Source organism: Triturus cristatus, chromosome 10 (assembly GCF_964204655.1).
Source record: "Triturus cristatus chromosome 10, aTriCri1.1, whole genome shotgun sequence".
NCBI classification, from domain to species: domain Eukaryota; kingdom Metazoa; phylum Chordata; class Amphibia; order Caudata; family Salamandridae; genus Triturus; species Triturus cristatus.
In genome coordinates, this window is record NC_140593.1 from 905,302,698 (window position 1) to 905,374,786 (window position 72,089).

At 41.8% G+C, this 72,089-nt stretch overlaps 1 long non-coding RNA gene across 1 annotated transcript; it reads left to right on the forward strand.

Moving 5' to 3' along the window:
* Positions 1-29,556: 29,556 nt before the first annotated feature.
* Positions 29,557-48,836, forward strand: LOC146796226 (uncharacterized). Its single transcript, XR_014969903.1, has 2 exons — positions 29,557-29,974; positions 48,422-48,836. It is a non-coding gene; the product is annotated as an uncharacterized LOC146796226 (long non-coding RNA).
* Positions 48,837-72,089: the final 23,253 nt, after the last annotated feature.

Consider the following 72,089-nt stretch of genomic DNA (forward strand, 5'->3'; position numbering starts at 1 on the left):
TTGAACATGTTTCAGTACCAAAGTCACTAAAAGTGTCACCCAGCCTACTCTCAAGGAGATGTTTCACATCTACACCAACTACGTGGAACATTTGTTAGACAAGAGTGTTTTTCAGACTCTAGTTTTTATATTATGTCCACTACAGCAGTCACGTATTCCTGTAAAAACTAAAGGATGCAGTATAGTTAACTTTTTTTCACATCACTATCAATATATGACCGAAGATCCTCACATTTGTTGCCCTTGGCATCACCGCTAAACAAATATTCTGTAAACGGTCGAAACACGGATAAAATAGCATTCACGGTCTATAGGACTGAGAACCACTGGCTAAATGACACAGTTAGGATGACTCTTTCTTTGATGGCACACACAAAAACAAAATGAAAAATATTTGCAGTTTAGTTCCCGCGCATAACGAAACAGTGCACCAGAATGGACTACAATGTCAATAGCATTCTTCATAAACTCAGAAGATTGTAAATCTGCATTCAGCATACAATATAGCAAGTGGCAAGTATCTATCACAGGGAAGCACTACAGCTCAGGTATCAATTTTAACAGGTGATCACACAACGTTTTAATATATATAGCTGAATCACTGCAAATACAAGCAACATCACTCTAATCTTTGTTAATTTTGGTAAGAACATTTTGCAGCAGCATTCCAAGTGACATTGTGTTCTATGTTTTCCAAAAGTCTGGAGCCATGTTTTTACCACTATCCTAGATGCTTGGTGACAGCACTCTTTTCACATATACCTGTTACTGCACCTTGCATTGAATGTTTAAAGCTGGGGTGCTTGGAAATTCACCTACTATCAATACTGACTCGATAGAAAAGGGAGTTGATGTATCAAAGGGTTTCACCCATTCTCTATTCAACATCTAATCAAAATGATGATACATATTGGGAATATTTTTATGAAACCAGCCATTTTATCTATCAGTGAATGAACCAAACGTAGCCAACATTTAAATTATGATTTTTATATTTCCTGATCCTCTACAGTTTATAAAATAATTAAATTTGATCTATACATGCTTCTAAACTCAACAACATTAGACCAAAGACCACAAAACTGAAAAAAGCAAATGTGACCTACCTAAAACGCTAAACTCAAGCAGAATTTTAGCCCAGTCGTTCTTACTGCTACTTTTTTTTTTTAGTTTTATATCGAGCAAAGTCCACTTAAAGGTATCAAACACTTTACAAGAGCACCAGTTGCATTAAAGATGGACACATTGATATATTTATATTTTTTTTTAGGCACAAGGAGATTACATGAATTGCCCAGAATGACAGGTTGTTTGAGCCTCCCACCAGACTCAAACCTGGTTACCCAGCTTCAAAGCCAGCCGCCCAAGCAGTTAAGCCACACACTCTCAGCAATATAACAAAGTTACATTGTATTGCCCCTTCAGGAAGAAATAAAAATGACTTTCACTCTCCTTTTACTTTCTTTGAATGGTATTTAGTTGGTGGTTCTGCAGGTTTTTTTGCAGTTTTTAGATGTTTATACTGGTGAGGGCTATTTCCCTTTTGGTGTGGTTTTTATCAGTTATTATAGGTTTACACCTAAAACCGGATACAGTATGTCGGCATACATTAGCAGGTGTATGTTTACAGAAGCTGCCTTTGAAGGGATATTCTTTATTTTCATAAAACTCTCTGGTAAGTTGCTTAGGAAGAGCAAAAGCAAGAGGGGGGCTAATAGGCAATTCTGCTTTAGACTATTCAGGGTGGGTATCATATGGGTCAGACCTTCACCCCATCTGGAATTTATACCATGTACAAGAATGGAGGGCAACAACCAACCTAAGAAGAGCACCAAGTATCCCCATTTTCATTAATTTCCTCAACAGGGTGGGTGTATCGAAACTGTTGAATGCTGTAGAGAAAATCAACAAAAACATTCCTTTAGCGATAAGCCGCTAAAATTGTTTGCTATTTCTTGTAAGGATGCCATATGAAGATCCATCCAGTGTTGTAGCCCTTATTTCTTTGCTGTTTTTCTTCTTTATTCTTTGTAGTTTTTTAAAGGAAGCTATTTCTATTTCCATAGTGATGGAAAAGGTGATGAATTGCATTCTGATTAGGTTATTTCTCTTTTGGAGATATCCCCCCTCCCCCCCCAGAGAGTTCTTCTTACTTGTGGATGAAGAATTATAGGGAAAGGCTTTTTTTTGTGGTGTATAGGTTATGGATGAGAGGGTTTACTCAAAATGCAAAATTGGGATGATGTTGTTATTTGAAGAACTGAGCGGTCGAGAAGATATTACTTCTTTTTTTTACTGGTTCTGACCGTGTTCCAAATTATTCGATCCAGCTTTTGATCTACCAGAGTATCACCATTTATATGCGATAGAGTCCATAGAGAGATAGACTGAAGATTTAAGTCGAGATACAGATGAATTACTGCATGGCCACTCTTATTTGTATACTGGGTACTTAGAGGATTACATTTTCGGAAAAGATCCAGACTACAAACTATGTAGTCCTAAATAATTCCCTTTCTTGTAAAGTTAGCCGGTACATCACCTTCCAGTCTGCCATTCAAGCTCACACCATTGATTTTAACTCAAATTAAGTTTTCCCATGTTTTTCTGCTTTTATAAAGTCGAGGAAAGTAGGAGTTGGTAGTGACCAAGCTTCTTCTGCATCTTTTTTCCTACAGGATTTTATTGAGAGATTAGAAATTTTGGCATTAAAATCTCCTGTTAAGATGACTTGGGAATTTCCATTTGCTTCAAGAGTTGATTCAACCTGTTCCAATATTTTTACAAGCATGAAATTAAATTCAGGACCAAGTGGTAGGTGGATATTAAAAGCAAATATAGATTCGGCCGCGCACAAACTCTTTCTTTGAGTATTTATTTTGATGACATTATTGCTGCCCAGGTGAATTATTTCGAAATTCCACTTTGTGTCTTCCATCAGTAGGATCAGAAGACCCCACTTTGAACTCGACTTACACTCTTTGCTGGAATTTTGAACATGAAGTAATCCTTTTAGTCAAGTTTTCCAAGAGACCAAGTTTCCTGGAGGCAGATAATTGCAGGAGAGTGTTTCAAAAGATGATTGAGTTTTTGTGGTTCCAGACCTGCTATGTCCCATGAGAGAATATCAACGTTCTTACTAGAGAAATCTTCACTAAAAAGGAAGTTTTGCTCTTCTTCCCTGCCTATTTGCATTTAAGTTGCCTGAGAGCCACGGCACAGAGTTGTCCTTTTTAGATATTCTAGGTTTGAGAAGGCTATGTTTCCAGATCTGCCTATCCACTTCTGTAATACAAATAGTTAGTTTGTCAACTTGAGGCTGTAGCGAGCCTTCTATGGACTGATTTTGAATAGGAGTCGAGAGGTGTTGTTGAACCCTAGATTTTAAAAACTGATGGTGTCTTAGGTAGGACAGACAGGGTTTTTTGTTTAATTCCAAGAACATTGAATAAAAGCTCAGGCAGAGTTTCGCTTTTATTAAGGATAATTGATGGAATCCCACTAGAACAGAATTTGACTCTCGCTGTCAAGACATCAGACTTGTCTGGATAAGATACTAGTTTTAAATTTCGAGAATGTTAAAGATTGAAGAGGAGGGAGTGTATGTAAGACATTAAGGACCCTTTTTTGATTCAGAGGATTATTTCTGAAAGAGAAGAGATCTGATATCTCTAGAGTTAGATGTGTACTCTGTATTTGCCTTTTTCCTATATTCACATCAAGGTGAAGAGAGAATACTGTGTGAGTGAGTGAGCTTTTATTCTGAGGACAGTTTTTACTTGTGAAATTGAGAGCTAAGGTACTCAGTTGAATTGAAGGTTCTTTACTGGGAGAGAGAAGAGATATTCCATTCTCGATATTGCTCTCAGAATTTGGTGATATTTCATCAATTAGAATATTTTCTTCTTCTTGTACATCAGGAAAGAACTGGGCCCTTGGTGAAAACTTTATTTTGTGATTGTTTTGCTTTAGAATTTTATGATCAACCTTTTCCTTCTCTTTTTTGATCTTTTCATTTGGATCTCATAATTGTGTTGGAGAAGGTTTCTGAATTCATTTTTTTGGATGACTTCTCCCTTATATTTTGTGGTTCTGAAATAGGTAACAAATGTTGTTGTAAAGGTGCCAATACTTCTCTTTGAGTAAAGATAGGATACTACGGAGGAGTTATGTATGTCTCTCTGTTCTCCTTGGGGTCTGCAAGCAACTTAGTGAATAGATTGGATCAGCTTGATCTTTATTTTTGTTTTTGAATTTATTACTTATGCTTCTAGTTTGAGTTCCTCTTGTCATTTTACAATTAAGGGTCTGTGGATTCTCTTCCAGATGAGAAGTGTGATAGTCTGTTAATATACTCTACTGTTTTGTGCTTTGCTTCTTTAAGGAGACTTTAAGGACTTTTTAATGTTTTTCCGGTCCAACAGGAATTGAAGAACGACAGATTGTATTTCTTGAACGTGATCGGAAATTGCTGTAGATTTCTCTAGAAAGTGCCTAAATGCATTCTAAAACTCTTTGTAAGGAGTTGAGGGATTCAGAGATTATTTCTTGCTTGTTTCGGATGGATTGCTTTACGTGCTATTAAATAATTGGAGAGTCTCGTTTGGTAATTTTGGCAGTGGCAAAAGGGTAACCTGGCTCAAATTTAAATATGGGAGAGTAAAGCCCATCACAGTAATGCATGTTGACACAATTGGAAGTGGAGTTTGTTGATGATGAAATACTACCACTGTGTATTCTGTCCTTTGATACCTTCATTCTTGTCTTCTGTGGATAAGACTGTTGTTTTTGCTGTATTTTCTGTAATTTCCCTTTGGAATTCCGATTTTGAAGAAGTTTGTTGTTCTTTTTTTGCAAGCAGTGTGCAAGAGGGAAACAACTCAAGTATTGTGAGTGAGCCTGGGAGTGCCCCAATATGTGCTGATTGAGGTTTACTTCTTCTCTTGTGATTGCGCCATTCCCAGTCTTTTCAGAAAAATATGTCCAATTTCAAACATTTTTAAAAGCCTTAATGTTTACCTTAGACTGGTAAGGTTGAAGGCCAGTGGAGACAATGGTGCTGTTTGTTTGGTTTCTTATCAGAATGAAGAGGGCTTTAAGAAGGCCTATAGGAGAGGCAATTTGTGTGATTGCTTTATGTCTACGGAACCTCTCTACAACACGCTGTCCCTCTACTTATTTTAGAGTAGAGGAGAGGTGGATGACAGTCTTTTTACCAGTCGTGGGCATAACAGTACGAGATGAGGTTGAGTTGTGGCCCTTTATTGTCCCTTCTTAGGATTTAAAATACAGTTTCCCTGGTCATCAAAAGGAGAGGTGTAAATCAGTCAAAACCGAGTGCAAGGCGGCCCTCACCCACGAGCCAAACCACACTGGCCTAATGCTGGCCATCTCTGCCTACGCAGGGGCCGCGGCGCTAGCCCCACCTGCCATTCTGCTCTGAGTTGATCCGCCTATGTGTCCTGCTTCAGCTTTACCCGCAACCTTTTGTCTTGCTCTTAATCGCCACCTGACACCTAGCAGGTGCAGACTTTAGCCTTGGTCCACGTCGACGAGGTGCAATGCAGTGAGGCTAGATGAGAACGTGACAACGGCATAGGCAAGGGCTTCGGCTGTCCCACTTTTCCACCTACGTCTGCTGGAGGTACGGCCCAAATGGTAGGTCCTTGCTGGTGACAGCGGAAGGCAGGAGTCAGATGGGGGCCGGACCAAGATCCGAGAATCCGGAGCATAATGCATTCCTCTCGCACCCTCTCGCACTCTTCTCGCGATTTTCAACTTCACAGTGGAAAGTGCTGCAAAAAACCTAGCCTCTGTAGCCTCTCGTTTGAGACTTCCAAGGGGAGGAGGGAGTGTGAGTATGTGACAACTGTATATTTATTCCCTAATCAAAAATGCATAGATATATAGGTGTATTACTTCTCATCTTCTTTTGTTCCAAAGTAAAGTGCTTTTAAAATACGTGATAATTAAACATATTTTTGCAATTCTGAATAAAACAGGTATTTTACAATGTTTTTACCCAAACAAAATAAACAACTCTAGATTTAAAAAAACAGTACACGCGCCTTGATAGCAACACCAAATTATAGTCTATGTGACAAGCTTCCCATCCGGTTGTCTAGGGGAAATCAATCTGTGTATTTATCATATGCTGCAGCAGCACTGATAACAATCTTAACTACGCTGCTAACATTTCACTTTATTATACACTTGCTATTACTTTCACAACGCATGGCAAAACTATTGAAACCTCTCAGGCCACTCCAGACATCATGTTCGCTTTTTTATTAAAAAAAATAAAGGTGTAAATGCAAACCAATTTCTGTGCTAGCCCTCCTTCGAACTTTTGTTTTGTCCGGTTACAAAATGCTTTACTGCCGTATAGGAAACTGCATGCATTTTTTCTCCTTTTCTATGTATGTCTGTAGGAATTATTACAAACTTTAATTGCATGTTTTCCAATACAAATACCTAATTGGAACTCAAAGGACTTCTTTTTTATCTGCAAGAGAGCGTCTGTGCAAAGATGATGTTCATTTGGATTTCTTTTTAAGGGGATTGGACTTATTTTATGCCTATATTCCATGTCACACAGTTCCACAACTAAAACTTTCAATACAACACCCAAGATTACACTACACACCACATACATACAATACATAACACATGGGTAAAAGACATTGGGCTTGATTAAAATGTCAGGCGGATGCAACGTTGTGGATTGGAACCGCCCGACAATAGGTCGGCAGTTCCGACCGCACAATTGGGAGGAAATATCAATTTTTCAATGGCAGCTTGTGCGGCAGGCAGAAAAGGCCTGCATCTCAAGCTACCATTGAAAAATGTATGTTTTTAAACATCCCTGCACTGTGTAGCAGGCACCTTGCGGTGCCTGGCACATTGTTTAGGGACCATGGTGCCTGCCACATGGTGCTGAGATGTTTATGCGGGCATCATAGGTGCCCCCATGCCCCATAGTAAAGGGCCAGAGGGGAAGGCGGCCCTGATAGGGGGTCTCAAAGTCACTTCCTGACAGCCTTTCCATGTCGGAAAGGCCGACATGGAAAGGCTGTCGGAAAGTGACATCATAATCCTGATGGCGGAGCCGAGGCTGGCTCCGCCATCATAATGGGATTGTGATTCGTTCCGTTGCTGTGACTGGCTCCCTGAGCCCGTCGAAACAGAAGCGGATGGTTCCTCTGCCCGATGCCTCCACCCACTGCACTGTAATGCGGTGGGCGGACCGCAGGGGCAGATGTCGGGATGACCGCAACCGGCGGTCGGTCAGTTGCGGTTTGCCTGAGATCATAAATGGCCTCTTAGTCATTTGCAACACAAATAGCTCTAACTCAAACAATTGCAAGACCTTTTGCATTTTCAATGATTATTGTGTTAGTGGTGAGTTAAAAGACTCATCATTGTTTTACGTATCGAGGAGATTACAACAATTTTGAGAGATTTAGGAGGGGCAGCGTCGTGTAAACTTTGAAATAACAGTTAGACTCTGGTGCCGGTTTAAAATATGGGCACAATTCGAAATGTGACACTGCTATCTTTTCTTTTTCTCACTGTTTTATTGCACATACAAGATCAGTGCAGGGCGACTAAATGCCAAAGGAAGTTTTCTTTAAAGAGTGTGATGAGATACAAATGTCAACCAACATCTAGATGTATTACTTTGTTACAGCCAGACATGAATGTTGTGAATACTTTACTGGAAAAAAAGCTTGAACATGTGTGCTCAGGAGGTCGTTTTGATTAGTTTTGCTTAACAAAAGGAGCACACAGAGGAGTAATTTTCCGATCAGTGAAAAGAAGAATTTGTCACATTTGAATATTATTGTGGGTTCGGGAAAGGTGCATTGTTTGGTGAAATGGACCTTTGGGGATGATCCCTGTCAACATGGGCCCCCCGCAAGAGGGGGTGGGGGGTGCTTGCACCCCCACAAATCACAGGACATGGGGTCACTCACTGGCTGCCTGGCAGTGGCAGGCGGCAACCTGGTGGATTTACAAAGTGCAGTGCAGTGTAACACTATGGCCACCACCCACCGTAGTGTTACGCTGCACCAGCACTAGTCTAGTAGCATGGTCAGTGCCATTGTGCCAAAAACAGTCCAGGACCGAGTCACGATGGGAGGTTGGGTCCTCCTGGTGACAGGCTACTACCAGTAGTAGACTACTGGCTGTCATTGTTAGCTGAGTGCTACGCTACCAATGAGACTCTCATTGATAGTAGCATAGCACTCAGCTACCAATGACATTCCTACCTCAGTCGGTTTGTCAATAAAAAACAGAAAAAGTTCAGTCTGTTCTCACTTTACCCCCAAAAATGACACTTGAGTAACACAAATACCAGATTGCAAACATCGGAGAAATTTATGACATTGAACACCTGGAAGCCGCAGCAGTCACATGGTTTGAGATCTGGCCACATAAGGATGAGTAGTTTGATGGAGTTTTGGATTTGCTAAACTACGCAGATTTATTTCCATCAGTTCAGCAAGCAATGCTCATTGGATTCACATTTACTAGTGACCACTTGTACAGTGGAAAGGCTTTTCAGCACAATGAGAAGGGTGAAAACCTGGTGGAGGTCAACAATGGCAGATGATTGCTTATCAGGTTTGTGCATGATAAGAATACATCGAGTAGAAATTGATGAACACAAACAACAGCTGATTGAAAAAGTAATTGATACATTTACAGTTCCTTTTTTCGAGATCACCAATCCGTGAGCAGTAGTTATTTTATTTAACTATATATTTATATTTAATTATATTTATTTTAATATATTTAAGTTAATAAATTTTCAAAATGAATAAATTTGACATATATTTTAATTGTCATTCATTTGTGAACGTAAACACCGAATGCAGATTCTACATTGTTTCTTTTATAATTCAATTAAAGTGCCTTGATCATGTGTGTATGAATGATGTGGTGCATTCAATAGTGTTAACATAAAAACAGATAGAAAACAAATTGCTAATCAGACAATGGCAGCTTGATCCTTCTATTAAGTTGTTGCATCAGGTTTCTCAACCCTTTGCATGTCTGTGCCTTTTCACCTATGGCCAGGAGCCTCCCTTGCCTGCAGCTTTGCTTTTTCCTTCGCCAACTGCTCGAAGGTGTGATATCTACCAAAGGCCACAAAAGAAAGAGATGGCTGTGGCACAGCATAACTATGGCGTAAGGGAACATATGCAGACGGCTTCCTGTGACCCATGGCTCGTCCTGTGTTTCTAGTGCCCCACTGGCACACATCATGCCGGTCGATGGATGACATTAAAATGATGCCCCTTCTATAAAAATTTCTGTAGATGGACATGCCTGTCAAAAGGAAATTGCCCGTAATCTGCTGCCTGCATATAGTTGACTTAATACTAGAGGGTGAGTGTGAGAATTTACAATGTGTTTGGTGTTATTTAGGAATTAACACAATGAAATTAAATTGAAAAGTGTTGTTTCAAAGGTATAACCTGTCAGACATTCATTTGGACTTAGAATGGGAGTTCATAGGATGGATCAACACACATTAGTGGCTCATATTCAGGTGGGATTTTAATACACCGCAGATCGCAATTTTTGGAAATATATTATTTGCCCTTTTCTTTCTTTTTTCTTTTGTTCTGATCCTGTGTCTATCTCTGTTTGATATAGAAATTCTGTTTTATCCATTGCTGTGAGAGCATTCATTATAACTCAATTATAACGGCACTAAAGTTTATGAATAAGTCGGTAAAATGACTTTCTATGAGAGGTGGTTAGTTTTGGGGACATGTAAATAACAAAATGGAGTCAGGAGCATATCTTTGAAACAGCAAACTTGTGGTAATCTCAAGAGAATTTTGTATGGTGAATGTTTTCTAATATGTAATGCATGTAAGTTCTAGTACCACACAACATGATTGTTGTACATGTTGGAATTATGATTATGGCTCGTGTATTGTGATATAACTGTCTTTTTTCTATGTCTTGCTATTTCAGCGCTGAAGAAGCAGCATGTACAGCCACGAAATACTTGTTGGTTGTAATTATTTTAAAATATGGGTGAACATTTTGTGTTATAAAAAAGAGTTGTTTGCAAGAAGAATCGTGCAAAACTTGTCTTTGTAGAATATCTCTTTTTGTGATGGTTTTTCTGAATGGAAATGTGTAGATCAGTACTTTGAAAGAAAGTGGTGATATATTTCTCAAAACCATGGTTGTATTTTTAAGGCCTGATTATGATGTTGGTTGGACCAGCTTCCACCGTCCTGCCGGAAGCGGTCTGGCCGCGGCACTGTAGTTGGAAACAGTCGGTCCGACAGACATATTACGATGCATGCCTCTCGTACTCCAACCAACCACTGAAAGACGGTCAACTCCAGCAGCCTTTTCTGACTACTGAGAACTCAGAGAAAAACAACATCCATAGAGCTGTACAGGGATATCTGACCACCGTCCGGATTACAATGTGTGTTTCCAACAACCCGACTGAGGCGGTCCAACAGCCTGCCTTGAGTCATCAGAAAAAATGGATTTGGGCTGCATACTTACCCAAATCAGCTTCTCCCCAACAGTCTCAGGCATGGATCCATTTCCCCAGGTTCCTCCTACACCACGGCAGCTGAACCCAGAAGACTTCTGACCCTGTGGGTGCTGAAATACAGGTAAGTCCATAGGTGTCATGTATCTCCATTGACTGGACTTGGCACAGATCACCACACTCCAGCAATAGGGTACATGGTGCACAAGGTATATCCCCACATATGTTATGCATGTGTGTGTACATATCACATTTTTCTAGTGATTTTGTGTGCTCTTGCAGCAACATATGTGGGGGTATGTGCACTGTCGTAGGTGAGACCTCCACAGCAGCAGTGAATGCATCGTAATACAGTGGGGGAAACTTTCCTGGCCTCGGCGGTCAGAATCAAATCAGTCCAACTGCCATTGAATTAAGACCCTTAATGTTTAAAGAAGTTATGATTATGAAATAAGTCTTAAATGAAGAGTCTATTAGTTAATTTGTGTTATTGGATTTAAGCTCCCCAAGAAACTTTTAAATGTAAATTATGTATTGACTTAGGTGCGCACCAGTCCAGCGAGTAGAGCTTGAGCCGGTCCAGTAGAATCTCTTCATAAATATAGCTGTACATGGTTCAGTTTGCGGAGCCATAGTAGGGCATCCTAGGACAACAGAGTGAAATGATGTCAACCACCGCGGTTGGTGTGCAATAGCCCCTATCTGCCCTGTGGCACCCTCAAACATGGTCCTGCCCCATACAAAAGCCAAAACTATTGCCATAAAAAACAGTGCTACTTGTCATTCATCAAGGAATTATACATAAAATATGTGTCCCCTTACATGGCATATATCGAAAACTGCCCCTTGAAGAATTGTATTATGTTACAATCAGATAATGCATCAGGAGTAACTACATCATCTGGCAAGAAAAGGCAAATTAAGCATTGAAATCCAGCATGTTCTGTGGCACTAGTATGTGCCTGTTTTACCATTCGAACACAAATTAACCATGTCTGGGAAAAACGTTGACCCCATTAGAAACAGTTTAACACCAGAATACAGCAGTCAGTAAAAGTATGCAGCAATTGTTACAATGTGTGATGAATGTAGAAAAGTAGCAATTCTGAGGGAAATGCCATAAAATAACTATTCCAGAGGCCCTTGATAAGGTTACCTAACTCAGTGTACATTCCTTTATTGATTTTACTGATAAATGACTGGCTAAATGTGCTAGAATATGAGGGTGTGATCTGCATTTTTTCAAGACAAATTAACTATATTCATTGCATGCTAGAATCCTTACCAATCTCATACATGCCAACAGACCCAATTCAGACAGGAGAATCCAGAAATTTTAAGCTCAAAATTACTGAATTTTAGGTGTCTCCCGCCTAAAAGCTACTCTGCTTCAATGCTGCGTTTCCACTTTTTTTCAAAATCTTTTTCTTACCACCTTTAAAATGTTGGCATATATACAATAAACAACTTGGCTTGAGTGTAATTTCAAGTAAGGTAGAGTAATTGGTGTCATTTAGGTAATTTAGTGTATCCAAATTCCGCAAAATTACGGAGCATATTGAATTATTTCCCATTGCGTAATTTCAGGGAGAAATTTTAACACAAGATGTACCAATAGAGTATTTTTTTAATGCAAGCAGGATTTTAGGTAGATCTTTAACCTGAGCAGACCATTCGGGTAATTTTTAGAGCAAAACTACACATTTGAACATAAACACCAGTGTTTTGAATGCGGACGGACACTTCATTTAACAAGGGTAGTCAACAAACATTTCATTTAAATATTTGACCTGAATGGACCATACAGTTAATTGTTAAGCACAAAACTTCAAAACCGAATGCAAGGGGTAGTGTTTTGAATGTAAGCAATGGGAAATCAACCCAAAAATACATTTTAAGCTCAATTCTTACCCAAACAGGGTTTTTTTTTCAATGTGACATGCATCTTGCGTAATTATACATAATTCTGCACAATTTGTTGGTAATTTCTAATAGTTACGCTACCTGAAATTATGCCTATATACAAACTTGAAACTGCTCACAGTGTGAAGCTTGTGATTGCTGCATTTTGCACGTCTGATTAGCAGAACTGCAGGACCATTTACAAACCAGATTTTTGACAAAATGGATGGCTGAACCATTCTGAGACGGAAGCAACATACAAAACAGCCATATTTCACGTGTCTTTGGGTAGGAGTTTTGTGTTACTTGGAGAAATTCTCAGAAGGGGCTGAAACTCCTCACTATGCTCCTGTTTTGCTCTGTAAAAATCAGCCTTCCTTCATAGCCTATTTAAGATCATTTTTGGGATAAGGGGCTACTTCCCCGGAGTTCTGTAATGGCTGCCACAACATTTTTGTTCATGTTGCGGCCAGCCAGTCAGAGTGCTCGCTACTGTAGGACCCTCACTCCTGTGGGAGCGAGGTGCCCCAATGCTTACTGGAGATACCTGGGGGGCTAGTTGGCCCCCAGGGACTCTCAGGATTTGAGGGGACTTCATCCCCCAACTTAAAACATGCCACAGGCGTGTATGCAGAGTGGTGAAGGCAGGGGGCGGGGTTTGATGTGACAAGTGTGCAAACACACTTCATGGCACATTTTAAGTTGAGGGATTAAGTCCTCTTGAATCCTGAGGGTCCCTGGGGGCCAACTAGCCCACCAGGCACCTCCAGTAAGCGCCACAGAGCTGCATTGCATTGCAGAGAGGTGTAAAAAGGGACGTGGCCTTGGACCACCTCTCTGCAAAGCAGCTCTGTGGTGCTTACTGGAGGTACCTGGTGGGCTAGTTGGCCCCCAGGGACCCTCAGGATTCAAGGGGACTTAATCCCTCAATTTACAATGTGCTAGGGGGCACGTTTACACAGTGGTGCAGGCAGGGGGCGGGCCTGATATAAGAAGTTAGCAATCCTGCTGTGTGGGACTTACTGGTGGTAATAAAAGGAATAGTTGGACCCCAAGTTTGACGTTGGGGGCTAACTACTACTCCTGTTACCTCCAGTAAATCTTACACAGTGGGATTGCTAAGAGGTGTTTCGGAGGCCACGCTCACCTTTCTCCACCACTCTGGAAACTTGACTGGTATGTTATAGTTAGAAATTAGCATTTAAAAAACAATTGAAATTCACTGCAAAAACCATAGGTTTCAGTCACGTTATAGTTAGAAATTAGCATTTAAAAAACCTTAGAAATTCACTGAAAAAAGCATAGGTTTCAGGGACGTTAGAGTTAGTTGGACATTTCACTCGTACATAACCAGGGAAATTCTGCCGTTATAGTTAGTTAAGCTAACTATAACTCGCTCCCCCGTAATGCACTGCTGCATATTACATCATCCATGACATGGTCACTGATGACATCACTGCCATATTTGTATATCTGAGAAATGTTTACATTTCACTGGAACTATTGAATGGATTTACATCATTTAACAAAAAGAGTGCTTTCTGAACCAAGAGCTACCTTTTTGTCAAATTTTGTGTAATTCTGTTCTGCAGTTCGGGCTGTAGCCGAGTCTAAAGTTTGCTATGGAAATTAACGTGGAGAAAAAGCATTTTGGGACTCCCCTTTTTTCTCAACCCCGCTTGATGGATCACCCCGAAACTTTCAACACATCAGCTGAAGTGAGTGGGCCTTAGTTTTGAAACTTTCGCGAAGATTAGACAAACGCCGCCAAAGATATTGGCAAAAGTAAAACCATATTTTTTATAGAAACAAGGTCCTAACTATAACTGCCTACTGGTGACCGCCAGTAGGTAATTATATATATATCTATATATCTCTCTATATATATATATATATATATATATATATATATATATATATATATATATATATACATGTATTTACCTGATTGTGGTCAATTTAAGGCAATGCATGAAGGACAACAAATGAATGAATTTAAGTCCATTATTAATTACGAAGCAATCGTTTCTAAATGCGATACGATATATTTTGTTATGTCTATAAACCATGTAAACATATTTCTATGGCGCTTTGCGGTGCAGGAAGTTACTTGACAAAGGCAAACGCCGAAACGCGTCGTCCTTGATAAGCTAGCGCACAATAAAGTTTTGTGCCGTTTCCTGGTGTGCCGTCCTCTTATTCCTGGAATTGTTCCATGGAGGAAAAGAATTTAACTGCATATATACATATATATACACATATATATATATATTTTTTTTTAAGACGTCCTGTTCGCCCAATTCTCGATGGCGGAAAACAAAGGCACAGACCTTCCAACTCCGAGGAAGAAATCACGGACTCCCACACAGCATTAGTGGGTGAAGCAGTGCAATTTATTCAGCAAAAGATAATATCGGAACAGTGCCCTCCATGACGCGTTTCGCTCCTCCTGGGAGCTTGATCACATGATGCGTCTCCATTTTACTGACGTATTTAAAGTGAAAAAGGGTGCACAATCAGCTGTTGAAAATTAGCTAACCAAGTTACAATAAACATAAACAACAGACTCAGGCACTTATAATGGTCTCTAAAACGCAAACTGAAACTGCTAGATATATATTATTTTGAGAGAGAGTAAAGTTCATGATACATTTTTTGCAGCAGTAAAAATAAAATTAAAATACATACATAGTGCAACTAATATCGATTTAGTGTCCTAAAATAAGACCCAAAACCTGTTCGTAATCACTGCTTTAAGACAGATCTCGGCAAGTGCCGGAAAGTGAAGCACCTGAAATACATCTTCTCATTAAACCTAGCATTCAATAATTGTTTTGACCAAAGTAAAAAAAAATGTGCAAAACAAGGCAAGACAGCAAATATTAATAAATTATGCAAACGATAATCAAAGATGTGTTACATCATCACAAGTGGTCAAAATTAGCAGCAGGCAGATAGATTTTGGTTCAGAAAATAGCAGCAAAAAAACATTCCATACTAAAGTGCAAGTGCAATATTGTCTGGAAAAATTCTAAGGACATAACTGAACCCAAACTGCTAAAAGACATAAAACTATGATGTATAAACAATAGTTGATGTTTAAGAAATCCATGCTCTATAGGTTTATGAAAAATAGCTAAAAATGCCTTAAAATCAAATTGATAGTCTGGATAAGAACAAAGTGCAACGTGCCTAAAAAGTGCAAAAGTGCTGTGCAAAAAAGTACTGTGCAAAAAACATCTAAACACACTAGCAACACAGGGGAGACCCTGAATCACTTAAGCCTAAGCGATCCTAAAGTGCGAGTCACAAATCATCATAAAAATACACAGAGCCAAAATATGTAAAAATACAAATACCAATACCAAAACACTGTTACCCGTGAAGCAAATCACCTTAAAACCACAGCATATTGAAAAAATGCTATATGGGAAAAGACACTAAAGAAAGTTATGAAGATCCTCATTCATGTTAAGGCCATTAGGGACTCTTGTTTCGAGAGCTAAGATAAAATGAGATTCACATTGTCTTAATAACTTATCTCAGTTCCCTCCCCGGCCGGGGTTGGGAACAGACCCTAAAACTGTATACTCCAAATCCTTTAGTTTATTGTCATGAATAGATATATTTTTTAAAGTTAGAGTCACGTTATAGTTAGGTGAAAATGTTAGATAAAACATAACTTTTTAAACTGAATAAAATGATAGGCGGCGGGGGCGAGACCAAATGGCTGCTCCTTAGAGCTCCTCCGTGTCACAAAGAACGGCCAGTCTCGAAGGGACCTCTCTAGGCAGTGGTGCGGCGGCTCGAACATGTAAAATCTTGTCTGAGGCACTTGGGAGCGCAGAGGCAAGTTTTTAGACCTCTAATCAGTCTAATCAAGTGCTGAATACTTTTTTCCCTCTGCTCCCGGGGCGTCTCACATTACGGCCAACATTTTGCGAGCTTGGCTCTCGCATTCTCTAAGGCGTCCGCGCATCTGAAAAGCTCTTTTGGTCAGTTGTTTTTCGCCATTAAGAGCTATTTTCATAATGGGAATACACACATCTCTATACATTTTTCAGATTTTAAATGACATCTCTCTATTGCATGCTGGAAAACCTCTTCTTGAATTCTGATGGATACATTTCATGTAGGAAAATGTGGTCGTTGTCCTTACTTTAAATGAACAGTGCATCTTTACATTTTGAAGCAGTGTTTTGAGGATATAGACCCCTGTAATCTGAGAGGCACGTTTATTGCAACTGACTATATCTAATTGCCTGCTGGGTACATAATTTCCTTTGTGCTTTCTTTAATTTAGCTGCCATTTAGTGAGCTTGGCATCTGTCATTACTTCAGGAAGTAGCGCACATTATTGTCTTTTTGTGTAATAAGTCCCACTTCTGTTACACTGAAGTAATTATCTTCCATACGCTTTGGGAAAGGTCTATTCATCCTTGTGGAAATACACTGCATCTCGTTGGCGATATCTCTTCCTCACAATATTCCTCCTCTAGAAAACGTTTAAAAATTCCTCAGTCTGCTTTGAACATGGATTCCACGCATTCAAACAAATCTCAAGTGTCTACAGGGTCTAATGCTAATGGTCACAAAGACTCTGTCTGCAATAGTAATAAAAGAGTCAAAAAAGATCCTTCCTCCCCAAATAAATCACCTCTTTCTTTGACCTTAGAGGATATTATGGATGAACTGAGAAATATTAGACCTTTCATGATGGGTACCACTGTGACGCTTCCAAGAATTGAAGAGAAATGGTCAGGTCTGGACTCAAGACTCACTGATTATTATTATTATTTATATATGGCGCACGGATCATCCCCATGGGGATCTATCGGCGCATGGGAGGCCGGCGTCTACATGCAGAGAATTGTAGTTGAATAGCCAAGTTTTTAGGTGTTTCTTAAAGATAATCAAGGTGGGACACAACCGCAGAACTTCTGGCAACGCAGTCCAATATTTGGGAGCCAGATGGGAAAAGGCTCGACCACCCATCTTGACTTTTTTAATTCTCAGCATCTGAAGGAGCTTTTGGCTACTGGATCTTAGCTGTCGTGCTGGGGTATACCATTCTAATTTCTTCATAAGGTATTTAGGTCCCCGTTCAAAAAGTGCTTTTAAAACTAGGCATAAAAGTTTGAATAGTGCTCTTTTCCTAATAGGAAGCCAATGCAACTTTCTCAATAACGGTAAGGATGGAGTACGAGGTGGTTTATTTATTGCTAGGATTGCCGCCGTATTTTGAACGACTTGTAGCCTAGAAAGCAGGTCCTTCCTCATCCCCACTAGGAGAGCATTGCCGTAATCTAGTCTACTGACTAGAAGTGCCTGTATCAAAACCCTTCTAGCGGAGAGAGGAATCCAAGGAAAAATCTTTTTCAAAGTGCGCATCAATCCAAAACAATTGTCTGATAGAATCTAAACATGGTCCTCCATGGATAGGTTATTATCCATTAAAATGCCCAGATCTTTTACCCATTTTTTTGGGGTGGGGGTTCTCCAAGTTCACCAGGCCACCACTCCTCAGTCCACAAATCCTCCGCTTTACTAAACAATAAGATCTCGGTTTTGTTGGAATTAAGTTGCAGGTAGTTCTTTCTCATCCATGTGGATATTTTCTGCATACAGCTCTTAAATCTGTCTCTGGTAACCGTGGGGTCCTTCTCTATGGGAACTTTTACCTGCGTGTTGTCCGCATAGGAGATGGTTTGGAACCCACAAGATTTTATAATGGTGGCCAGAGACGACACATAGATATTGAACAGGGTGGGGCTTAAAATGGAGCCTTGAGGTACACCCTTGTCCACCGATGTAATCTGGGAGACAAGTGTGTCCAGTTGTACACATTGGGATCTATCCGATAGGAAACTCTGCAGCCACTCTAATGCCATCCCTGTGACACCAATCTCTTGCAGTTTATCTAACAGGATTCTGTGAGAGATGGTGTCAAAGGCTGCTGACAGATCTAAAAGGACCAGCATTGTGGGGGTCCCTTCATCTAGCAGCAGCCTAACAGTATCTGTTACCTCTGTCAGGGCAGATTCTGTGTTGTATCCAGCACGGAAGCCCGACTGCGAAGAGTCAAAAAGATCATGCTGTTCCAGATAGTCTGAAAGCTGTCGATTAATCAGGTCCTCCATAATTTTTGAGCAGCCAGGAAGAAGCGAGATAGGTCTGTAGTTTTGTAAGTCGGCGCAGTCTGCTGATGGTTTCTTGGGCAGAGGTTTAATAAAAGCCCTTTTCCATTTAGATGGAAAGGAGGAGGTTACTAAAGAGAGATTGCAGATTTCAGTAATTGAATTTACTAACTCCATTGCTAAGTCAGACATAATGTGGGTGGGAGCTACATCAGACGGGAAGCCTGACTTAATATGTTTCAGTAGTGGTAGGACCTGCTCGCTAGTAATAGTTGCAAAGGTCTCCAGTCTCGGTAGGGAGGAAATATCTGAGATTAGGATTTCTTCCCTATTCTCCGATACCTGCTCAAAAGAGTCATAGATATTGTCTATCTTACTTTTAAAATGCTTAGCAAGCTCATCGCAAAATTCCTGTGTGGGGGGGCAGGCAAGATTGCCTACTCTTGGAGTAGTGAACTCCTTCAGAATCCTAAAGAGTTCTTTCGAAGAACCCTTTGCCTCATCTATTCGAGCGGCTAAAAATGTTTGTCTTGCTGTATTGCAGTTCGTAAGGTACATCCTATGAGCTATATTATAGGCCAATCTGTCTTCCCCTAATTTTGATTTCCTCCATTTACGTTCTCTCACTCTGCAAGCGGCTTTCCCCGCCTTTAAGCTATCAGTGTACCATGGAGCCGGGCTCGTTCTAACATGAATTATCGATGTTTTGTTCAGAGCGATAGTGTCAAAAGCCCTTATTATCTTTGACTCCAATTTACATAAAGCTAAATTGATGTCATAACATTCCTTAAGTAGCGGAGGAGAGAATGCTGTACTAAAAGTCTTTGGTGTTATTTTCCTCCATTGTCTACGCGTAACTTTCTGCCCTTGCGGCTGACCCAAGCGTTTAGGAGCTGAAAAGGAGACGCTCAAGGCCATATGGTCCGACCAGCTTACAGCTTGAGGTGGTTCTATGTCCAGACTGGAAATATTTGTGAAAATATTATCAAGTGTATGACCTGCTATATGTGTCAGATTAATTACTCTAGGAAAGAGGTCTAACGTTTCCATAACTGCCAGCAGATCAACAGTATCAGCATTGGTATCTATATCTAAATTAAAATTAAAATCACCTAAAAGAAAGAAATGTTCTGTTTGCAGGACATATGGGGCCAGTGTTTCTAATAGTGAGGCACAGAAGGCCCTCTTATTTTCCCCCGGGGGGTGATACACTACTACTCCTATTACTTTATAGCCCTGAGTCGGTTCCATGGATATGATAATCAACTCCATACCAGGAGATGATAATGTGTCCAGAACTTTTATATTCAAGGTGGGGCGAGTCACTATGGCCAACCCTCCGCCCCTTTTATCTGTTCTATCCAGTCTTACTACTGTATAATCTGCTGGAAATGCGATAGCTAGAGAGGGAGAGGAATGTGTATGTAGCCAAGTCTCTGTGAAAAAACAGATGTCAGGTTTCCGATCATCTAAAAGATCCCAGACTTCCGTGGCATACTTAGATATGGACCTAGTATTAATATATAGACCTTGAAAGGTAACCTATTGCGTCTTATCTTTATTTGAGCCTTCATTAAGGGTCGGTATAATAACAGTTTGCGGCCTAGTAGGCAGGTTATTCAAACGGCCAGCTACTTTCTGGGGCTCACTTCCTGCCCATTTACAACAGGGGCAGCAGCTTATAGAGGCTCCATTATCCCAGCAAAGCCTGCCTTCACATTTCATACTAAACCTATTTGTCCCTACCTCCAACAACTCCTCCCTTGAATAGATTCGGGCCGGCATTCTTGTGGATGCTTAGAAAAGCAGTATTTTCTGCCAGTTGACAGTGTTCTGGCGTGTACGGGCGCAGACGGGCTTGCCTTAGGCGTGTCTTTGGTGCGCCCGCGAATGAGGTTAATTTAAATGTCTGAGGCGGTGGATCACTAGAGTGCTAACTGCCCAAAATGGCGCCCGTGAGTATCCCTCTGCACGTGGGTTTCATCTCTCCACTCAATCGGTCATAGGCAGGACCGTGGTGGACCGGAGAGACCCCTCTGACCAATTACAAACAATGTGCCCCAACAAAGTCACAGTCTTCAATAAAAACAAATACCCCCCGATTTTCGAGCAAAATCATAAACTTTTTTTAAACAGCGTTATATACACGAGCATCAAACAATCAATTTAAAACACATGCTACAAAGCGGGAGTCTACAGATAAGCGTAGTTTCCAGCGTGCTGCATGAATAAGGTGCCAGCTGATGTAGAACAAAGGATCAGTGACGCACAAAATGTTGTTGCTAGGGTGGAAATTTTATCTAAAGAGGTTGCTCAACTGAAGTAAACAACAGAAGACTTGGAAAATCGAAACAGACGCAACAGGCTAAGAATTTATGGAATTCCGGAAGGTTCTAAAGGTTCCGTAATGATTTCTTTCTTGGAGGTGTATATTCTGCAAACAGTTGGTTTATCAAAATCTATAGACCTAAATATTCAAAAGGCTCACAGGATAGGTCCTCTCAACGTATCAGCCTCAAACAGACCTCATGAAATCATTGCCTACTTTCTTTTATACTCTGATTAAATGGTGAATCTTAATGCTGCTAAACAACGTAAACAGATGCTCTGGTCAGCTCAACAAATATTCTTTGGTCAAGATGTCTCTAAGCCCACTGCCAATCGCCAAAAGAGTTTCTAGACCTCAGACCCACGCTGCGATCCATGAATGCTCAGTATGATCTCATTCATCCCTGCTTTTTCAAAGTAACATATAAAGACAGATCCTGCAGAGCTCAAGAAATATATTCATGTGCACAAAGGAGAAAACAAGGAACTTAGTAAAATGTAATTGTTCTCTGACATGTTCTCTCTCTTTTGTTCCACAGGTGTCTAACCGTATCTTGTTTGACGATGATGTGTTTATGTGCGTTGTCCATCTGTTTTATTGTTCGTGCTCCACTCTGTTGCGTTGTCTCCCTAAATTTTCTATAAGTTCCCTTCCATTGTGTTGATTATGTTCTCTTTTCATTATTATTGTTCTTTGATTATATGTTGACATTACATCCATATGTTCTCGGTGTTCCTCTTTGGGGGGGCTTCTGTCCTTCTCGCCCTTCTGCGTTAATGTACTTTATGTTTGTGTCTGCCATGGCTAAAGTCTTTTGGCTTTTAGTCATCGTCTCTACATATATGCTTCAGAAGAGACTGTGTTCTCCTTTTGTTCCTACTGCCCCTTTCTCATCTCTTATCCTTTTTCTCCTCCGCTTTCCTTGCTTCTTTTTTCTTCAGTATAATACAGCTTTTCTTTCCACCTACAAACTTGTGCTTGTGGTTCTTTACTATTTTCCACCTGGCATGTACGGTTTTGGAAAATATGCTGACTGTTTTGTCTCCTTTTATATCTTTCATTTCTTATTTTCTCAAATTCTTTGGTTTAATGTTGTCTTTATTTATTGGCATTCTTTTCTCTCAGGGCTTGTATTACTATCATTTTGGTTTTTCCTGATCAAATACTTATTTTAAGTTTCATGCATTTTTTTATAACTTTTTATATATTCCCTTGATGAGTGGTTTATGGTTTACGTATTATCTCATGGAATGTTAAGGGCATTCGGAACCCTGTTAAAAACAACTTGTGTTATCCCACCTTGCTAAATTGAAATGCCATGTAACGTTATTACAAGAAACTCATCTTAAGGAGCAAGATACACTCTCCTTACGTAGACAATGGGTTGGAAATGTGTTTTATTCACCAGCAGTTAACAATAAGAATGGTGTAGTAATATTGCTTCACAAATCGTTATATATTCTTTTGCTAAATGAGGCTGAGGATAACAATGGTAGATGGCTTTTACAGAACATTAAAGCAAACAATACTCAGTTTTCTATATGTAATGTCTATGTCTCTAATGGTATAGACTTAATATTTGGAAACAACTTTTCCACTCTCCTTTCTTCTCACACCTCAGAAAATCTGATAGTGGGAAGTGACTGCAACTAACTTATGGACCCCTTCTTAGATCGGAAATCCCAAACCAAATGTATCCATAATAAAATGCAAAAGACTTTACACAAAGCTTTTACTTCTAGAGGGCTGATAGATGTTTGGAGAATTTCTCACCCTGATGTCTTAGAGTACTCCGTCTTTTCCCCTGTTCATAGGTCTCATGCCTGAATAAATTACATATTTCTCACTCAATCATCACTTCAATTCATGACACATGTGGAGACAGGCTCAATTCTTATCTCTGATCATGCCCCTGACATTTTAGATCTTGACTATCCCACTTCCACACCTATCTCACGTAGCTGGCGATTTAATAACGCCCTTTTGTTAGACACTCAATTTACAGAACAAATTTCATTGTTTTTACAGGACATTTTCAAGAATAATCTTCCCCCTGACTCACAGATAAACTATATTTGGGATGCTTTTAAAGCAACTGCCAGGGGATTTATAATAGAGATTGTTGCCCAAAAAAAAGAAGGCATTTAGAGACGCAACATTAATTTAAAAAAAAAAATCAAGGCCTTAGAACATGAATATTTTTCCTCAAATCGTGCTGACACTTTGTCCAATCTTATTAAAGCTAAATTTCATTATAAGAAACAATCCTGGGATAATGCTTGCGGTAGTCTGCTTAAATTTAATGCTAAAATGTACGGAGGTCGTAATAAAGCTCACAAATCCCTAGCTAACTACCTTAAAATTGGTAGTTAGTGGAGAAGTGTCGCTCAATGGTTAGAGCGGCAGACCCTGATGCAGAGGTCTGGCCCGGACCAGGGTTCAATTCCCGCCTCGGCGGGTCTTGGTCTCAATTTCCCCGGACCCGATAATTCTCGCCTCGGTGCCTATTCTAATCATGGGTCCCACACTGCAACTCTGGGCAATAGCTTGCTTAATCTCCACAACGGCCCCAAAAGCGCTAGGATGCCTGGCTTCACCTTGGGGGTGCCCAGGAGTGGGCACTTCACAGCGAAAGACCAGGAAGGGTTCCACAGCGGTATGAGCACAGCGCCTGAGAGACCCTTTCGGGGTGTGCGGAGCGCTATATAAATGCACTACATTTACATTTAAAATTAAAAAACAGAAATTCAAGATTGTTGCGATTACGGATAGCACAGGGGTTAGACATATCAGTGACTCTAAGATATTAGAATGCTTTACTGGCTATTATACTACTCTGTATACTCCTGAGACCTCCCCTTCATCTGATCAAATAGATGCATATTTTCAAACCATTCCCAAATCCTCTGAAAACCATGTTGACCTGACATCTTTCGATAGTCCAATCCCAGAACAAGAAATTACAAACACTATTTATCCACTTCCAAAGGATAAAACCCCTAGATTGGATGGATTTGCTGTGCGTTTCTTTCATCATTTTAAACAATTACTTGTTCCTCGGCTGATACTTCTCATAAATCACTTTTTAGCTACAGGAAAGACACAAGGTTCCTTCACTCAAGCTATGCTGTGCTTGATTACCAAAAAGGACAAAGACCCCTCTTATTGCAATAATTATAGACCTATTTCCCTAATTAACACGGACTGTAAGATTTTTGCCAAATGATTAGCCGTTCGCAATTAATCAGATCATTCCGGATTTATTTAATATATATCAATTAGGGTTTGTAAAGGGACGGTCAATTACAGATAACTCCAGAACCTTCCTTAACATTATTCATTTAGCCTCTAAGGCTGATTCACCAGTTGCTGCAATTACGTTGGATGCCAAAAATGCTTTCGACAGAGTTAATTGGGAATTCATCTTCGGAGTATTAAAATGGCATGGCTTTAGTCCTCACATCATTAGCTCTATCAAATTGTTATACTCTGCACCCTCCACCTTCATTTGGGTTAATGGATGTCAATCCAATTACTTTTCACTTCATAGAGGAACCAGACAAGATTGCCCTTTATCTCCACTTTTATTTATTCTTGCCCTAGATTCTTTTTTGGAAAATAATTGTCATTCTCCACAGTTTATGGGCTTCCAAGTCAAAAACGTTGACATTAAATGTACTGCATATGCAGACAACGTCTTACTGTATCTATCTAACCCTACCACTTCTTTGCCAGCGTTTTTCTCATTGCTAAAGGAGTACTCCACAGTTTCTGGATATAAACTCAACATTGACAAATCCAAGTTTTTGCCCTTAAATAAACATTGTCCCCTTGACATATTTAAAGATACAGGGTTCAAATGGAATTCAAAAAGTATTAAATGTTTAGGTATTTTATATACAAATAACATTAAAGAAACCATTATAATTAACCTTGCAGATATAGTTACAAAACTCTTGGCGTTAATAGATAGTTGGTCCCCATTATTTTTGTCATGGTGGGGCAGATTAGCAACAATTAAAATGATGTTGCTTCTGATAATTAATTTTTATCTGTCCATGCTCCTAATTACTCTTACACTCTCTAGCGGCTATTCTTTTATCTCAGAGCCTTAGATGCTATTTATCTCCTATTCTCACGCATTCTATTGCTGTAGCTAACTCTTTGGTTACTGTCCATATCTCTCAAACAGACATTTTAGTACAGACTCCTATTTGGTATAATAAACACCTAAAATTCAATAACAGAGCCCTTTTTTTTTTTTTAGAAAGAATGGATCGACAAAGCCATTATTACTATTGAGCATTTAATGACTGATGGGTCTCTTCTGGACTTTTCTGAGATCCAGACAAAATACTATATATCCTATCAACATGCTTCTCATTACTTTCATCTTAGAACACCTATTCTTCATCTCCTTTCTCAGAACTCTTCCATGGTTCCACATAATCAGACCCCCTCTCTCTCTTTGGACTTTTCCACTCAGTTTAAACCACCTGCTTTTTACAAGATATTGTCTTATCCTACTGATTCGAGAATCAAATCTGAGATAGAAATTTTAAGGGAAAAAGATTTGCAACAAGAACTCTCTTTTCTGACTTGGGGTTCCATATGGGCAAAAGTTCACACTTCCTCACTATCAGCAAGTACAAAGCAGATATTGTATTATTTCTATAATACGCTGTTTCTTACGCCCCAAAGATCTCCATAAGTTCAAGTTGCTGGATAGTACAAAATGCTGGTCTTGTCCCCATGAAAATAGTGATTTCTTACACATGTTCTTTCTCTGTATTTTGGTTAACAGATTCTGGTCGCTCATTTGGAAGAAATTGAATGAAATTTTGTCCACAAATATTTCTTTTGACATTTTACAATTTTTGGGGGGCAGTTCCTCCCCTATACGGAGTGCTCAAGGGAATGTGAGTACATTTATTAATTTGTTCATAGCTATTACCCTACAGATTATTACCACAAATTGGAAGTATACTACTAAAATATCGTATACTGCCAGGTGGAATCTTTTATGCCATCATCACATATTAGATTGTGCTAATGCCACCGCTATACCCTTAATGAATAAAAAAGATTGACTTTAGTCACCACTCTCGACATTTCTATCTAGGATAGCTGATCGACCTATTTCTATGGTAACCAGATATGAACCCCCTTAATGGTTATTATGTTTAAAAGGTTAGTATTACTATTTTTCCAATGCTGTTTCGCTTATCACAAGCTTCTCATTATTTCCCTCCCTCTTTTCCCTTCCTTCCCCTTTTGACCCTGTTTTAAAATGCTAAATTGCATATGCCTATGTAACTGTTTATATTGTTCAAATTGGTTTTGATCCTGTACTTATTAATATTGTTCAAATGTTTCTTTTTGTATTCCCAGTACTTAATTAGAAGTTATAGAAGTGTTTGAACATTATATCTTTATTTATACTTATGTTTTACTTTGAGTATTATCTTAATAAAGCATTCTAAACTTAAACTGAAAAAAACATCTGAAATTCACCAATTACGGTAAAGTAACTATAACTCATGCTCCGTCATGAACAGAGTTGTCACCAATGATGCAATTTCAGATGACATCGGTGATGTTATCAATGATGTCATAGAACATGTGATAAGTAATGTGAGGTTATAAGCAGGGCCTGGTGAGTTATAGTTACTTGAATTTGAGTGTTTTTTTTGTTCCAAAGGTTATGTTTTAAATGATACTTTCACCTAGCTATATTGTCATTTTAACCTTTCAGTGACTTTCTGAGGTTTTTTTATTGTAAGGTAAGATATTATCACCATACCTAACTATAATGTCACTTTAACCTTTGTTTTTTCAGTAAATTTGTTGTTTGTTTTGCATACAGTAACATGTCATTACTATCCCTACCCCCTGAGTGGACAACACCCCAATGCACATGCATCAGACGTGTCTGGTGAGGGGTTGTACGCATGGCCATGTCGACACCCCATTGCACATATGTATGTGTGTGTGAGGGTTTTTGAACCTGTGGGTGTATTTGTGTGTGTCCAGGTGGTAGGTGTGTTATGTGCGTAGTCAGCAGACAGCGCTACAGACCCCCTCCCCACAATGTTTTTGTAGCAGCGATGCAGTATTCCAGTACTTCCATAAAAGCGCCATCGTTTTACACCACGGTTTTACAGGGTAAAAAAAGTTCTTCATTTCAACCGGGGGTGGATCCAGCCACCCCCCACCCCACAGTAGTTAGGTGGTCAGGATACCCCTTGTCTGCCCTCTTATTCCTTATGTTTCTTTGTTTTTTAGGAAACATGGACTGCATCCCTGAGTCCTACAATGATGGCTGCAGCATCCTCTTCATGTTGTGACCAGCCAATAATATTGTGTGCTTTGAGCTTACGGTACTATAGTACTCTGCAGAAGTAGTGTGGTGTGAAATATTTATATATTTCAAACCTTACTTTTTCAAAAAAACTGACCAGATATGCAGCAAACTACAAAAGCACGCTACTTGCATCAAGTTCTAGCTTTCTGCCAAATTTGGTGTAATTTTGTCTAGCCATTCAGCCATTTTAGCTGTAGTGCTGTTCAAATTTCTTATGGGAAATTGCATGGGTAAAATGCATTTTGGAACACCGGTTTACTCCCCCTGCTTGACAAGTCACATCGAAACATTCGGAAAGAACTTGTGTGGATGAACCTTTGTTTTAAAAAGTTTTGTTGTGAGTCATCAAACCCCGCTGAATTAATTAGCAAACTAAAAAATCTGTTTCCCATAAAAACCCAGTCAACTATAACTACACAGCGGTGTTCGCCCTCTGCAACAAACATTCACAGAGTGCTCACTCCCTTCACATGCACAAGACTAGAGGTTAATTTGTTAAAGAAAGAGTACCTGTGTCCATAGCTCTGCTCAGAAATCCATGGATGGTGCAATTAAATGTTGGCGTGCTGAATACCAAGGCTGGTAGTCATAAATCCACGTCATGCTTCTTTGACTCACTTCCACACACACCCTGTGCTTTATTTTACTCTTGCACGTTCTTGCATTTTCCTACTTTTTTCCTTCCCCCAACTTTCCAATTTGTGATTTTTCCCCTCTCTTGCACAGTAAATATCTGTAGTGGAAAAATAAGTGCTGGTACCCAAAAATAAGTGCCGGTGGTCCACACTGGCAACCACCAACTCAACTTTAGCATTGTCCAAGACTCATTAGAAGCCCAAAGATGTTAGAAAAGCTTGCACCCATTAGCAGTAAAGAGGCTATAGAAAATTAGATAGGTCTAGATGTACCTTCCTGAATCACTTCCAGTATGCTAAGCATACACCAAACTGTCACACTCATTAGGTGTTATCATTAGTGCTGTAATTTGAGATGTCTTCAGTGATGTCATCAATGATGTTATTGAACATGTCATGAGTGATGCAATATGTTTTGTCATAAGAAGTCCATGGCAGGGACACAAGTTATAGTTAGCTCAGTAAACTGTAACTGGTGAACTTCAGTGTTTTTTGGTTTTAAAACAATGCTTTTTACATACATTACAAGGCTGAACTACAATGCTACTTTAACCATTGTATTTTTTCAGGGAATTTATTGGGTTTATTAACATGAAGTTAGATATTATTAACATACCTAACCATAACGTCTCCATAACTTATGTGTTTTAAGTGAATCTGTTGTTTTTTTTACGTAAAGTTAGATCTTACTACCCTCCCTTCTCAGGGGTGTTCAAGTGCAGTTAGACTTGCTTTGGTGCACTTTCTAACCCACCTACTATCAAAGTATGCGTGGAATTAGAATAGCAAATACACACTTCATTATGGTCAATGGTCGGTTCTCATAAGTAAAGTCAGGGCTTTAAGTGGGCCTGGTCTCACCGGGTTTGAGCAACGGCAGTTTTTTTAAGGGGGCCTCGAAATGGGTCTCTATCGGGCTCTGTTTTGTGTCCTGGCACAGGCGGTCCAGTTTTTTTTCCAGACTGCAGTGAGAGCAGGCACATCGATGGGAGCGTGGTGAGCGTTGTAGAGGAAGGGAAATCCTTTAAAGAGAGTAATTTTCTCTCTGGATGTCCCTTCTCGATTTGAAACTCAGGAGCAGTAACATTGTCGTGGTGTCACCATGGCTTTAAGTGGAAGCTATTTCAATATTATAAACAAGCCACAGTTGCTGCTTATTTATTTTATGCGACTAGCAACCATTGACAAAGCCAATGGTCCTGACTTGCAGGTATGATGTGACTTATTGTATCATATATCTGAACGCAATGACAGGAACAGCAAAATACCAGTCGGGCGGCACACTGTGCTAAACACAGATTTTTAGCTTATGTGTTTTTAAGCCACACCCTTAATTACTGAGAGCCCCCTAGTTCTTTCATCCCACTTAAAGCCCTGAGTAAAGTTATGTTATGGGGGTGTGTGTGTGTCCATGTGTGTGTCTGTGTCCGTGTGTGTGGGTGAGTCCTAGAATATGTGTCCTCATATTTACCTGCAACAACTTACCAAATACCTACAATCACTGGCACACCTCTCGCTCGCTCCAGTTACTGGTACCACATTGAGAAATCACAGACTATGCATTCACCTAGCGCCCTGAGAGAACGGAAGTCATTTGTTGAACTGCCAACTCATGCAGGTCTCACATCAAGCTGTGACAAGCATCGCGAGACAATAGACTCCACCACAGCAATGCTTTACGAAATGGCCTGCTTCGGTATGAAAGCGTGAGAAGAAACTCATGAATGACGAACGATATGCAAGTCGAAACTTTGACAATGCATGACTACACTGAAGTTAGATGCGTTGTCACATGCAGAGCATTCACGTGCAGAGAAGGAAAACAGCGGGACATTATAAGAGGCTCTTCCAAACTCGGAGGTTTCGTCACTTTGGACAGACAGCGAAATGGAGCTCTGGATCTGCCTCGTGCTGGTGCTCGCTGTAGCATCAGTGTCTCGGTCTGCGCCTGCGCCAGATGTCTCGAGGAGTGACCACGTTGGCAATGCTGACGTAACCACTGGAATATACAAGAGCACAATCGACGAAACGTATCTGTCGACCCTGCATAAAGGTGATCTATTGCACACACAGGTAAGCAAAATGAAACGGGTGTCATCTCTAACATTTTCCTGTATGAGATGCTATAAAAACGTATCTGGGTGAATAGCTTCGAACATTGGTTCTTTTTCTGTCACAAATAGGGACGGCCATCCTGGGGCTTTGCCAGTGATTCGAAAGTCAGTTAGCTTCGATAACACAATAGTATGATCTATGGTGTCAAAGGCTGCAGACAGGCCCAATAATATTAAAACTCCTACGCGACCTTTGTCTACATTTCGACGAAGATCAGTAGCTGAAATCTCAGAGTTCCGTGTCATACCTGAACAAAAAACAGTTTGAAAAGCACTTGAACTGTAATACGCTTCCACAAATTCTTACAAATGCATGTAAATAATATTCTCAAGAGCTGTGCCCAGAAATTGAAGCAAGGAAATTGGTGATAGTTGCTAGAAATATGAGATCATAAATTAGCATTTTTTTTAACGTGGATGACTACAGCTGTTGTCCAAATAATGAGGAGCAATCCTGAGGCTAAAGAATTCGTGAAAAATAGCGAAATGTATGTGGGCTCGTGAATGATGCCTTTTCATCCAACGTGCTGGGCAAATATTGTCAGGAGAGCCAGGGGCCCCCAGTGTTTTATTATGGTAAGTGATTGCCGATCCAAAATGGGCATACACTGATGAAAAAGGCAGGTTTGTTACTTTGTTGAACTAAAGCAAGGCAAGTAGGTTGGGATATGTTTTCTTTCCAGATGTAAAGTCTAATTTTATTGATTTTATTTTCAAATAATGCCACCAAATTTTCACGAAATATAGGAGACACTCTAATGATGGAGGTACTCCTAATAGGGGATTACAGGTCACTGACGAATCTGAAGAGTTCTTTAGACACATTTTGAGCTTTTAATACCTGCTCTAAGTAAATATGTGATTGCAACAAACGTATTCTGCTCCTGATAATATTTAATGAAAGAGTGTTTTAAATCTATTTTTCATAGTTTTCTTGCTCTTACATTCTAGTTGCTTGCTTGAAAGTTTATTTCCTGTAATCTCTGAGGGTACCATGGATTCTGGGCTTGACTTTCATCTCTTGCTTAGTAATTGGAATCTTTGCATATAAAATATCCGCCAGTGTCGCCTTTAAATAATGAAATATTTTTTTAAAGGCGTAAGGCTAGCAAGGGATTGAAAACAATTAGTAAAACTATAAGAGATCTGATCAGCTACAGACTCAGGAAAACAAATTTACCACTTTCAACCTGTACAATTTTTCCTATTTGAGTTGCGGTTTAAATGCCTGGGCAATTCAATTTCAAATTGTAGTACATCATGACTGTTCCACCATAATGGAGGGGAATGCAGCTTCATTTTAGTTCTCTATAGAGAGGAAAAGATGGAACTTAATAGATGACCAGCTTTGTGTGTGGGCAGAGTATTAATCAGATTTAGATTTAAAAACTTCATGGTCTTATTAAACTGAAGAGGGAGATTGAAGGGAGAGTCAAACCACAGAATCAAACCACCGAAGAGGGTGACATTTTTCCTCTGCAATATTCGTTGTCCAAAATGTTCCATCAATGATTTTATTACATTCATAGATGTGTTGGAAGCTCAGTAAAATACAATGAAATAGAGGGACTCATTACTGACTTCCAGTGGAAAAGATTTAGTGTCAATACTAGGATTCCATTTAAAAAGATTAATTTGAATCCAGATTTATATTCGTGCTAAAATTGCACCTCACCTCCGTGCTTGTTCATGAATTGTTGGCCATACTACCATTTATTGGAGAGGAGCAGTGCTTTAAATGAGCTAGTACTGTCCGGTACGGAGTACCAGAACTTTTTAATTTTGAGAGGGAGAGTACCGGCACTTCGCAAGATAAGTGCTATACTTTAATTGGAGAGTACCAGCACTTTTCAGAAACAAGCAGGTACTCTGGTACAAAGTACATGCACTTCTATTTTTCGATTTCAAGCACAGTAGAGGACCTTATATCGTTAGCTAACTCTAGTACTCAAGTATAGAGTTGCTTGTTAATAAGGGCTTTTATTGGTAATGTGCCATGGCTAATTACACCTGGATTATAACTTCTAAATTTAGCAGAAGTATAATAAATGTACAAATTGCTTATATTTAGGTCAATGTATTCCTGATATTGACCTCTTGCATATACTTATTGGTGTTAAGTTCCACATTTCCATCATTTGTTATCCTGGCCTCTCCAGTGTATAGACTGGCACAAACAGTCTTCTCTGTGTCGTGCTTTTGGTGTGGATGTGCAGGAATCTGTTATTATGCTCCCAGTGGCCCCAGTCCATTATAAACTGGAGTGTGTATTGTGTGTTAATAACATTCCTTCCACCCAATATGGCCACCAATAAACCCTCACCTCTGTATGCAACAGGCTTACCCTCTTCTGTATGTTTGCTAGGTTTATTTACCCTCTTCTCTCTCATTATAGAACACGTTAAATTCCAGTTTTCTTTTCTCAGTATAATTTCACACCTCTCACTCTATCACCTATAGCTCTATCTAATCTCTAAGTGTCAAATTTCCCTCCTACCCCACCTTGCATTCTCAACTCCATCCTCCTGTTTGTCTCTCACATAAACATTCCACATTTTCGAATCCTTCATCATACACCAAACTTTTTACCTTCATCCCTGTTCAGGTCTTTCACCTTCATCCCTGTTCAGGTCAGGATGCCTGCCCTAAATCCTGTCCAATGTGAGGGTGAATCTTTCTGAAAACTACATTGTCATAATATGCTGGGATGTGTGACAGGCAAGTGCCCTCGAGAAGCTGTCACATTCTCGTAAAGAAAAAGCCAAAGGTGTAAAAAACCTCTATGCTGAATGAAGACATGAGAGAGTTAAAAAAACAGGACTCGAGAAATAGTGGAACTCTTCAAAAGCAAGGAGTCTGGTTCAGCAAGTGGAGTGAGTGTGGAAAAAGCGAAGGACCAAAGCTTTATTGTGATGCACGCTTCAACCAGACAGAAGCCTTTATATAGCAAAAGAGCAGAAATCGAAAATTAAATCAAACATCACACAAGTGAAACACAAAGGGTTGGTAAAACCAGAAAGGAATCAGTGAAGAGATAGCCCTGATGGAAATGAAAAAGATAGAGAATGAAAACTTGAAGTGAGCTCTGTGTGTAGCAGTTTTAAAAGGCAGCAGAAAATCCTCAGACAGATGATTGTCATTTTGGAGCTTGAGGAGCATAGGAGCATGACAAAAGGCAGTGCGAGGACCCAGAGCTTGCGTTCCAAAACTGAATACTGTTGCTCATCTGAATTCTAGATGTGGGAGAGATTAAAAAAAAACCTATAGGATGCACTAGGGTATCCTCTTCCTGGAGCTGAAGGCAGTGCTCCAACCATAAACTTTGAAGCATCAGTAAACACAATAAATTGCCTGGATTGAGCTGGATGTTTGAAAACAGGACCTTGAGAGAAAGTCTTCTTGAGATTGACATAGGCTTCCAGGAGTTTAAGGGGTCCAAGAAAAACCTTTAGTTAGTTTTTACTTTATTGTGGCAGATCTACAGCTACTCATGTTGGGAAGTTGTTTATAAACTCCTTATATAAGTTAGCCAGTCTTAAACAACTCTGGGTCTCCTTGATGGGCTTAGGAGCCAGCGAGTACAAGATGCAGAGATCTTAGGACAGTCTGTAGATAATCCACTCTCAAAGAGGCAATATCCAAATGCTACTCTTCTGTTCTTTCAAACTCACAGTTCTCAAATTTACCGGATAGTTTTCCCTGAGATAAAGATGAATGCAATGAACATGGACTCAATGTTCTGGAAGGGAGGCAGAGAAGACCAGGATGTTATTCAGGTACAACAGAAGAAGCTAGTGCATGAGTTAGAGAAAATGCTGTTAATGAATTGCTGGAAAACTGCTCGAGCATTGGTAAGGCAATAGAACATAACCTGTTGTTCCTAGTTACTAAAGGTTGTTCAAATGGCCATCTTTCACTCATCACCCTTCTTTATGTGGAGCAGATGGTAAGCTCCACAAAGATCTAACTTTGTGAAATACATTTAGCATCTGGAATTAAATCGAAGATGTTCTTGATGAGTAGAAGCGACTAATAGTCCTTCATGGGGCCCTTATTCAATCTGCAATAATTGATGCAAGGTCTTAGCTCTTTGGACATATTTGGGATGAAGAACAAATGAGTTCCATCAGGGAAGTTGACTGGACAGTCAGGCATTTCAAAGCTTTACCTCCAAATATCCCATCAGAACCTGAATCATGTGCTGGGAAAGAGAGTACATTCTGTGCTAGGGAATTATGACTTGGGGTTCTGTTGGGATAGCACTATCTAAATCCGTACGAGAAACAAGTGACACTGAAGTAGGCCTCTGAAAGACATCAAGAAATTCTTGATAAGCCATGGGATTGTGCAATGTTTGGGCTATAATGAAGTGAGATTGGTCTTCAGAAAGTTCTTGTACCACTGGAACTTTATAATTCTTGTAAAAAACAATTGTTTCTACAAAACATTTGAGGGAAAAAAAACATCCCTGCTCTCCCAATTAACATAGAGATTGTGTAGTCAATCCCGGGTTTCCCAAGCACAATGGCAAACGAGACATGATTAGATCGAAGGCAACCATCCCTTTATGATTGTCAAGGACACTAAGAGAGGAACCATGATGGAGGTCACTAGACAGGAAGTCAGTGGAGATCTGTTGATAGTTTTATATGATCCTAAGATGACTTCTTCCTTATTGGAATTTGAATTCGCTCGACACAATTCAAGTCCATATGAATGCTGGAGGCACCAGAATCCAATAAGGCTGGAACAGAGATGGACTGGGCAGGATGGACTTGAAGAATGAAATCCAATATAAACAAGTGTGAACTGGAGATATCAGATAAGTTGAATACTTTAGAAAGAGTAGAATCGTCCACCCCTTTCTCCTTTACAAATGACAAATTCTGGGTTTTTCCTTATGGCCTGCAAGGTTGAATAGTACAGTCTCACAGCATGTGATGTACATTTGCATAATACAGACCCAGGCCTGCCTTATGTCTTCAATCCCTTTCGGCATTAGACAATGGGCCTCCAGCAAACCCAAGCTGCATTGGCTCATTAGTGACATCAGGTGAGGATTAGTAGGCTCTGTTGTTTGCTCAGTCCACCTAAAAACTCAGGGAAGAGAATTAGAAGTGAACTGATTTCTTTGCTTTTCCATTCACATTCCTTAAATTCTGTGTTCAATCAGGAGAACTTGAAACAGTAATTCTACAAATGGGAATGCTCTTGAACTCATGCACATTCATCCTTTATCACCTCTTTTAACCCTTTTCAGAATTAGGTCATCTGAGTATGTTCCATCCAGGTGGTGTCAGCAGCAAGCTCACAACATTGTTTACAATAGTACAGTACAGTACATCTGAATTTACCTCGGATATCACGTGCAAGGCCTCCTCTGCATTTTCTTGAAGAGTGCCAATAAATTTGCACAATTGTTCAAACAAAAGACTTTGGTGACACCAAAAGGAGTTGCCCAAATCCGAACTGCCCCGGTCGAGGAACATATCAGATACCCCACTTTGGATCTGTCAGAGAAAAATTGTCAAAGTCAAAATGCAAAATAAATCACCAGGGCTTTGAACAATTTCTTTAATCATGAAAGATCTTGAGAATACCTAGAAGTTGAAGGACTAATGGCAGGAAGGTTGCATGTCCAGGAATGGATTGTTAGGTAAAAAGCTGAATTCTCAGTTTTTAACTTGTTCAATTCCTGCGTTTGTTGTTGAAGGACAGCAGTGAGGCCTACACCAGGATCTACACCAGAAACAGACAGACATTTTTTATCATTGCAACCTGCCCAGGTCTGGACACATACCCGTAATCCAGTCCGGGTCTTCTGCTGTCCGATATACAAGTGACTGTTTCCAGAAGTCACTATTTCACCATACACTGGAATGTTAAACAAACAGACAATGTGGGTATGCTAATCGATTTGCACATCTATTATAGTCTGGTATAGTAATTCTTCACCAATCGCAGTTCCGTTACATATCATCTGGGTGCTCTCATGGTGTCACAACACCTGCCCACTTGGGTGTAAAACTGCTAGAACTGTAAATACAGTCTAGACCCAAAGTCCAACAAATACACCGAAGCACACCACTCTTAAATTACTCTATTCCTTTTTGCATAATCTGCGGTCCAGCCAATCAGAAAGGTTTCCTTTGAAGAAATTCACCACTCTATACAGTGCTGCACTGACTGACGGAGAACGTTCCTGTGAATGCAGTGCCGAATAGAGTGGACGTATCAAGGTCTTCACTCTTTGAAAACAGAGCCCAACACATATGACCATCGATTGATCTAACACGTTATTTGAGGCACGGACAACTATTCCAGAAATATATAGCGGTTGCTATCTGGATGTACCATTCCTTTATACTTTTGGATTTACACATTTCAACTCGAAGTTTACTGGGAGTTTTTAATACAAAAGAATTTCTTTATATTTACAAACTACAATATATTGATAGAGCTGCTACGTCGGCTGCTGTTTTTTATAATGGAATACATTAAAATACCTACACTGACCTTACTTATCATGTGTGGTGAATTTCTTCAAAGGACACCTTTCTGATTGGCTGGACTGTGGATTACACAAAAAGGATTAGAGTAACTTAAGTGTGGTGTGCTTCGGTGTATTTGTTATACACTGGAATGTGTTCAGCAAGTGCTCTCAAAAAGATGACACTTTCTCGGTAGGGAAAAGCCAAAGGTGTAAAAAAAAACCTCCTTGCTGGATCATTATTATTATTATTCGTATTATTATTATTAACTGCAATTTGTAGAGTGCAGGGCTACCCATCAGGTTTCCCGGGCTAAGCAACAGCAAGGAGATCCTGAAGACACCATACTTAGAAGAGCCATGTTTTAAAAAGTTTGCGATATTGCATTAAGGAAGTGCAGTTTCTTATATAGTGAGGCAGAGCGTTCCACAGTTTTAGCCCTAGATAAGCAAAAGAACGTCCACTGAATCTAACCGGGTGGATTCTGGGCACCCAGTAATGGAACTGACAAGCAGATCTCAATTCTCGGAAGGGTATATAAGGGGAAGCCAGCTCTTGTACATGTTTCGGGCCAAGTCCTGCTTTAGCTTTAAACATGAAGCAGAGAGCTTTAAATTGAACTCTTTTTCCAGTTGGTAACCAATGAATACTTCAAAGGGTTAAAAAAAAGCAGCAGTCTGGAATGCGATAGTGAAATTCTTTAGAAGCAAGAATTCAGGATCAGCAAGTAGAGGGAGTAAAGAAACAGATGAAGAAATAAGGCTTTGTTTCAACACACTCACCAACTTGACTAAAGGAAAAGAACAGGCAAAATAAATTACATCAAACATCCCACAAAAGGAACCACAAAGGAGTGGGAAAACCAGAAAAGTGTCAAGGAAGCCATGATGAAAAAAAAGGAAAAGAAAAGAGAAAGGAATGGAATGGAATGGAAACCTTAAGTGGGCAAGTTGTGGACCATTTTTGAGCTGGAGGAGCAGCAGCAAGGAGCCCAGGGGCATGATGGAATGCAGACCCAGGTGAGTTAAACTCAGAACCTGCAGCTGGTGGTTTCATGTGGCATCTTCTGAGCTTAAGAAACCCTGGGATCATGTAAGATACTGTAGCTATCAGGCATGCAGGCACCAGAGATACCACCCTGTAATAATATCTAACATTTACCACTTATTATCTTTTAGGTTTCTCACTTTCAGCTATAACAGCCTCCTACTCTACCATCACCCATTACCACATTCTCCTGCATCTCTAAATCTGTAATCGTCTCACCCCTGTATCCATATAGTTTTCCAACTTCCATCCTCTCTACCTCACTCACTATGAGAGTTTTACGTTGCTTTCATGGACTTCACCTCTGCCTTCAACCATGTACCAAGTCAAAAACTGTTGAACAGACTCTCACACAAGGGTCTAAATCCTTCTCATGTTTCTCTCATAAACATGCTATACTCTGACATGACATTTCAGGTAAGGATAAACCAAGATTAACTCTTGAGTCAACAGTTTACCATCATATATGGAGTTGAACAGGGCTGCCTCCTTGCACTGCTACTATTTTCACTTTGTATGATCGAGCTCTACCAAGAATCCCTGTAATCCTCCTAATTGAGCATTTCAAAATATCTTCTATTTTATGTGTTAATGGCTCCATTCTTATAGCTCGCATACCTAGATATTTAAAAGCCCAAATGATGAGCAATGGAAAAATACTATTTGGACAAAGGACTCAAGATAAACAAAAAAACAAAATTATGTTTTTCGGAAAAAGCAGAGAAAGAACACAATCTCATCCATTGCTAATACATGCCTCAAAGATATTAACTCTTTTACAAACCTGGGACTAACCAACAACCTTAAAAAAGATTTCACATATATAGAATTCAACCAAGAAATCTGAGCCCTATTAAAAGCCATCCTCAGGCTTGCCCACTCACATGATCACCATTCCTCTCCACACATTGACCAACTAGTTCAAGACAAGATGGGAAACCAATTTGCATATGGAGCTGAATTTTGAGGCTTGAACAAACGTACAACAAAAATAGGCAAGTACCAAAAGTTTGTAAGTCACTCCTCGTTCTGCAAGCAGGGTTTCCCACAATAGCCCTGAAGTGCTACACTAGCTTCAACTCTATTCAAAACAGATGCGAGATGTCATCCATTAAATACGGGCTCAAAAGACTGAAATCAACTGGGAAAAACCTAGTGGACGAAGCTTGGAGGGAACATTGACCAGAGATTATCGATCCAAAATATTCCAAGCTAAAGCTTGTCATTCTCACCAAGCACTCACAATTACTCTCACACATGGACCATTTATCATCATCATCATCATCAAATACTAGGGATGTCCACCAATTAGCAAGCAGACAGAATTATGTCAAGAAGGACCATCATAAGACAAGGGGGCTGTCATGGAAGGGCCACTACAATTCCAGGGCCAGCCAGCATGTTGCCATCATTATGTATTGGAGGGGCCCATATTATGCAGAGATAGCCCACATCTCTTCAAGAATGTTCACAAATATGTTATGGATGGGTGACTGTTGTCAGGAGAGCCTGAATATAACCACAAATATCCACTAATACCCAGAAGGTTTCAGGTATGACCAACATATGACATGAGTGTCCCCAATCCCTTCCCATCTTTTGTCACACCCATACCCCAAACTAACATTACATTGCAGTAAAACTCATTTGCAACCGCAGGCTTCCCTATGCACCCAGACAAATGTACACACACATTAGCTATTCTTCAACCATCCTACCTTTTTTATTGGGGCTGGATGGCCATGCAGGCGGACCTCTGGTCTATCTTGGGTTTTCTTCTTGCTGTTGTGGAAGCTGTCATGCCTGACTGTTTCTGCTTCTCCTACTTTGGTCACAGACTTGTTTGCCAATCAGAAGAGAAGTGTGGCATCAGTCAAGGCTATCATCCTTTTATTTACATGCACTCTGCATAAAGAGGGCTCACCCACCATTCTATTACATGCAGTGTGCATATGGGAGTCATTTGTAAAGCTGTTTCCCTTCTTTCAGTCTCTCAGCTTTGCTAATGACTCATTTGAGTAGTGCCGGAGATGCACTTTAGGCTGTACTAATTTCTTTTTTGTTAAGAAAGTGTAATGCATTATGCTGAATTGCTAATTTTATACCCATTCCCTTTGATTGTTTGTCTGTTTGGTGCAATATTTAATGTTTTGATAAGATCCAATATAACCATCTGGGATTGTCTTCTAATGCATGTGGCAGGTGGGAAGGGGTGTTTTTTGTTTTTATACCTGGGAAAAATTGCAATTAAAAAAAGTTAAAAGAAAAAGAGTAGTGCGGAAAAAGCGGCAGGGTTCTTGTACCATATATACCAAGAAACTGAGCTGGCTTTGAAAAGGCAGATCCAACACGAGTCTTTAAATTCCTCTGCAGTACACTAATCCTCCTTGAGGATAAATGAATTTGATTATTGACTCCACCTCCTCCTTTCATTTATGTATGTCCATTCACCAAGCAAATAATGAGTCAGGCTCATTCCTTCAGGGTCTGCTAATTTCATCAGAGCTTCAGAACAAAATAAAAGCATTTGGCAAAGTAAACAGATCTCAACTTTGGACCAACAGGCTTTGTCAATTACTTTGGACAATGCTATACAGCAGTGGCAAGATGCTGTACTAAACAGCCAAAAGAAAAAAGGAGCAATGACCAACCACATGTATACACTTACAAAATGATGCAGGTGGTAGTGTTTTATTTACCAATCTGAGATCTCTTCCCTCTATGCACCGTAGCTGGTTAGGAGTCTGGGCCCCTTTCCATGCAGTGTCATCATTTGGTCTACTCAGACCATGACTGGTCATGGGGGACACTGCTTGCTGTTCTCCTAATCGAGCAGTAGAAGGCTACAGTTATCCTCTTTTGATGCCCCTCCCAATGGGTCCTAAAGCATTGTCTTGATGGTGCTAGTTCCTATGGCCCTGCCCCTCCGCTTCACTGTTGCCTGGGGTGTGACACATCATCCGGCAGAGCATTTAATGCATAGGCCTCACCTGTGACTGCATAGTCTCTGATAAATTATTTACATTGGAGCCTTTCTCTCACATTTTGGTGCATTGCATATAAGAGATTGTCTGGTCTCCTTTTATCATAGCTAGTTCATGATTCCTTTAAATTCTGTGATTTGCTCGTCAGTGTGAATCTGTTTCACTGTCAGAATCTGCTATTTGCTCTGACTAGGGGGCATATTTATGAGCTTATGGACTCATCCACATCCACAACGTTAACAGTGAAGATAAAAATACAGCTAGGCAACAAAGAAGAAGAGATATGCCTTGTCAACGCATACGTTCACCCCAAACACAGAGCCAAAGACTCTAACACAATCTGCAACCAATTGACGGAGAATGTCACTCAGATGGAAAAGCCTCTCTTCCCCTTGACAGGGGACTTCAACCAAAACTTACTTGGTTCATCAGTAGAAGAAGAGGCTTTAGCCCTCAATAAAATTTACACCAAACCACCACAAAGCTCTCTGCTACATAGGAGAAAATATCAAAATAACGCTTTACTTAAAGATCTAGAATACCAAAATCTTCGGGCCTTAAATGGAAGATTTCCGACTAAATCTCCTCCAGTAAAAACCTTCTACTCACAAACTGCCAGCTCTATACTGGACTACACTTTTTCCAGTCTAGCATTATTTCCACATATCCGGGGGTTCAGAATGGGGGACAAGGGTGAAAGTGACCACCGTCCCCAGGAATGCCATTTGACATCTAAGACGCATAACACAATTAAGCCAGACAATATGCTAGGGGAGATCTATTCAATCAACCTGAAAAGGATCAAATGCACGCCAACCAACTCAACCACCTTGGCTGAAATTGCCCTTTTCATATATAACACACACAAACCAGATGCAGCTGGGCACATCTCCCACTGGGAGCAATACACAGGATTTTTGCTAAAAGAACTGGCAACTAAGAACGCCCCAAAAAGCAACCTCCATATAGAAAATAGCAAAAGCAACTTAAAAAAAGGTCCGAGAGCTCAAGTAAGGTCATACAAAAGAACAGTCAACTTGACCTTACGGAAGCTAAGATCAGTCCCTAACAATGTACATCTTCGAGCAGAGCTAGGAAAACAAAGGGCTGAGCTCAACTGTATAAAATGGTCCATAAAAAAGATGCTGAAAATGAGGTATGGGCAAAATTACTATATGACACTAAAAGCAGCAATAGTGCCCGCTTCTGGCAATCAGTGAACAGGATCCTGCGTCCACAACATAAAGACCTAGGATCGCACATCGTGGAAGAGTCATGGATCAATTACCTCTACAGCCACTTTAATGACCATCTGGAACACACAGAAGCACAAAGAGGTAACAACATAGAGGCAGACTCCACTACGCCAACGCCGGGATCTCTGATCAAGAGAGAGCAAGGTCAAACTAAAAACTACTTGGAGCTATCAGCCGCCCAGCAAATAGCTGTAATAAAAAAGCAGATTTGTAAGGGCAGGAAAGAAGGCGCGCCAGGACCCAATGGCATCCCGCCAGCCCTATTTAAGGAAAAAAACACAGAATGGGCAACCATTCTGCAACCGATATTCTCGGAAGTCAGACTCCTAAATAGAATCCCAGAATCTTGGAGAGGGTTGACGATCGTCCCTATATACAAAAAAGGCAACAAAATGGACCCTAACAACTATCGCCTAGTAGCCCTCCTTGATAATGAGGCAAAATACTTTGCGGGAACCATCCTAGAAGAGATTGTGCAATGGGCGGAAGCAAACCAGATCATACCACTGAACCAGACCGGTTTCCGGAAAAACACAGGAACATCAACCAACATTCTGGCTATCTCCCTAATCATAGATGGTGCAAAAACTAAAAAACTTCCGCTGCACCTGTGCTACATCGACTTCAGTGCAGCATTTGACAACATCGAGAGAGGCAGACTTTGGGGGAAATTGGCACAATGGGGCATACCACAGCCGACGCTCAACATGCTGAAGCTTCTCCACTCTGACACTTGGGTGCAAGTGAAGCTAGGAGGCGGCACACACTTGTCATCTAAGGTTTGTACCACCAAAGGCCTCAAGAAAGGGTGTGTGCTCGCCCCAATATTGTTTAATCTGTACATGGCTGACCTACCAAGTCTACTCAAAACACGCAACTCCCATTCCCCGAGGCTGGGAGGAGAATCTCTGAGTAATCTTCTGTACGCGGATGACGCCATACCTACATCGGCCTCCAGCAGCTTCTGATCCAAATGCATAGCTACGCAACGGAGAACAATCTAAAAATAAACCTGAGCAAGACCCGAACCATGTCAATCAACACTAAGAACAAACATCAGAAGTCATGGGCCCTAGGTGGTCAAAAAATAGAGCCGGCGTCTGAGTATAAATACCTTGGAGTCTTCTTCGACAGAGATGGTACATTTGCACAGCATAAACAAGAAACAAAAAGGAGAGGGATTTGCATTGCCATCACATTGAAAAACTTAGCCAACTATCTGACGGGGCCAATTTTGACTCCTTACCTGAAGGTTATTCAGGCTAAATTACTCCCTTCCATCTGCTATGGCAGTGAGGTACTACGAGGAAGAGACTCTAAGAACCTGGACACAACCCAAACAAAAGTCTACAGAATAATGTTTTCGCTCCCGCACTACACTTCGCCTGCCCAAATAAGGCTGGAGTTTGGTTTGCTAAAACAAGATCTTGCCAGAGAGGGAGCCTACATCATCTGCTGCCACAAACTCCGCTTGGCCACGGCTAACACCCTAAATTCGCTGCTATGGCAAGACATCCAAAGCAGGGACGAATCTCAAGCAAGATCTTATTTGAAGGCAGCCCTGGGGGTCACCAACCAATTTGCGATTTGGGATATGCAACTTGGGCATAATACGTTTAAAAAACTGGTCTGGAAAAACGTACAATCTCTTTCCTTACTAGAGGACAAGGCCGCATTCACAAAAAGAAACCACGCATGGATGACCTTAATCTCGTACAAAACCCTGACACCACAATCATACTTCAGTCAGGGCTATCCTAAGGCCATAAAACTGTGGTTTTTGAAACTCAGATTAGGGGTCTTGCCGAGTAGAGAGCATCTTTCACCATGGCTCAGGAGCAAAGGCCAAGAAGCCAGTCCGCTCTGTAACCAAGAAAAGGGCGACATTCTCCACCTGACTTGCCTCTGTGAAGAACTTTGTCTAGCCCGCCAACACCTCCTAAAGGACCAGTTCAAGCAGTTAGGGACTAGCACTAGAAGGCAAGCAGTGCTTGCCTGTATGAACCCTGCAAATACGAAACTGAACTGCAGATATGTTAAGTTCCTTGCGATGACCGAGCACAGACTGTTAAACTCACCGAAACTGGGAACAACTACACAGATAACAAGCAGGAGGTCATTAGGACGCTAAGGAACATGCTGCCCTGTATCAGGGAAAAATGCTGCTGGACAATTACTCTGGGTCTTTTACTGTACGCTTTTAAAAATGACGATTATAATGAACAAACTTTTATGCTATTTAAAATTTTTGTAATATGTTTGCACTTGTTTTAATTAACTATGCATAATAAACTTACCTTCCCATATGAGCCTCTTGCAACACTGGAGCATCACTTCTTCTGATGCTCTGGCGGGGCAAACCTTGAAATCATATTTATGAGGTCACTCAAAGCCCCTTTGCGTGGCTTTGAATGGCCTCATAGATATGGAATAAGGCAAGGCAGCACAAATTGCTGTGTTGCTAATTTGTACTCGGGAGGCGTTCCATGGGCGTTGCCATGTAAACTGGGGATGTGCCAAAGCAGTACTCCTCCCTATGTGAGGCGTAACGAGGAGAAATAACTTTTTTTCTCCTCATTCTTTCCTCTGTCCATGTGTGCTGCATACTGCAGCACACATAGAAAGAGGAAAATGCCTCCCAGGGTTGTTTTTGTCCAGGAAGGTGCTCCTTCTTGCACAAAAACAATCCTGCAAACAACACAGGCATCCTGACACAATGGTGCCAGGGGGTCTGTGCTGCCACAAGGTTGCCAAAACGGCGCCAACAAAGGGGAAAAGGACAGGAATGCACTGCATTGTTTAATTAAGGTGCATTCTGACCCTTTCACTTTGACGTGGGGCAGTGCAGCAAGCTGACTTACTGCACTGTCAAAACCCCATAAATGAGGCCCTAGGTGCTCATGGAGCTCTACTTCACTCATGGTCAAAGTTACATCTTTAAAAGGTGTCCACAATTATTTATGAATAGACAGGTTCTCCTGATGGTTTTCCAGAGATGTTGGGGCATATTTATGAGCGACTTGCGCTGCTGGAGCGTCACTTTGTGAGACGTTCGGCCAGCAAAATCCTTGAAATCATATCTATGAGGCCACGCAAATCCACTTTGTGTAGCTGTGAATGGCCTCATAGATATGGAGTAAGGCAAGGCTGTGCAAATTGCTCCATTGCCTTACTTTGCGCTCGGGACACTTTCCATAGGCTTTGCGGTGGGTGTTCCCATGTAACACCCATATATTTTGACGCTTCCCAGATTTAAAAAAGCATGTATATCTGGGGATGCGCCAAAACCTTATGCCTCAAGGTGAGGCGTAACGATGAAAAATAACTATATTTCTTTGCTTTTTCCTCTTTCAACATGTCCTGCATTCTGCAACACACGTAGAACAAGGAAAAAGGCTCCCATGATTGTTTTTGTGCAGGAAGGTGTCCCTTCCTGCACAAAAACAATCCTGCCAACAACACAGGCATTCTTGCACCATTATGCAAGGGTGCCTGCATTGGTGCTAGGCATGCCGAAACAGCGCCAGCGCAGGGGGATAGGACAAGCTGTGTGCCTCTTGGGGTGTCCTCATAGTCCAACAATCTTAAGAGTTGAGGGCTTTCTTCTAGCTTTCTCTGCTGTGCTGTGCCTTTCTGTGAGCCACTCATGTTCTTTCTCTCCATGTAAGTATTGGTAGGTAGTCTGTCTTATAAGGGGATCCTTTCGGGTGTATGTCTGTGTCTGTGTTGCAGTGTTGCATTTGTTTGTGTGCGTGAATGTGTGTGTATGTCTGTGTGTGTGCATGTGTGTGTTTTGTGTGTGCATACGTGTTTTCTCTAGAGTCAGAGAAGAGGTGACCCTGGATCTCTGGTACTGTTACCCAACAACTTTTCTGCCCCTATTCCCAAATGCCACCAACTGTGAGTACACGCAATACATTTCTCACCCCATGTCAACTCTGCAGAACCTGAAAGCAAGACATGGATGACTTTGGACTGCGGGGACAAGCAGTGATCAGTTTCTCACCTATTCCTTGATGTGTCTGCTTCATATGCTGTATTTCAAATGGCAGACTTGCCTTAGTCTCTCATTTTCTGGACTACTGGCTTGACTACCATCAGCATGCCCTTCAGTTGAACTGCAAAGCATGCCTTGTCTTTAACCCCTTCAGTGCCCGCCCCTTTCCCCGCCCTGTGCCGGCCGTTGTATTAGCGGGCGGGGTCTATGACGAGCTGGACTCGTCATGGGCACAGCGCCACCGCGGCCCATGACGAGTCCAGCTCGTCATGGGCACTGAAGGGGTTAAGTGAGCCATTAGCAGGCGGTCAGAATCAGGTTGTTTGCTTAAAGATTCATTTTCCCCTTGCTTTTTGGGGCTTTGTAGTGAAAGCCTTCCAAGGAAAGGTGCAGGCTGTCAAGCACATGGCTTAATTGCTGCATATCACATTTCTTTTTGGTAATCCACTTACAGCAAATCATTTGGTATGCAGCTGTAGCCTTGCATTGAAGGCAAATATTTTTAAAATTGGAAAAGTTAGTATGTAGCAGCCAAGAAATATTGCTCCACCTGTTTCCACTCAAATCCCAGAGCAGCTCCAGGTATGACTTCAGTCTACCGTAAACTACAGTAAAAGCTGCTTGCTCTCTTAAGTGTTCAATTCTCTAAGTCGTAAAGTTGTTTTGCTTTCTTTAAAGTGCACAGTTGCAACAGAGCAACTTTACATGTCCCTAGACTGCAGGGAACAATCTTTTAATGCACTCCTGATTTTCTTTCCTCGTGCACACTTTGGCATTTAAAATCTGCTGCCAAAATGTGTCTGAGACAAAAAGCAAGCACAAACAAGTAATGGGAGGAATGCTTTTCATCCACTGTGGGACTCTAGATTGAGGGCCTCTTTTTCCATATTCCTACTGATCCTTCTGCTCTTGAGAACTGTCCAGTCTGAATTGCCAGGCGAGACCCCCTCCAGAATGGAGTACAAGCTACCCCAGACCCGTTTTGGTCATGTTAGTCTTCGTCAGTGAGTTGTAACTTGGATATTGTGGCACTGCAAGCAAGACAGTACCCTTGGACACTTGGGGCATTACAGCAAACACTAAGGGCCAGATCTAGAGGTTGGCGGAGAGGATACTCCATCGTTATGGTGACAGAGTACCCTCTCCTCCTAAATGAAAGTCTGCTTGCCTCATTTAGAGCCTGATCGCCTTCAGTCTGTTGACAACGCAGACAGCTCTGCCACCGACACCGATACACACCTTGGTGACCCAACAGAGTATCCATCATTGTCAGGTAAAACCTGGCGGTAAGAGGTAGTGTAATCCTCAAAATGAAACCTACGCCATGGGAGAAAACTACCATGGTGAGGGGATCAATGCCATTTTTATTTTCAAAAACAATATTCTGCTTTGGGATTTTGCTTTTACAAGTTAAAAGAATTTTGAAAGATTGATGTACGACTCTATCATATTGATGGAGTCATCTGTCAAACTTTCAATGCATTTACAAGAACCGTTGTGATGGTGGTTTCTGGAAATTCAATAAATGTCCTCTGGACATCTCTAAATTTGGTGGGTGGAGGACTCTCGTCATGATGGAACTAAAGTACTCCCACATGCCAATGGTTCTTATTCCTTCCAACAAATTTTAAATAAGGCTCTAAGGGCCGTATGTAGGTACCTAAATACCGGTCGGTAACGGCCGAAAATCGGTAAATTTCCAGTTACCGACCAGTATTTAGGCAATTGAGATGTAGGAGGCTGGATTTAAGGATTCGGTAATTTACCGAATCGTTATTTTAAGGAATCGGTAAAATACCGAATCCTTAAATCCTATGTAGGGAGCACTCAAGCGAGTGCATTTTTGTTTTAAGGATTCGTTATTTACCACCAACTACAGGTTGGTGGTAAATAACGAATACCTTTTAAAAAGAAATTGTGTGCTTTTCTAGAAATGCCATGTGGCAGACATACATGCCCTTAGGGCATGTATGTGCGCCACATGTGCACACATGCGCGATTCAGGGGTGCGACAGGGTGTCAATGTGACACCATGCCACTCTTGAATATGCTTCCCCTATTACCGATTCGATATTTACCAAATCGGTAATAGTGAATGGCTTCCCATTCATTCCTATGGGCCTCCAGGCCCATAGGAATGACTAGGAAGGTATTCCTTATTACCGATTCAGTAAATACCGAATCGTTAATAACGAATATTACCGATTCGGTAAAATTTACCGATTTTTTACCTACATTCTATTTACCAATTCTTAAATACCGAATCGGTAAAATTCGGTATTTAGGAATCGGTAAATAGAAATTAGCTACATGTGGCCCTAAATGTCATGAGAGGAACAATGAGGCAAAAAGACCAGAAAAAGAGGAAAAACTATGGAAATCATGTGGAATCATAGATTTGCAAGGTTATTTCCAATTTCTCAGGGCATCACTTGTAATCCAGATGCAATCCTATACTTCAGAAAATTATCCTGGTGCCTTCTGTACTTCGGGGTGCCAGATTACCTATAGTGCTCCTCATCATGTCTAACAACGAAGACCTAAGAATTGTATTATAGTGCAAATCTTTATGAAGCAAATTATGAAAATGAACATTACCTCTGATACTTAAACGTCTGATTTTGTCTCTAGGTACCTTATGGAAACCAAATATTAAATGAAACTGGAGAGGCAATTGGAGAAGGCGTTCTATACAGACGTAAAAGTCGTGTAACAAAGAAGAAACCGTGGCGACGCCCTGGTGGAATGGGTCTCCTGGATCACCTTGAGGACACAATTAGCTGAAAGCAGGAAATTGAAGCAACATAGATGTCCTTCAAATATGATCAGTTCCCACAAACCACCTAGAGGGATCTTGTTTTATTTTCTGCTGCATGGATTTTAATTTTATATTCCTTTTAACTTTATTTAAGCCCTGATGTTAATCAGTTTCTTTAGAATAATGAAAAGCTGAATATTGATAGCAGACTTTACTGTATAGTCAATTCAACAGAAACCTGTTTATGTGTCTAATGGCTCAAAAATAAAGGCTGTATGGTACCTCCAAGTAATGTGTATCTTACTTTGCGGGTTCCAGGTGTTTTATGCATTTACAAGTCATTACAATTGGTTGTATCTGATCATAAGCATGTGGGGGAATAGGAACAAAGTCCATAAAGTATAACCTTTTCACCAGACTCTGGAATGTTTCCTAATTTTGATAGACAGCAACAAACCCCTTCTGAGAACCTGAGCTACTTGTGGTTCAGAGTTCCCAAACCTCAGTCCTGATGAATGCCTTAGCAAAATCCCTCTCATTTCAATATATATTTACAAAGCCAATTTGATTATCTGTCTGAAAAGCTTCCAGCATATGATCCCATTTAGACCTATTTGCAAAAAGAACTTAAAATAACCTAATGTCCAAAACCTATTAGCCCAATCTAGAGGTGGGCATGTTATGTGCTGTTTACATGTTTTCTGAGGTCATGAAAAAGCTTTGCAAAAAAGGCGTTTTAGACCAGATGCAATTACAAAATCTTTTTTTTAGCCCATACACAATCAGCCCACTTGAAATAAGCCCATAGGCAATTAGCACATTGGCTTCTGGTGCACACATATGCAAAAACTGAGCGTCTGATTCACAACTTACACTTTTGTGCACGTATACCAATTTTTTGCTATTCACAAACTCTGATTTAATAGTAGGTTTAGGACTGTGTAGACTCAGCAGTTGAGGCGTAGAATTCCGCCAATAAAATAATAGGCCTGTCTCTGAAGTTGTAAACTTACTATTAACTATGAGAGTTTGAATAGCAAAAATAGTAAACTTACTCAAAAGTGCAAGTTTACCTTTGCAAATCAGGCACTGAGAGTCATGTCCCACTATGAAGTTTACTCAAATCTTCTCAGCACTGGGCCTCTTCTGCACTATATGCTCTGGTTGTGACCTCTGGTGGACCCTCACACTTTAAAGCATCCGGGATCTGTGGTTTCATTGCTTGCAGAAACACAAGAAAAAGCACTTTCAAATGCACAGACGTCCTATGAAATAATGCTGCATGGTCACCTGTCAATCGTCGTGGTCTCAGCATCAACAAAAACTAAAATTCACAAATGAGAAGGTTCATGCCATTGCGAAGGATGAGAACAAGATTCATAATATCAAAAGTGCACCAGAGAGGAGAGGCGGGAGGTGGAGGGATGTTTGCAGTGGGCGTTTGTGTTCACTTTTTGTTCCCCCTGATCACCTTAATATTACAGAAATAACTGAAAGTGCTTGCTCAGTTCCTCCTGTACTACAGATTGCGCTGGTGCACATCATGCAGTGCTATCCCAATGGGGAGTTTCCTCATTTGCATGGGGGCAGTGCCCCATGTAAGTGAGGAAGTCATTTGCCTCTGCACCCGTGCCGTATTACAGATGTGGGACCAGAAGCGAAAAGGTAATCAATGGGTGCACTGACTGCATGCCACATGGAGTTGGCACACAGTCAATATGGTCCTTGGGGCAACCCTTGGAAGGGGCCAAAGGGGTCCCATGGACTTTACATGCATCCTCCTGCAGGCATGTGCAATCACTCACTGCACCCCACTGCCAGAGGAGGGATTCCTACCCTCCTTTCAAAAGCAGGCCACATTGCTTTCTGCAGATTGAAAGCAGGACTGGCAACTTAAAACAACCTTTCATTAATGTTCTGCAGTTGCATGTTCTCAGCTCCACTGGGGGCAGTGAATTTATTATGATAGGGCGTACTGTCCTAGTCTGTGCATGGGTCACCCAGGTAAAGGTGTCCAAGAAAATAAGCTATGTTAACATCCTAGCAGATTACCCAAGCAGTTTGAAAAAATTAAAAACTCAGACTAGGGGGTGGCCAAGCCAGCGACCAAGATGGCCGCACAGTGTTGAAGCTATGGGTAGAAGCCTGCAATCCTGATGCTGCCATCACCATTTTCCCTGCCCTCCACTTCCCGCTGACATCATCCTCTGGCGGGGTTGCCAGGGGCCGGCTTGCCCGGCTTGTGGCTGTGAATGCTGAGGAGCTAATCGCATACTAATACTGCTGGCTTGCATGGCCTGACACATCTCTCGGAAGACTCACGGAAAAGGGTCTGCAAGTAAGCCTGAGGGCGGGTTCGCAGTGAGTTCTGCCTGCAGTGGGTGCACCTGATCCGGTTGGGCGCTGGAGTCCGACTTGCCTGTGGCAGTTCTGGCCTCCCCCAATTGTGGTGGGCCGGCTCCACAGGGAGTACAGTGTGCAGCCTCTCTGCCTGGCTGCTTGGGGCCACAGGTCAGCCGGTCAGCTCCGGTCCTCCGAGTGTGTCGTCGCCCGGCCCAGCCCAGCTGGTAGTGGCCCCAGTTTGCCCTGCATTGCACAACCTCCATTGTTAATTCTGCCTGGTACCTGAGGTGTGGCTATGTGCCTAATACCCTGGGCTTCTCTTTCTGATGCAGAGATCACTGCTTGCTGCAGCCTGCCGCCTGGTGAGATTTGCTTGACCCGGTAAGTCATTGTTTTTTGACCGCTGATATGCCCATGGTGCCTGGAAAGCAGGGCTTCACACATGAGCCTTTCTGCATGACCCTTAGCACACTACGGCCAATACCTACTTAATACATCTGAAGGGTCTACTGCTTGTTATGCTACAGACGTATATATTGTGCCTCATATTTGAAGCCTACTTTACCCTGTCATAAGTCACCAATTGGGTCTGGATTGGTGCTGCTTGCTGCGTGATACCTACCCATCCTGTTCATACTGTGGCTGTGCTGTGTGTGGTGTTCGAATCACTAGTCCTGTTGTCATGTTCCCACACAGTGACACCTCATCTGTGTCCCCATGGCCATCACACCCTTTGCTTCTGCTGCCATGCACATCATACCTTCTCTATACCCAAGAAATAGGACGCAGAGACCCTAAACAGCTGCAGTTATTCTTCGACTCCACCAGAACTCTGCTACACCAGAGACTAGAAGACCCCACCAATGGGAATCCCAGGATGGAATCTACCACTGCTCCTCATTCTGATGGAGCCACTCCAATTCTGGCTGAACTAAAGGTGGGATTTATGGCTATGGATTCACACATTGATGCTCTCACCATTTGGCTCGACAATATGAATGAGTGTATTGAACAGCATGACACCAGATTGGATGGCGCTGAGCACTGCATATCGCATATTGAAGATAATAGCGCAGCCATGACTAAACGTCTAGAGAGGGCAGAGCGCCTACTTAAGATGGTAGCCATGAAGAAGGGAGACTTGGAGGTGCACTCTCACAGTAATAATATTCGCATCGCTGGGGTGGTGGAGACCACCAGCACTAGACGCATGGAGAGACGTTCGCTGACACTTTTGTTATTGAGAGAGCTCATTGATCTCCTGGTCCACATCCCAGTCCGGGAGCGCCCTCACGCCGCAATGCCTCGGCCCTTCAATTTCCTGGATCAAGATACTGCCCTGAGCTTAGACTGTGAAAAGGCCCCCTTGCAGTATCAAGACATGATTATATCTCTCTTCCCAGATTTCACACAAGTGGTTCAGAAGGCTTACTGCAAGTTCGCCGAGGTTAAGAGGACACTGCAGAAACACGGCCTCTGCTATGGCATGCTGTATCTGACTTGACTGCTGCTCTAACTCGACAGCAAGTACCGTATATTTGACTCTCCGGCAGACATGGTGCTCTTTTGTAAACACAAACTTGGCTCGATGTCACCTGGGTGCCTGTCATCTGCCGGCTCCCCGGCACCTTTGCCCCCGGGCCTGCAGGACACATCTTTAATCCGATGGCACCAGGCTGAATGTTATTGCTTTCTACTCCAATTCCATGTTACTCACTATAGATTACATGCTGAATGATGCATGCAGGACTCATCTACACGGCACACTACATGCTAATGCATTTGACAGGCAGAATTTGTGCTAGAACAGACCCTCAAAGGCAACCAGGTGACTCCCTCAACTGAGCTTTGCCACACCTGAAGTGTACAGAACCCTGCTTATTCACTTGGTTTGTTGGGGTTATACTCGGACTCACCAGTGGTTCTTTACTCCAGTGTGGGTGGAGGGTTAGGGAATGGTTATTGTTCTGGATGTTTTATCACAGAAGCTACATCACAACTATTGTCATGATAATTGCTATTTCAACAGCTCCCTATCATGCATACAATCAATATCATTACACTGGTTGCAGGTAAGTGCTCTTGTACCCTCTCCTGCATGACCTGGAATATTAGGGGCCTCAACAACCTGTGGAAAGGTAAACGGGTCATTTTCCTCCTAAATAGACACAGTATTAAACTGGCCTTCCTACAGGAGACACTTTTGTCGCCTCATGCAAATTGCTCATTTGCTTCATCAAGAGGTGGTCACTGACCCTGATGGCAGATATTTTCTGGCATCCAAAACGCTTATCGATAGGTCTTTTGTACTAGTTAACGTATATGCCCCCAATGTGGTTGCACCAGAGTTCTTTTATGAAATTTCCACTCACATAAGCCTTCTGCACGCTGATCACGTAATCCTTGGTGGGGATTTCAACATCACCTGTTACCCTCTTCGTAATTCCACTGATTCTGTTGGTATCAACCAACCACACTTGCATCAAGGACATACTGACCTCCTAGGCACTTTTCAACTTGCAGACGCCTGGCGCATTCGACACACACAATCCAAAGCCTATAGTTATTACTCTGCCCAACACAATGTTTGGACCCATTTAGACCACTGGTATCTCTCTCCCGAGATAGTCTTCTGGCTTTCCACTATTACACATAACCCACATACACTTTCGGATCACTCCCCCGGTGACAATATCTCTGCAGATTCCCTGTTCTGCCCCCCCAGTTGCGACATGGCGTTTCCCTAATAACGCATTGCAGGGTGTGGTTTTCCGTACTGAGCTCCGAGATGCCATTAATGACTATTTTACAATCAACACAGGGACATTTCAGAAATATTCTGCACTTTGGGAGGCCTTTATAGCATACTTTATGGGAGCATGTATAGCTAAGCACGTGGGAGTCCTCCGTAGCATTAGAAATAAGCTGGCCAAAGTTGAGAAAAAATGACATGACCTCGTTAGCCAAGCTATGTCCCCCACATCCCATTTGCCACTATATGTCCAAACCACATTATTGACGGAGTTTCAGGACCTTGCCAAACGTGAAGTGGCTGACTTAGACATGCAGGTATGGGGAGGGGGAAAGGGCTGGACGTGCATTGGCTTGATTATTGTGTACACCCTACCAGGCGTCCTGTGTGACTGCCTTGATGCTAGAAGACACCATGGCCACAGACACTCCCACCATACTTACTACATTCTCTGCATACTACAAGCAACTTTATATGTCAAGCATAACAGAAACGGAGGCGGTGTTGACGGACTACTTATTAAGCATGGGCAGAGTTCGCGTAGCGGTGCTCCACAGAACTCTGCAAAATGGTAAAAAAAACTCTGCTGTGCTACATGGAGTTCCGTAAGTGGGTGGAGTTGCTTGTGCCGGCCATATGCGAGATGTTTCTGCCGTACAGCAATGCCGATTGCGTGTTCGGGGGTAAATATTGCACAAACTTCATCACAGGATCGCGCACGGGCGCAGCTATATTGTTTTTCTACTCTTTGTTATGGTTCTGGGGCCTGTTTTGAAACCTCCCTAAATCTTTTCAAGATTTTGTTCCCAAAACTTTTTTCTGATCTTTTTTTATTTATTATCACTCCCTCTCTCTTCTTAAGTGTATATTTTGTGTTTTTTTAATACTTTTTGTGTGTTTTAACTGTGTTTACTGTTTTTCTGTATTACTACTTTCTCATTTTTTTTACTTCTTCTCTTCTAACACTCCCTTACTCTACATTTTCTTTTCCACCCCGCCCCCTCAGTATTATGGCAGAGAGTGCGACCCGGGGAAAGAGGAGCCACCTTCCTTGCGGAAGGCAGCGCCCAGAAGGGGTGCAGCATCTGGCCTTGTTTTTGTAGGTGGAGGTGGTAGGGCGCCCCCTCCTCTCCACCTTGGAGGCAGGCTGCAGGCCTTGGACCGGATATGGGCTCCGGGAGTGTCAGCAGCAGTGGACGAGGGTGTGCTGGCAATGTATCGCTGCTCTGGGGTCCAGCACACCCATAATCAAGTGACACACCGGTGGTCCGATATCCTGGACCGAGAACCGGACCTGCTGGACCTGCTAGGTGTTGAGGTCACGGGGCTTGGTGAGTAGCTAATTATTATTATTGTGTGTTGTATGTTGTTGTGAATATTATTTTTTCCCAAATAGCAAGAATGCTGCTGCTTACATGCAGATAAGTTACGTTTAAAAATCTTATCTATATGATCGTGATTCTTCTAGACAGGTGCTCGGCGCTACTAATCGTTCTTGTTTGCAACTTTGCGCTCACATGGGCTGATTATGTAAGAGAAGTCATAGAACTTAAGTTAGGCAATGCCGACTAATGAGACTCCTTTCCTTTGTTTGTCACTAAAATAGTGATTGTTAGTTAGTTACTTAGTATTAGTAATTTTGCGGCCCACGTGACGTGTCCTCTCGCTTGACTTCAGTCCTTGACTCCTTAGTCCATAGTAGAACCTTTGTTGTAGTTTTTATAGTGAGTGAATAGCAACCAACCAATTTGGTGTATGCAATATGCATGCATCCACCTATGCATTCAAGAAGACTAAATGCAGACTTAGTGAATTGGCCCGTCAAAGGTGGTTGAGATGATTGCGGATGAGATCGGAGATTCGGAACATAGAAGCAAATATTATTTTTTTACAATTCCTTCCGAAATCTTTGGAATAGGGGGGATAGGTAGGTTTAAGATTCAGGAATCGGAATGGAACTGTGGAATGTCCAAGACCGCAATACTAGTTACTACTAGTCATCTGATTTAGGAAAGGGTATGTTATTGCAATTGCCGTTTCTTGTCAAAAATGTTTTTGGAGTGTTTTAATATTTATTTAACACCAATCATTTTTCGTCTCTTTAATTATGTCTTACATGATCATCAGCATCCAGGGGCGAGAATACAACGAGGTCTTCCGAGGTAGGTGCAGGAGTTGGAGGGGTCTCCCTATGGCAGGAACACTCATCAGATGGCTCTGCTGGCCCCAGTAAGAGCTTTGTCCTGTTGTTAATATTAATATATCTGTCCCTAACTTTTGCTGCTCCTTATTTTGAACTATTATTTCTGTTTCCTAATTTTATTTATTCCTAAATCCTCTTGGATCTATCTGTTTCTAAATTCTTGTTATCCCTGCATTACCTACTAACTTAGATATATATATATTTCTAGTGTCTGGTTTTTTTTATTACCTCAAACTGCCTCTGACTCTCTATTAGTCTGTCTGCAGCTTGCTTTCTTCTGGCTTTTCAGTCAGCTTTTTCTCTCCCCTTATATTTTTTGTGGACTGCTCATTGGTGGTACTGTAAAACTCAGAGAACCCATTGGTCCTTACTACTACTAGTACTATTACTCTGCTGTGCAGATTGCATGGCCAAGTAAGGTATTCTACTAAAGTTTGTTAAGATGAGAAGGCTTGCTTTTACTTTTTCATGTTAAATCAGTAAATGATTGTCAGGTTGGACACCCCATAGTTGTGTCTTCTTCTCGTCTAGGCCTAGTATTATTAGCAGCAGTTGATGGTGAACTGATTACCGTGCACCATGGCTGGAAGGAAGTATGAGGAGTGCAGTGATGTGTGTGGTGTATGTATTGCATTTTCAATCTTGCTAGTGGAAAAAATAAATAGGGGGAGGCGTGTATGGCATCTAAAAAAAGTGTAATGTTTTTTCTAGGTGTACTGACCACCAGTACCGGGGCCAGCAGGGAAGGTGACGCCAGCCAGGAGAGAGCAGCAGATGCTGCAGATGCAGGGGGTGAGCCAGCAGCAGTGGCAGGACGGTGGTAAGTCATATTCCTTGCTGCAAGGGTGTACAGTCCCTGTACACTGTACTGTTGAGACTAAGTTGTGCATAGTTGAGAAAGACACCCTTTACTTAGCATTAGCAGGAGTTGATGGCCTTTTCTCTTCAACTCAGCAGAGAAAGTTTTATGAAGAAGACAAAGAGTCAGACCTTGATGGGTTGATGGAAAAGGGAATGATGGATGGAAGGAGGAAGGACAGGTGGCATGCAATATATGACTTACAGAGAAGGATGCGTGGGTGAAGGGGGCCCAGGATGCATGTAGGTGGTTGATTGGGTGCATGGGTGGTTGAAGGATGGGTGAAAGGTCAAAGAAAGGATGCCTACCTGGGTGGGTGAAACTGTATGGGTGAAATGAATCTTCCGGGGGTTTGGTGGGTCAACTTAAAGGCAAGCAAGGACGCATGGGTGGTTAAATGACAAATGTATGCTGATTAAAGGTTTATTAAGAATAGTAGCCATGTTAGAATAGATGGATGCCTAGATGGTATTAAATCATGGGTGAAGACTGAATGAAGACAATGTAGAAGAAAATTAAACCATGCCAGAGTAGCAAAGTGAAGGGTGAAGAAAGAAAATGTGCTAGAAGAACAATTCAATGATAAATGGAAAAATCCCTGGAAAAAAGAATAAACAAGGAATGTTTTTTCCAAGGTTTTTGACTCAAATGTTTGAGGTTGTATTTCAGACTACTCCCTTGACTCACAGTAGTTTGCAAGCACAACGTATATATTATATATTTACCCACCCATCATCAATCGCCTCCCTTTGACTCCGAGGCCTACTCTCTCCCAACCCATGTCATAATTTCGACAGTGTCAGCCATGGGTGGCCTATCGGCTGCATAATTGGTTACAATAGTGGCACCTCACACAACGTGACGTAGTGCCGTATATCATCATTCATTTAATCATATCATCTGTCTTGGTGTAGTGGTCAGAGTGAAAGTGAAATTGAGCATTTGCCAGTGATTTAACAGAGTGGTCATAATAGAAAAAGAGATATTGTGTAGTACAGCTGCCCCACCTGCAGACAGTAGTAAAGTAACACAACACAAGTATGTCTGTATAGGGCGCAAGCTGAGCTGGCATGCCTACAATTACAAGATTAATTTAGCTAAACAAGAGAGAGAAGAAGAATACTTGTCTACTCCATAGTGCCTAATGCCTGAAACTCTAATCTCATCCAAATCACAGGGGCCGAGGAATCGAGGATACCACAAATGTGCTACTGTGCCACTATATAACAATTTTATGTGTTACTGTATTGCCAAGAGTACTGGTTACTATTTATCTTTTTTCTTTCTTGATGTAGCTACTCCTGCCAAACAAACATCTGGAAGGTGGGAGAGATCAGCCAGGACACGGCAAAGAAAGCTGGAGGCCATAGGGCGAATATTGACGGCTGGTGGTCCAGGAGGTGGAGGAGGCAGCAGCTGCAACCTCCAGGCCACCGGGCTCCAGCAAGGCCCCAGTAATGCCTCCGGTAGTACTGCCCCGTGGTCCGGCAGCTGCCCAACGCCACTCATCTTCTGTTGCTGCTAGCACCTTGACAGCGAGAGTGAGATCCTTTGAGCGCCTCATGCTCCTGATGATGCCAAGCCTTAAAAGCTGCATAGAGGAGCATTTCAACAGCCTAGAGAGGAAGATCTGACCCCTCCTAGCCTTAGCCCCCCGCTCGGCCTCTCTCTTGCCCCTTATTTTAATGTTTTGTTTGGTGGGTGGGACCTGTTGGGGAGAGGGCTGGATGTGGGTGTTGGGGAAATCGGATTGGGGTTACAGACATTCGGATTTTGGACTCTTGTTGGACATTGGTTGGGGTTAGGGAGGGGTGGGTCAGATGTTGTGGGCTTTTCCAGTTTTATATTTGTTAGGGGAATACATTTTTAGTTTTACAATACTTATGATGTAAATCTTTTTTCAGGGGGGGTTTACTCTTTTACTCCGCACTGTTTCTTTTGCAGCAGGGCCGCAGCCACGTTTTGAAATCTGCTGATATAGTGTAGCACACCAACAGATAGATGTGGTACCCTCCCTTGTCCTACTACTCTCTCCTCCTAGTCCATGCAGTCTGCAACTATATATATTTGAATAACCAATATGGACTCGGTAGAAGTGTGGATGTGTGAATTAATTAATTTCCATAGCATATAGATTATTATTGCATCTTCAATGAATCCCCGACACTTCTTCTCTTACCTAGAGATTGATCAGGCGAAGCAATGGCTGCATGGTGATGGTTTGGTTTCTCAAGGTGCCTTGGTGGTGGTAATAGTAGTATACAGTAGCACCTGCAAAAAAAGAAAATGAGACAGTCACCTGAGGGAGACTAGAAAACGACTAGTAGAAGTACAGTACACAAGAAGAAGAGTGCCAAACTAGAAACCATGATGATGAGCAATGCTAAAGTAAAATAAAACAAAATGGTGGACTAGCCTGGTACAAGTTACAAACTTAAGTTGACTCGAGCTATGAAGTGGACAAGAGTAACCTTTAGTGCTGGAATGATGATGATGCTGGCAATTAATTATGATGGATTATGTTTCTCTGGATAAAATTTGAATAACAAATACTGCGTATGGGTGGGCAATCTAATGTATATATTGCCAGTGTGGGCTATATATATACTTAGAGCAGAAGAAGATCCTCGCTCTGCCTTGAGTTGGTGTTGCTTTCACCACATCCACCCCAGCTAATGTGTGATCAATTAACGGTGTAAATTTAATTTAGTCATGCCTCAATAAACCACACAGCTCGGGGAAAGAGGGTTAGGAGTTTGATGAATGGATGGGAAGGGGGATTTGACGGAAAGTTTTGACAAAGACAAACACTACACATGGACAACACATTCATCTTGGCAGCCGACCATCATAAATCTGTTATGGGAGGAAAAGGAAATGCATGCTTGATGATGAGTAGTATAACTAGACTAGTACAGGGCAGTATATCATTTATTCAATTGTCTGTATGCCCTCAGAGAGACCCAAGTTACATACATTATGTTTTGTTGTACCCGGCTTTGAAAGATAGCAAATACAATTAAAATATCTTTAGCAGTCAAATAAGCAAACATAAAACAACACACACAGTGGTAATGATTGAAGAGTAGAACAATTATACTGTCTATATTGCCACAGTGGGAGTTGCATCTCTGCCTTTCTCTTGGACTGTCAGTCCATCAATCCTGGGTGCCTTGCAGATGTGATTTGGTAAGGTAAGTGTGAGTTGTTTTTCCAGTATGGTGCAGGGTAAAGGGCCAGTGTATAGAAAAACACAAAGGATATTGAAAAATCAAGGAGAAAAATGAAACTACATGAGGAGTGCAACAAGAAGACTTTCAGAGGCAGCATGGCTAAATGAAATCATGCCTGTTTCTGGCAGTTACTTCCAACAACAGGCCCCCTACCCAATCACCACTTAGCTTCGAATTTGAGCCAGACAGCAGTGAGCACACACAGCAACATAGCATTTTTCAAATTAAGAAAAAAATCAATGCACCGCTGTCAGTCACACCACACTAATCATCACCACCGCCACGATACAAACATGTTAGTTGTCGTTTACTTTTAGGCCACTTCAAAGTCATCATCATCATCCAAATTAGTTGGTTTCAGTGAATTTGAAAACTTCCATCTTCTTTTGGTGGCATTTCCCAAAGCAGTCATGCCCACTCCCTGAGTCATTCCATCAATCATCTCTGATCCTCATGACCCTGACTCCGAGTATGGTGTCCAACTCCATACCAACAGTGTCCTCAGTGAGTCCAGACTCGTCCCGACTCAAAATGCAATGGATTGGCCTGTAGTAGTACAGTTTTTTTATTGAACAACAAGAAGAGAAAGATTGACTTGAGTCACTTTTTTGTGTGTAGAATATAGTAGACATCCTTCACAACAAACAACACTCACTCAGAATGCAGTGCATGCCATCCTTTGCCTGTTCTTCTGGGGCAGTCCCTCTAGGCTAGGAAAGGATAGATAGATAGTCAGGGTCCAGGGTTGGAGGCAGGGAAACATTAGTTTGTTTGTATTCTCCATCCAATGCCTGGCATGAGGGAAATGGCTTTAGGGCGAGTCTGGACTCTGGAGTCGGGACTTACTTCTTCACTGACTGTACACAGTTGCAGCTTCAATCCGGCAATAAAAGAGTAAGACGGTGTGGATGGATTTGTAAACCAGAGACAGACACACACAAATAAATAAAAAATAATGTTTCTTAGCTATATCTTTTTGGGTTTTTTTTTTGAGCTTCAAAGAAAGAAAGAAAGTAACTAGAGAAACTAAAGCCTAGTTGTCAGGGAAGTAGAGCACATCCTCGAACTCTGGTGGTTCGCCCAGAAGTAGGTCACCTAATACACTACTTCCATGACCTGAGTCGTCATCATCATCTTCCTCCTGTACAACCTCAGGTATGGTGTAATCGGGTGGTATAAAGTGCTGAGTCATTTTGATCATGGTTAACCTCTCCACGTTTTGGGGTGAAGGACTGGTCCTTCTCACTGTCAGAACAGCACCAGCAGTACTGTAAACACGCTCAGCATAGATACTTGCTACAGGGCAAGCCAGATAGTGTATCGCCAGCCTGCTGAGCACTGGCCATTGGTGCCTTTTCCCGTACCAATACAGCAATGGATTTTGATCAAAGTAGACCTCTGTTGGGTCATCCAGATACGCCTGGACCATCCACTCAATGGTCATGGGTGCTCCGCTTTGCTCAGCCTCTTTTGCCTTTGCTTCGGCACTGGACTTAAGCCCTTCCTGTAGAAACCATTCCTTTGCCAGTTTTGGGGTTGATGCTCCTGTTCTTGTTGTTGATGTTGTTCTTGGTGTTGTTGGTGGTTTTGGCTGCTGTAAGCCAACTGCACTGCCATCAGCCTCTCAAGTTGAACTTGAAGGCTGCCCTGCAGTACTTGTTGTGCCCTGGAGGAGTGGGTCTCTAATTCCGGGCCATTCTTTTTCTAGCTGACTTCTTTGCACAGCTAACCAAGTTTTGTAGCTGGCAACATCCCTATCTGAAAAAGGAATGAAAGTGTCCAGTAATGGTTTGCACTGTGGATCAAGAATTGTGGCACAAATTTACTAGTTGGATGGCACAATGTCTCTTTGCACCCTTGTGTTTTCAGATAACGAAGGATTAAGCTCTCCACCAACTCATATGCTTCTTTTTTTTCGTCCCCACCTGCGTACATTGCAGACACCCACTTTAGCTGCTCCTGTAGAATATGCGACAATGGGATAGCTTGGCCCATGGTACAGTCACCCTTGCTGACTTCACTTGTGAACACCATGAAAGGAAGCAGTATCTCAGTCAGGCATCTAACTAGGCCCCATTGGTCCACCTCAATGATCTTGCCTTTCACAGTTGCATCCCCTCTTTGCATGACATATTCATTGATTGGTCTGTACTGCTCAAACAGATATTCAAGCATGTAATAAGTCCAGTTGCAACTTGTTGGCACCTCCTGGATGAGTACTTTAACTGGCATTCTATCATAACATTGATTGATCCTCAGCTGCTTCCGGGCTTTAAAAGAATGGCTGAAACGTGTTCAGATTCTTCTGCAGGTGGTCAGTAATTTGCTCACTCGATCTTCTTTTTTCAGAAAGTCTTGAACAATTATATTAATGCAGTGCGCCAAACACAGAACCCTGAAATAGCCACCATCAGCCATGGCCTTAACTAGATTACTGCCATTGTCTGTGGCAACAAAACCAATGTTAAACCCTTTTGATGGCAGCTATTCAAAGACCTTAGTGTTAAAGTCTTCCAAAGTGTTTGCAGCAGTATGGGATTTCTCCAAGGCACACATGGCTACTGTAGCATGCTTCTGAGCATCATTAAAAATGTCAGCAGTGTCAACACCACAAAAGAGGTCCAGTGTGCAGTGATGCACATGTAATCAGTGGCTTGGCAACTGGTCCACATGTCTGTCATCAGGTGGATAGTGTGAACAGCACTTGTCCAAGCAATTCCAGCATGTCGTGGTGTAGTGCTGGAACAGAAACTCTGGTGAAATAGGACTGGCTGGGAACCTTCCATTTCGGGCAGATGACTGTCACAAATTCAAGAACACCCACCCCTTCACAAAAGAAAAATGGAGGAGGTCCAGTGCTATCATTTTAGCCAGCTTTGCACAAACATGCCGTTGGGTGATTGCGTTCGTACTACCCCTCCGACGTTTTTTTTTGCGTTACTCTCTTGCCTTGGACCCCTTGGTGTCTTGGTCGGACTCTTGTGCCATTGCGATGTTGCTGAGATGATGTGGGCAGTACCACTGCACTGCCGGGGAAAGGGCTGCTTTGTGTACTGAAATAAATGTCTCCCTCTTGTTCACCTTCCACCATGATCGGATCTTCATCCCCTCCCCGAGCAACAACACTTGCAGTTTTTGTGGCAGCTAAGGTGCACCTCCCACTAGATAAAGTGGTGTTTTCTCAGATGAGTTGTTTGGCCTCTTGTACCATAGTCTATACCAAGCTTACCCCGACTAACTCCTACTCCACAAATGGAGCATATAGCAATGTTCACCTCCTTCTGGCTAACCAAAAGAAGTCCAAAACTAGGGAGATCAACTTTCTGACATTGCTGGTGCCACTTGCAATGTCAGATGAACTGGTAGGTGGGCGTGAAATTTCATTCTCTTCAGTACCTACTTCCACTGAGGTAGTTGTGGTGGATGTAGGTTGCTGCCGGGACCTTGTAAATATGGCAGCTGGAGGTGGTGTTGGTGGTATCTGTGTTGGTGGTATCCGTGCCACATCCCTCACAGAAATTTGGGATGGGGTAATGTTGGTCTCCACTGGGGCAGGGCCAATGTACATGATGACTGGCTCGTCATCATCCTCCTCTTCTACATGTACCTCCATAACTCTAAGGCTTTCTGGAACCTTCCTTTTCCCTATCCGTGTCTCGCGTCGTGTCTCACTCTCAGACTGAGGTGGGATCTAAGTGGTGTCTAGATCATCAGAAGAGGGGCTTGCAGAAGAAGTTGATGGATTGTCCCTCCTTTTTCTTTGCTGGGTATCTGGAAGACAATTCATCTTCTGAATTAGTTGCTTGCTCTTCTTATTCCTCAGCAGGAAGCTCAATCTCCTGAACTGCCCCTACTTCGGGAGGAACTACTACTATTGGCGGTGGGTGCCGCTGTTGTTGCCCACTGATCTGAGTTTCCTGCATTGATTGGGTGCTACTTTGAGATAACGATAAGTCAATTTCAACATCACTGCTCGTCGGTGTTGTTGTGATTAGGCTGACTGCCTCTGCGCAGACATGGGCTTAGGCCTAGGTTGGTGGGCTGGGTCCACTGAAGTGGAGGTGCTGCTCCCAGCTTGCTCCCTAAACACTGCTGCTTCTTGTGCAAATTTTAGTTTCCCAGAGAAGGTCTTGGGTGACATGCCGATGGTGGTAAGTGGCAGTACCTTCTTCTTCTCACTGACAACTTTGATTTTCTTGGCACTGGTACTGATCTTTGGTGCCATCTTGAAGATGTCAGTTAGCATGTAGCTGCACTTGTCTTAAATTGACAAGTTGAAGAGATGTCTGTGGTCACACGTCACATGACGTTGTGCGCAGGGTGCAGACCTTCTGTCTGGAAGTACATTGAGTGATGTTGTCTTCTCCTTTTTTGTGCACCTAAAAGCAAAGAATCAAGAAGAACATCAGTGAAACGTGGCATTGTTGTGGTTCAATTACCAGTATAAACAATTAAATATCATTTAGTGTGTGGTCACATTTGTTAGTGTTATTACTTCAGTTATTAAAACAATAAAAAATACAGTGTAACTATTTGTGAGACTTTGACAACAAAAGGGCTTTCATGGTGTACTGTACAGTACACTCAGGAAGAATAGGAAAGAAAAAGAACAGCAATAACCAAAATTCTAATTTAACAGTTTGGCATTGTGCATCACAAAGGAGCTGCAGATGACAAATGACAATGGAAACAATAATCCAAGAGGAACAAAGGGAAGACATGCAGGCCAATGGCAAAAGCACTCTAACTGCCTCCACAAAATGGACGCCAGCCACATGGTCACAACAAGCAGGAGGCCTGGAAAACAATGAACTCAAGCAGGCCTATATGGACACAGACTTTACAAAATGGTCCCTGGCCACATGGGGAGTCTCAGCCAAGGCAAATGTGGGCCTACAATTACAAACACATTCACACACTGGCCAGACAAAGGAGGCATGCTAAATAACACATCTTTAATGAAACAATGCCAAAGAAACAAAATCCACAGGGCTAAAAAGGTTTGCAAGTTACAACCACACACAAAAAAAGTGGTATACCACAAAAAACACATTTTGTATTTTTTATCTAATGCCATCCACAGCCAAAATGATGTTTAAATTCAACAGACACCACAGAAACAGTTGTTTCATGCACCCATGAGTCGCTCTGGTCCTACTGGCTGAGAAAGGCCTATTTGTGGCAGACTACTGGGCTACACAGTGAATTAAATAAATGCTGCAAATTGATTTCAAAACATAGAGAAAAATTTAGTGAACTGTGCAATTTGTTTCCTTTATAAAAGAAGAACAATTATTTACAAAGAAACAACTAGGCTCCTACTGAAACTACAGGCCACCCACCAAACGATGGAAAGTACAAAAAAATCTAGATGCATGGTCCCAATCAAACATGCAAGACCAACTTTCCAACTTACTTGTGAAATCTCAAATTCAAAGTCCTTAAATCCAATGATATATTATGCAGCAGACACAAAGAGTGATCCTTCCAGCTCCAAATCCAAATGAAAAGTGACCAGGAGATGGGCAAAGCACTGGGAGGAGCCTGCTGGACAGGAACAGGATGTTGGAGCCTCTGGAGCACTTCCTTCCTCTTGAAAGCAAAAGTAAACAAGCATTGGCATTCCCAATAGGTCTTGCTTTTGGGATCTTATAAGGTGCAACAACATCAACCGTTGCATGGCTAAACACTTATAAGATACAAGGTTTAGCCATGCAACAGCTGATGTTGTTGTACCAAGGATATTGGGAAGAAAAACTAAATACTTATAAGGTCCCAAAAGCGAGACCTATTGGCTATGCAAATGCTTGTTTTTAATCTGTTACCACCTGCTTTGCAGTGTTGGTATTTGATAAATGGTTTGATCGCAAACCATTGATACATACCTTTGCGACTTGCAATGAGGAGGGAATTCCCCTTTCATGTTCCTTCGCATTTTCCATTCAGAAAGAATTGGCAACCCATTTTGCGAGTCTGAAAGGCTTTATTGAGTCAGAAAATGTGTTTAGTAAAAAAAGCAATTTGGCAGTCACAGCTGTGTGATTTTGTGAAATCCAGGGTTTGTGACAACAAAATAGCTTTGTACACCTGGCCCATAGTCCTAGATGAGGAAAGTGTGATTGTGGAGGACATCCAGCACTATAAAAGGTCGAGTACCGGAGCAGCCCATCAATCAGGACGCAGAGTACATAACAGAATGATGGCTTCCCAAGTGACCTCAACTCTCAGAGTAGATTTGAATGAGCACGCCAAGCCTAGCTCAGTGGAAGCGGTGTTGGTTGAGTCAAGGCACAATGCAACACAATAGTCGATGTTGTAACAAGGATGTGAATGTAAAGCCAGAATTGTGAGTTTTGTAAATTGACAAAACCTTTGATAAGAAGCAACAAATGTAAATATACTTATAAGCCACAGGCTTTATACAATGCTTAGCATTGCATATTACAATGGTAAAAAGCAAACCATACACAGTTAAATAGTAATTCAACAAAATGCAACGATGAAATCAGTGCCAATAGCGATAAACTCTACATACCATTCTCTATCACTAGAAGAACTTTAACCATGACACCAGTTCATTCGTTGAATGTTTAACTAAGATTGACTTTGTTTGAACAATTATCATTGTTTTTCTTAATCACTGTTAATTTGAATTTCCACGGAACCTGTTGAAAAAGATGATCGACTTCCTGCTACTTAATTATATTTACTCAGCTAGTGTTTTTTTGTTTCCTGCTGAAGACCAAAGTGAAAGCAGTTTCTCCAATCCACTAAACAAGGGTTGAAACTGTTTACAGTCTTTGTGTAAAAGTTGTGGTTTTCTCTTGTCTGGGTTTCAGGCACTCCCTCTGAACTTTTCACCTTTCCAGGCACAGTAATTCAGGATGTTGAATGCAGACCCAATGATTAAAGGTTGCAGATGGTGCGGGCATTTGCGTTTAATTCTCATTATTATAGCAGGGAGCCAGGACGGGATGATTTTGGTCTTTAATAACTTCGTAACAGCTCCAGGGGACCGATTGTTTTCGTAAGAAAAACTTTGCATGTCATCCATTCTTTGGTATTGCTGCTTACCCGAGGCATGTTTAACAAGCATTGGCTCACGGAGAACATCAAAGCGGCCGCAAAAGTGAAAGTGATCGCGATCGCGATCAAGCGCGGCGCGCGCCCGTGCACATGCACTGTAGCTCTAGGCCGGCCATGGTAGCATTTCTTTAAGCCCTCACAAAAAGTCTCTCCAGACCAGCGCATGCGCTGGGTCAGGCGAGACCTAAAAAAGAAAAAGGACTCCTTGCACAAAAAAGGACAGGCAAATGTCAATTTGAGCAGCTTTTTTTTTACTCCAAATCATCATTTCGAGAAGGTTTTAATGCTGCTCTGGGAGAGAATCTTCTCCAGATTGTATTTGGGGTAAATCATGCGCATTCGGGATCGCAATCTTCACAAAACTCCTGCTGGAACTCCACTAGCATGCTCCAATGATGTGTTTGCGATTGCAAATTCTTGCAGGACCATGCGGCAGTCTAGCAAATCTCGTGGCACTTGCGAACATCTCGGGAAATCTCATTGGCAATCGCAAGGACCTGGTAAGTCACCCCTGCTCATGTGAAAAGGAATTTCGGGTATGCGAATACAAAAAAACTCTGCTCTGTTGTGGAGTGCAGAGTGTTTTGGCAATTTCGCATTCTAAGTTGAACACGCAGTTGTCAAAACTACGCAAACTCCATGAGCGGAGCGGAGTTTTCACCCAGGGTTACCATTTATCAGAGGTAGCTATGATCTGGCTAGACAATGGCTATTCCCATTCGTGCGAGAAAATATCTCAGGCTATCAATGCCCTAAGCGGCTCTAAAGCCCCTGGATTAAACAGCTTTATGTGTGTGGGACTTTTATAAAGCCTAAAAAATTATTCTGGTGTAACACTTACTGTAGGTCTATCCTGAGTCCCTGGAGTTGGGAGTGCTCCCTCCCACCTTACTTAAAGCAGCTATTACCCTATCACTTAAACCTGGCAAACCTCTACAATTCTCCACCTCATACAGACCTCTGTCACCACTCAACCACAACAATAAAATATTAACCAAAATTGTTGCCACACGCTTCCCTCTCTTAATGGACAGCATAATCTCTCCCTCACAGTCAGGATACATTTCGCACCACTCTGCCTCCATCAATCTCCGTGGTGTTTGCTCTTCTTGCTCAAATTTGCCCTGAGCTCCTAGCAGTGACAGCTTTTTTAGATGCAGAAAAGGCATTCAATTCTCTTTAATGGCCTTTTTACACCCCAATCTAACTAAATTGAATATCCTCAAAGGTTTCCGAGACCTAATCACACTATTATACACTGCCACTCCGGCATGTCTGTGAGTTAATGGCACACTATTCGAATTCTTCCTCCTAATGTGAGGCACCCGCCATGTTTGTCCATTGTCCCCCTATTGTTCATTATAGCCATGGACCCCTTGCTCTGTCACCTCCTGGAGCACCATCTTGATCGGTGGCTCCGTTTCCATCAAGGACCTCTATTGGTTTCACTCTAGATGGATGATATCCTATTATTTGCCTGGGACACTTTAACTAACTTCTCTCCTTGAATACGAGAGGTGGTTCGTTTTAGGACCTTCTCTAGTTTGTCCATTAACTGGAGTGAATCAGAACTCTTTCCATTGACAGAAGCCACGGTTCCCTATCCTATCACCTATCTCCTAAAGTGGTGCATGTACTTCCCCAAATATCTTGCCATACACCTCCATAGAGAGGGGCCTGAAGTGATAAGACTAAACTAAGGTCCAGCGATCGACAGGCTAATGACCCAAATTGAGAGATGGATTAAACTGCCACAGTCATTAGCGGGGCTGATTGGCATTATTAAAATGGTGGTCCTCCCATGGTTCCTATATTTATTCCTCAATATTCCCATTACTCCCATCAGAAACCTTTTTGATACCTTACGTGGTTTACTCATGCGGCAGCATAGCAAATCTCGTGGCGCTTGCGAACATCTCAGGAAATCTCATCAGCGATCGCAAGGACCTGGTAAGTCACCCCTGCTCGTGTGAAAAGGAATTTCGGGTATGCGAATACAAAAAAACTCTGTTCTGTTGTGGAGTGCAGAGTGTTTTGGCAACTTCGCATTCTAAGTTGAACACGCAGTTGTCAAAACTATGCAAACTCCGTGGGCAGATCGAAGTTTTCGCCCAGGGTTACTATTTATCAGAGGTAGCTATGATCTAGCTAGACAATGGCTACTCCCATTCGTGCGAGAAAATATCTCAGGCTATCAATGCCCTAAGCGGCTCTAAAGCCCCTGGATTAAACAGCTTTATGTGGGACTTTTCTAAAGCCTATAAAATGATTCTGGTGCCACACTTACTGTAGGTCTATCCTGAGTCCCTGGAGTTGGGAGTGCTCCCTCCCACCTTACTTAAAGCAGCTATTATCCTATCACTTAAACCTGGCAAACCTCCACATTTCTCCACCTCATACAGACCTCTGTCACCACTCAACCACAACAATAAAATGTTAACCAAAATTGTTGCCACACGCTTCCCTCTCTTAATGGACAGCATAATCTCCCCCTCACAGTCAGGATTCATTTCGCACCACTCTGCCTCCATCAACTTCCGTGGTGTTTGCTTTTCTTAATCAAATTTGCCCTGAGCTCCTAGCAGTGACAGCTTTTTTAGATGCAGGAAAGGCATTCAATTCTCTTTAATGACCTTTTTACACCCCAATCTAACTAAATTGAATATCCTCAAAGGTTTCCGAGACCTAATCACACTATTATACACTGCCCCTCAGGCATGTCTGTGAGTTAATGGCACACTATTCGAAATCTTCCTCCTAACGTGAGGCACCCGCCATGTTTGTCCATTGTCCCCCTATTGTTCATTATAGCCATGGACCCCTTGCTCTGTCACCTCCTGGAGCGCCATCTTGATCGGTGGCTCTGTTTCCATCAAGGACCTCTATTAGTTTCACTCTAGATGGATGGTATCCTAATATTTGCCTGGGACCCGTTAACTAACCTCTCTCCTTGAATACGAGAGGTGGTTCATTTTAGGACCTTGTCTAGTTTGTCCATTAACTGGAGTAAATCAGAACTCTTTCCATTGACAGAAGCCACGGTTCCCTGTCCTATCACCTATCTCCTAAAGTGGTGCATGTACTTCCCCAAATATCTTGCCATACACCTCCATAGAGAGGGGCCTGAAGTGATAAGACTAAACTAAGGTCCTGCGATCGACAGGCTAACGACACAAATTGAGAGATGGATTAAACTGCCACAGTCATTGGCGGGGCTGATTGGCATTATTAAAACGGTGGTCCTCCCATGGTTCCTATATTTATTCCTCAATATTCCCCTTACTCCCACCAGAAACCTTTTTGATACCTTGCGTGGTTTACTCATAAGATGTATTTGGGCAGGACGTCGCCCTCTGATTGGCTGGAACACATTAACACTTCCTTTGATCGGGCAGCTTTGGAGTCCCTGACATGTATCTGTGTTATTTACTTGCTCAAGCACATTTTACCTGATTCTGATATAACCCTGATGCCAGATTTCAGTATCTTAAACCTGATGGAATGCAGGCTCTCCCTTCCACCATATTACCCACGTGATTTTCCAGAAACCCTGCGGAGATACAGATGCTACCCACTACTTGCTTGGCCTGAACTAGACTTATCCACTACCTGGACTATGACATCTTATACTCCCCGCATGTCTCTCTATCCAATAACTACTGGCTTCGGCTTACTCCTGAGGGGGCAACCCAACGCATATTGACTGCACATCACCTATACACTATAGGTGATCTTTTTGCAAACTCACCCTTACAATCTATCACAGCCCTAACAGAGGCACATACCACATCACACATGAATAGATTTATATCTCAACCAGCTATAGAGCACTCTCCGTTCTGCTTTTCCATCCTACCTCATGGAACCCAAGGACTTCCCTCCCCTCATGTTTCTTATTACCACTCCAGACAATACACATCTGTTATCCTGTCTATACCACACCGCCTTACAATTGAAATCTATTGTGGCAGAAAAGGCCAGAGCGGTCTGGGAAAGAGATTTGAGACACTCCCTCCCCAATTAAACATGATATTTTTGCTGCAGGCAGACTAAGTTGGTCTCCAATAATTACCGCCACAAATTGTTGCATTATAAATACCTACACCATGTTTACAGTACCCCCCTGGCATTGTCCAAGCTAGATCTGATGAGGACACACTGCTGTCCAAAATGTGCTGTGGAGTGCACTGACTTTGCTCACATGGCTTGGAATTGTGCCCCAATGCAAGATTTCTGGGAGAATGTTCATACCACATTATCACACATGACCGATCATGTTCATACCTCTGATATGTTAAACCCTTACCAGTGGGCATACAACACTTTACAGCTATTGCGCATTTGTTAGCCAAGAGGCAGGTGGCCCATCATTGGGGAAGCAAGACACTCCCCACTGAGGGAGCTCGTATTCAAGACCTTACTTATTGCAACATTACAAGTTAAATCTATGCCTCAATACAACCCCCAACGTGGCGACCAAGAGACTATCCGTTGACACTGACCTCTGGTGCGAATGACGACGATGAGGAAGACACAGCACTCCCACGCCCATGGTGGTCTCCCCATTTCCTTTCCTTCTGTATTGGACTCTTATGTAAGTTGCCCACTGGTAGTAATATATCACCCAATTTGTTCCCTGCTTTCCTTGGACTCTTTTTTCCCACTCTCCCTCTATCCTAGCACACAACTCTCCCCTTATTTCTCCTTACTTACTTGCAATACCATGTTTGTCGCTATATATTTTGATTGCTGCTTCTGTGATTTTTCCCCATTTTTTGACTCGTTTAAATAAAGGTTTTTTTTTAAAAACACAGACTGAGGCAAAATTAACATACAAATTGTAGATAGAATTTAATGTGATATAACTTGTTTCAGAAGAGTGCCAAGTACATGCATGCATTGCCCAACTTTCTCATTCTACATAATAAAAGCAATGTTATTCATAAATAACTGCTCAAATATTCGAGGCCACTGCTAGGTGTTCTGTTCAGACTCTGCGGTATCTCCTCCGGTCATTCTAGCTGTGAAAAGCAATTGTTAATAATAGTTGTTTTTGCTCATGAAA